Source organism: Meleagris gallopavo, chromosome 8 (assembly GCF_905368555.1).
Source record: "Meleagris gallopavo chromosome 8, MGAL_WU_HG_1.1, whole genome shotgun sequence".
Lineage (NCBI taxonomy): Eukaryota > Metazoa > Chordata > Aves > Galliformes > Phasianidae > Meleagris > Meleagris gallopavo.
Window position 1 is genome coordinate 28,832,024 of NC_139411.1, and position 72,089 is coordinate 28,904,112.

At 39.4% G+C, this 72,089-nt stretch overlaps 1 protein-coding gene across 1 annotated transcript; it reads right to left on the minus strand.

Annotated features, from left to right (window-relative positions):
* Nucleotides 1-493: 493 nt before the first annotated feature.
* On the minus strand, nucleotides 494-33,833 carry RAB11FIP2 (RAB11 family interacting protein 2). Its single transcript, XM_003208191.4, has 5 exons — nucleotides 32,736-33,833; nucleotides 22,025-22,467; nucleotides 20,872-21,334; nucleotides 8,678-8,723; nucleotides 494-5,060 (listed from the first exon to the last, which is right to left on the minus strand). Exons 1-5 carry the CDS (start codon nucleotides 33,086-33,088, stop codon nucleotides 4,833-4,835), a joined length of 1,533 nt encoding a protein of 510 aa, XP_003208239.3. The 5' UTR covers nucleotides 33,089-33,833; the 3' UTR covers nucleotides 494-4,832.
* Nucleotides 33,834-72,089: the final 38,256 nt, after the last annotated feature.

Here is a 72,089-nt window from a genome sequence, read left to right on the forward strand (position 1 = left end):
GCTGCATAGCCAGAGAGACATGGGGTAACACAGGTGATGGAGATCTGCAGAACCAAGCATGTGTAAGTACACACACATCTCCAAATTTGACTCTCATTTGCAAAAAACATCCTGTTTCATGAATCCTGAAAGGGAAGAACCCTTTCTAAGCCTCTTGTCAAGCCCATAGTAATATGACAAAGGACTCTGCCATGCTGCCGAGCAAGGAAAGGAACTGCATCCAACCAAAATTCAAGCCTCCTCAAGGGACTCACTGAATTACACCTAAAATTCTCCTCCTGAGCATCTGCTCTCCCAACAACTACTGAAGAGATTAGAGGCTTCCTTTGTTGGCTGCCCTGTATTTATCATTCAGTTAGAATCGCCCTTAAGGAAACAGCATTCTCTAAGGCTGAGACTCTCAAAAGCGTGGATCTTACAAACACAAATGGAAGTGGAACTTGGAAGTTACATTTTTTGCAAATGCAGATTAAGATCACAATTCAAACAATACTGTGGTAGTGCATTGTGGTGCTTTATTAGTGTTAGACATGCAATATTGTTTTAATGGACAGAAATTAAAATACTGAGATAACATTGTAATCAAATTAAAGAGCTGAAGTTGCAATAATGAAACAAAAATAAAGTTTCTTCATGCATCCTAGGATTTACAGTTCTCACATGTGCATACAGTTGTGATTCTGTACCATTATTAAATTGTAGACAAAGTACCATTGATTGCACAAGACAAAATTAACCCCTAAGGTAGAAGTAATGTTCAGATCTTTTACAGACTTCCTATATAACCTGGATCTTCAGCTTTTTACAGCATATCATAATACAAGACACCTGGAAGCTTCTAAGATGAATAGGAATGGTTCTATCACTTGTAACATACAGTGGCTGATGAACAAATTGTGAAAGGCAAAGTAAATGCTCTCTATGCTATAGGAGACTGTGACTTTTTCCAACAGAAACAAAGCTCAAAACCCTTCATAAACAGATTAAAGTGCTACCTATTGCATATTAAATACTTCCAGTGCCTGTATGCAGATTTAGAAGTTATAAATTCCTGAAAATAGTGTCTCAAACTGAAAGTGCTGACAGACCCTTACATCTAGCATCATGAATGCAGCAGCACTATTATCCTTCATCACGGACTTCAAAGAGAGGAAGTTAGGCAACATGCTTCACATATCACCATTTTAAAATCACAGAGCTAACAACTCTATCATATCAGCAACAGTAATGGATATATAAACAGCAAAAAAGCATACTTTACATACTTAATATAGGACAATATTTTTTCTCTAAAGCTGGAAGTGTAAATAAGCCTCCAGTGCAGCAGTAAACATATTAAGACAACAGTTGTTTTTAGATGCATCTAAGAAAGGGCATCCTCTAGAGAAAGAAATGCAGACTAGTACCTAATGAGCCTGAGTTTCATTAGGTCCCCACATCATAAAGCCTTTCTAAATGCAAGGCAACATTTTCACAGCTGGAAAGTTACAAATAGTTCTTGATACAGAGCCAACAGCAATAAATGTAGCTATGTATAATCTAGGGAGAATGCTACATTCATTAGTAGGTGGAAAACCAAGCTAAACATAAAATACAGCAGCACGAGGTAACATATATAAATATTAAACATCCTTCCAGAATGGCAGAAAGTAAATGTTACTTACAAAACTAAAATACAGCCTTGATATTTGTTCTTTGAAGTAAGGAAAGTACATTGCTATGAGCAGAGATGTTTCAAAGGAGAATTTCCAAGTACAGGGTGTGCACGGATGAACTTTCATTCTTATTTTTGACAGAAGAGACCAAAATAATGTGCCCCAAATTCTCATCCCTACCTTTCAGAGGGCAAGAAATACTAATTGTAAGTGGCAAGTTATTATAATTTTTAAATGATCTGTCAGAGAATTTACAATTTTGTCCTACTGGAGAAACAGAACTTACTTTGTTTTCAGCATATAAATCACTCTGTATGAAATGTTTTCATTTGAAAGCTGCATGCTCCATCAAATACAGGTGGGATGAAGGTGCATTTCAAAAACAGTCTCAAAAATATAGAAAAATGTTAAAATGTTCATTTTAAACAGAAAATGACAGGTGTGCAATTTTTCCAAAATTGCCCCAGAAGAGCTTGTATCTTTAGCCATAAGAACTCCATATAAAAACTCAGAGTTGAAATTCCTGTCTCTTCTGGTAACTTTACCTTTTCCTAAATTGCATTTGTCGTTCTCCTCTCTTTCTTGATACACTGTTGGAAACAAAAGGTGCATTTATTCACTCACAGATCAGATAAAGACGAGATAGCGCATTCAAAGCTTCACTAAATTTCTTCACTAATGCACAAAAATTGATCTTTTCGCTACCTTTAATCTGCTTATCATTCTCCGTATGCAAATATGTCAAATGATCTGCTTTTAGTCAATTATGCAGTTTGATATTCTACATTTACATTCTAAAAGGAGTGATTTCAGAGGTGCTAAATATAGTAGAGTTTCATTTTAATAATTATAAGTTGGCTTGTGAGTGAAAAGTCATTGGAGTGTATTTACTTGTTAAACCCCACTGGTGTGTATGGTTCAATCATTACGGATACTACACACTGTCTCACGTGTCCCAGTTAGTTTGACAATGACTGCTGAATTCGAAACAACTGCACAACTCTTCCCCATTAACAATATGAGAAAACCACTTGCCTTAGCCAAACGTTGAAAAATGTTCAAGAACTTGCATGGAAATACTGAGTATCTGAAATACATCTTGGTGTAATTAGGAAATTAAAATGAGTGCAAAACCTAACTTCCAACAGTAAATGTACCATAACTTTGTATATAACCTTTGGCACTTTGAATATATTACAGCAAATTTACAGTCATACAGACCTTAAGTGGGTCAAAAAGACATTCATGTGGTTTACAAGGTACAGAACTTGATAAATCTTTCAGTTGTCAATAGAGAAATCACTTGACGAAGTGGGCCTGTTTCTTTGTCTCAAATGACTGAGGCTTCATCCAGGCAAAATGACCTACACTGGTGGATCCCAACACAGGGCTGAGAAGCTCAAACTACAGGAATTTTAACACTAGAGGGTTGGGAGATAGCTCCTAAAAGTGGGAGAAAATAAAAAAAGAACGAGCATGAAAAGAAGGAGAAAAGAATAAAGAAAAAAAGTAAGAAAATGAAATGTGGGAATGACTGTTTTTTGTCTAACGAGTATATTCCTCTGCTGTCATATAAAACTAACATTGTCAAAAGTATTCAGACAGTAGATCCATTTCATCTCTTCCAGATAATAGTTATTTAAGAAAATCTTTGTAGCTTTAAAAACAAAAAAACAGATTTTTTGCAGCATGAAAAAAAAGGAATTTTATGCTTTTTTCTTTCTCAACGACAGCTATTACTGCTGTTGTGTAAGAAAACAGATCAGGCGCAGAAAGAAAAGAAGAGGTGAAAAAGACAGTCATTCTTTTAAAATCCAAATCTAAAATATTATCTGTACCTTTTTTTTTTTAATACTTTCTTACTGTTTCACAGCAATAGACAATCCAACTGAGGCTCTTATGAAGGAAATTAAAATCTACCTACGTTAATATTGTAAGGATTCTTCTCCTACACTATTTTCCCTTAATAAGTTCATCACCGTATTTAGCCATTTTACTGAATAACAGATATCCTTTTCATCTGTCATCTTACAATTATTAAATGATCAGGAAGACATTTACAACATTCTTTCATTTGCCTCAATGAGAACTGGCTTTCAAAGTATTTATAAAGAATACAGAGCTTTTTAAAAAAATAAAATTAAATTAAACCTGTTACCCTAGACATGTTTCAGCAACACAGCCTATTTGTAAAGGCTTATAGTTTGTTCTCGTAAGTTTAAAAAAACCTAGGAGATATATATCATGTTAAACTCAACCTTAAATTGAGTCAGTTCCATATTTTCAGAATTACCATGTCTTTTTAATTCAGTCTGTTCATTTCTCCTATATTTTTAGTGTAGCAGACCTTGGCTGAACAAAGTACTCTTACCTTATTCCAACTTTTCTCCCATCCTACTTCTGACTCTATTAACACTGTTCAAAGTACTTTAATGTATTAAAAAAGCATGCAATAACTTCATACAAAAAGATCTGCAAAATAATATCCCATGTAATGAGCTTGCCACCAAAGTTCAATCTTATACACAAAAAATCTGCATTTAAGTGTAAATTAACTCATTCCCACATGTGCTATTAGTGAAATGGCATGGTATTTTTCACATTGCCATACAAAAGCATACTGCATACAGTACAGCATTTACTCTGTAAAGATTGTGCATCACTGTTTTCCTCTGTTATGTGTAAAACAAACTGCATTCCATTGCAACAAGCCACATTTAGATTCTACACTGGCTTGAAAACAGTGGCCTTAATGGCATGCCATAGTACCAGAATTGACATATTTGCATAATATTAATTATCAGTCAAGAAAACATTCAAAAAAGCACAGGGTATCTCAGCTGATGCTGCATGGACAGTGTGGACACAGACACTGCATTCATGTGTGTTATTTACTCTACAGTAAATATGCTGCAGCTAAAGTTGTTTTCAAAAAGGAAAAAATAAACAAACTTATTCAGCTAACCCAATGAAGTACCATTTTGGCAGTACCTGCTAGTGTTTGGAGTTAAAAACAAAACATCAAATAACAACACAAAAAACTATGTCACAGTCCCATCCTTCCGATGTCTGGAATTTTTTTTAGAACAAAAAGGGAATGAAAAGAAGTCAAAACGTTGAAATGTTATTTCCTTCCACTAAAGTATTCAGCAGAAAGTACCACCAAGTGTCACCATCTTAGCTTTTGGAGAATTTGCCAGCTTTTCGAGAAGGTTCATATGGCACTCTGAGAATACTGGGTGTTTCTTCCATCACTCGTACAAGAAGATTATCAATGTAATCCTCAAGTTCACGAATATGGCTGTCCTTCTTTTTAAGCTGCTCTTTATGTTTCAGCAGCTCCTGTAAAACCTCTTCGTAGGTGAGGTTCCGGTATCCTGCAGTGGCGTCAAAAGGATTTCCATCCTACAGGTAGGTTTAAAGAAAACAAAACAAAGACCACCAGATTTAATTAAATAGTTTTCTGAACTGAACAGGTTGACAGGTTGCTTTTCATATATTTCTCATGTACACCTTTGACATAGGACATTTTTCTTATATTATATTCCTCCTCTTTTCACTCTAGAGCTTTTCCCTCCAATATCCCTCCTGGAGCAAACAGCTGGCGATACGCTGCCCAGTTTGAAACGTTTCCCACACTAACACATCAGGAAAAAAACCACACTGTTCTCAGAAAGATGTGCACACATTTTGTGAACATCTGAGCAGTAACCCCAACAAACTGTTAGTGGGTCCTTTTGGGAAACCCACTGTAAGGTAACATTAATTACAGCAGAAAAAGAGCCCTGAGAATTCTGGCCCTACCGTAACTTTCCTGAATTCTCATCTTTAGAGAATATTATAGCAAAAACATTTACTTAGCTTTAAATGACATCAGCCCTCATCTGTCTTTCATATTCTATTTTTAGTCGCCAGCAGCTTGCCAGGCCTCGGTCTCTGAAATATACATTACAACTTCCAATTTTACATTTCAGGTGAACTGGAGAAGACCAGAGTACTTAAGTCAGAAATGTGTACTGCTAGAACATCTCGCTGCGCTGCTGCCTTCAAAGCAGAAAGGGCACAGAAAGCTGCAGAGGAAACAGCAATGCTTTCGTATCGATCTCTGATGACTCTGGATGCAGTTATTACCAAAGATGGGCAAATTGGTCCCTGAAAAAAGGTCAGCATGCGAACTAAAACACTATAATGTCCTATTCTATGTCAAGAAGATACAGCTGAGATCTTCAGTAACCAGATAATGAAATATTTGGCAATTTATAATTGAGAAAAAGATTGTTTCTTCCCATACAGCTCCATACTGACATGTTGGCATGTCAAATCATTAACATTCAGGTGCCCAGAGTTTTCAGTAAAGCCTTGTAAGAAAAGATGGAGCACTGCAAACATGCTGAAGTACCACAGATCAATCAGTCACTCTCCATCAATTAGATTTCAATAGCAGCCCTTCAAATTAGGTGCTTTTAAGATTGCATTTGAGATGTTTTATAGCTCATTCATGTACGTGCATTTAGTATTTTGAACTTCTATTATCAAGTTACAGCATTTTACGTGATCAATAAGTCCCATTTTATAAAAATGCCTACCTTGATGAAATCCATAAATTGGTTACTAATTGATTTCCAACAAGTAGAGAAGAGAAAATAACTTTACTTTGTGGTCATTCTATTTTTAGCACATTTTCTTCCATAAGAAGGAAGCTAAATTTTATCTTCAAAGAATTAGGGATTTACACACTGGAAAATAAATTAAGACTTCAATGTATAAAATACAGAGTTTGCTTAATTTTCTGATTTGGCAAAGGAAGAGGAAAGAATATGCCATGATGTTTTTAATCATTATATAAAGTTTACTGGAAAATCATGTATAATACATATGCTTTAAAGATGTTTTGCCACACATATGCTCTCTACTTCTGTGTGATCTTCTGTGTGAATAACTTATCAAATTAAACACACGAGAAAATTCTACAATGCTTTTAGGATTTAGAAATAGATACTGCTAAAGGAAGGAGGATTTTAAATGTCCAGTTTGAGTAAAGGGTACTTAAGTGCCTATATGCTTACTGAAACAGATACCAAAAATGTAATATAATACATTATTCTTATGGTAAAGTGTTAAAGAACACATTGCAAATAATGAGTTTGCAAAGAAGTATTGCCTCAGCTGTAAGAATCCTAGTGGGGCACAGACTGACAACCAGAGGAGATGGAGGAAGAAGAGTCAGGCAAAGCGATGGCCTGGCAATCTCTGATCATCTCCATATTGTTCTAATGAGGAGTTCCACTCTGGGAATATAATCTAAACTCCTTTCACATCTTTTGTCCTACTTACTTCATCCTCCTTTCAGTTCTTAATTAGGCCTTAAAGAGCTCAGGCTGCCCTTTCAACTGGCTACTGCTCCTATTTAAGCAGTGCTGTCAGAGACAGGTGTTGGCACCAGTGTAGGAGACACACAAACATAATTACTCAATGCGATGTGCAAGGAGGAAATGCAATGAATTGGTGAGGCCTATTACTGCAGAACCTAATAATAAATTACTTCAAACACCTCAGAAAGCAAACTGGAATATTTAAAAAAAAAAAAAAATTCAAATGGTTTCATTCAAAACCGTGGTTGCGATATATTTTCTTCTCCTAATTTGTATTTTGTATTAAATGAGCACCACCTCATAATCCTGCAGCTGACATTTAGAATAGCTGCTATTCCAAAAGAAAAATCATCAAGGATTTCTTTTATCACCTTTAAATCCTTTAAATAAAACAATTCACATATTACTTCTTAAAAGAATTATAACGGCGCTTTTACCAGCAATAAATTACACGATTTCCAGTAGCACATTTGCAAGCACACAGAAACTGTAATTACAGTTACTTTACAGACAATAGCTGCAAAGTTAAATCAATTTTTTTGATGTTGTGTTTTGTCAGAGATTAAGTAACCGCCTGGTAGAATTCAGTTTACTATCTGATCAAAGGCAGCATTCATACACGCTGACATCTCCCACCAGTTACTTGCATTAAAAAAACTTGGGTGTTTATAATAACATCAAATATTATTAAAAGACATTTACATAAACCAGCAAAAGCAAACAGTACAAAGTCATATTTCCCTGTGAAACTTGTTTTCTATATATTGTAAAGATTGAAAACAAACCCACTTTTAAAGATTTGATCTATTCACAGAATAAATTTGAGTAAGACCACATTTTCTTCCAAACAAAGATGCTGCACAGTCCATCTGTGGAGCTTGTTTTGTCTTTTCTTCCTAGTACACACTTTTAGGTTCTGTTGCAGTAAAAGAGTATTCTGTATTTTGAATAATAACTCTTAGCATTTATTTCTATTTTAAGTGTTTTCTGCAAGGCTGCTCATTTATTATTTTTATGATGAATCCTGCCATGTATCAGCTCATTACTTCCATTTGGATTGGCCATCTAAAAACGATCCTCCAATCTCAGAGCCTGGCAGTAGAAAACACCTGTGATGATGGCTAATGGACAGCTGTGTAATGCAGGGCTCTCATCTGACTGCAATTCTCTAGAGCTATCTGCTATACCTCAGTGTTCCTTGTTGCTCTCCCTGTATAGATCTAATTTTCCCTTTCTTTTCTACATTGTAATACTAGAGGTTATCCAAATATTTTGCACGTTGAGTATGAAACTCTTCTTTATTTCCAAGTTTATTTCAGTTTTCTTATTTTCCAATTAGATTTTCTGGAAATATGAATAGAAGACAAGACAAAATCACAGAATCATAGAATGGATTGGGTTGGAAGGAACTTCCAGGATCATCACATTCCAACCACCCTGCAAAAGGCAGGGCTGCCAACCTCCATACCTAAAACTAGACCAGGCTGCCCAGGGCCCCATCCAACCTGGCCTTAAACACCTCCAGAGAAAAAACAAACAAGCAACAAGCATTTCCTTATAAGAAGTTAAAAAAGAATACTAGCTCATATTGTATTGGGCACCAGTTAGTTGGTATTTGCTGATAGCTTTCCATAACACTTCACAACTCACCGTTGTTTTCCTGAGGTCCTCAGTGCCAGAAGGATTCACGTTAAAACTGCGGAGGAAAAACAAACAAATATCAACTGTGCACACATATTTGACAAAACTTCTACTAGAAATTACTACTCAACTGAGGGTACTAGCTGCACAAGGTATTTAACATGATTTATCTTCCTGCCTTGTCAAACTTTGAATAACTAAGACAATATTTGAAATTAGTGGAAACTTTCATATACTCTCCGTCCACAATTTTTGATATCCTTCTGTCATAAAACCAGAATAAGCAGTGTAAAGATATTACAGATTGGGCTTCTCCAGCAATTTGATTATTTCTAGACGTATTTTATACTTCTAAGTATTAAAGAAATGCTTCATATGAATTATTCTGGGAATAGATTCTGGGATGAGGTAGTTAAAATAAAAACACAACAACAAAAAGGCTAACATTCATTGCCAACTTTCATGGAAGCTGCCAAAGGAAAAAGGTCCTTTGAGAAATTCCACTGAGGTCACCACGTTCAGTTAGAACTAAAAAGATATCTCGTATTAACCACATTTGCTTTATGCTTATAACTGAGTTAATAAGCTATTATTTTATAAACTCAGCAATTATCCCACATATTCAGAAAGCAAAGCTATTTCACGATTCTGTTGTGTGGAGATAATTTTCGTCCTCAACTGCAAAAATGGCAGTAGATATTGATAAAAGCAGCCATTGTCAAAGTGTCAGACCCAAGAAACAGACACGGTCCACGGAAGTTGATATAATTATTTGCAAGTCTCCTCAAAAAACATTGCTGCCATGTCTCATGTACTTGCTATAGCAAGTTTTGAGAGAAAATTAAGTCTTAAAGAAAATGTGCTCTCAGAATTTGGATATGATTCACCAATAATACTTCCTTGGTAGCACCATAGCAGGTATCATTCTTTCACATCACAAAACCTACCATTTATTCAAGTTGGATGTATTGGCTGTCAAAGATGATCTCTGTTGACAGAGCTTCAAGAAAACAGATCTCTGTGCCTGGCTGCACCAAACTGCTGACAAGCTCCTACGAATGCTATGACAGGCATTAAGAAGTTCATTTCTTTCCTATTTTTCAGGTTAGAGAATCTCATCGGCCTAAAACTAATGATTAATTCTACAGTCAACAAGCTGATACCTGAATAAAAACAAATTAGTAAAAAAACCACTGCAATCTATGCTTCAAAGAATAATCTGGAAAGCACAAATTGTACACTTTTTTTTTTTTTTTAAATTTTAAAGTTGGCTTGAAGTAAAAAGCACGTGTCTCATGTCCATCACTCTTTGATATCTGAAATTATAAGCCATACATTTCATGGCATAAAAATGGAAGACACATAACACGCAAACTGGTGTTTTATTATTATTATGTCCTTTTATTTTGTTTCAAAAATAGTCTTTTGCTTATACATAGAAGTCCAGAGAACCCTCTGCTAGACTGAGGACATTAGAGGAAGACTGGATTACATGAACGGTCACAACTAGAAATAAAAAGGCGTCTGAATACTCAAGGTCTGGCTGGCTCCCATTGTACCTGTTTGTAACAGCGATCTGAAGCACTCTGCCTGGAGTTTGCTGCAGAATAGTTTTGAATGAGGGGCTGCATTCATCGGGTATTGTCTACAAAGCAAAAGGCAGGAACCCTCCCTCACGGTCTGCATTTTAGTTTCACACTGATGTGTCAAACACATGATGAACTTGCTTCATTCATGGCTGCCTTTTGTGATGCGAGAAAAAAAAAATGAGTTAACTGAACTGGATCAAATTAGCTTGGTGAAAACCAAGAATGTCTCTATTTAACAAAGTGTGGCGTTAATTTGGGATATCTTTCTTTTGGGACTGTTTCCTCATGTTAGACAAGATATAGAATAATACGGCCTGACTGCTCAACTAAGTGAGCTTCTGAAAGGTTAAAAAAGCAAAATCTTTCACTGCACTGAATGACTTTCTGTGCAATAAGTTCTAGGACTCTCTTACACAGCAGCTGCTTAAAAGAAAAGTTCTGACTATGAAAAGTTACATTTGAAAATTAGAAATGTAAGTCACTAGCAATATGGATTAATCTTTTTTTTTTTTCATCTAAAAACTCAGCAGTCACCTCTGTAACATTGTGGACACTGTAACTGCAATTACAAAAGAGCACATCTGCGTATTTCACATGAAGCAATCTGAATATCCTTGCAAAAAAAAAAAAAAACCCAAAAAACCATTAAATGAAATATTCACCAATAAAACCCCAACCCTACGAATACTCATATTTTAGAGAGATATGAAGAAATATACTGCTTCTCAGTGAGGCAGGAAGAAACAGGTGCTGGGATTGCATACAGCATGTTGAAGTCAGCCTGTCCAACCAACCAACGTGGGAGCTCTGCGGCCCCGCCGAGCCTCGCAGGGTTTCCTGCCAGCTCCTCCAGCCCGAGGTGAACGTGAGCCGTTGCAGACTCTCCCAGCTGCACCCATAACTCACTGTCCAAGAGCCCTGTAATACCTTGAAAGAGCATACTGTAAAATTATGAATGCATGCAGTTGGGGGAGTTGCAGATACTGTGTATTGAAATAAATGAGTAGGGTTTCTTTTTTTTTTTTTTTTTTAATTCAAATTTCATCTCAACAATACATCCCTGATGGTATTGCTTGACTTGATCATTTGATTACTTACACAGATTACAGAAAACACACCTCCAGCACTACAGAACATGAATTGCACAAACGTGGTGCTCAGGGACATGGTTTAGCGGAGGGTTGTTAGAGTTAGGGTAATTTGGTTAGGCTGTGGATGGACTTGTGATGATCTTTAAGGTCTTTTCCAACCTGAGCAATTCTATGATTCTGTGATTCTTCCAGGAGCCCTTTTCTTGACTCTGTAAGAGCATTCTGAATTTATCAATCTAAGCAACTACATAAAATCATGTCATTTTTTAACTGTGTTACAATCCCAGCACATAGCCTAGTTATAGGCCTGTCTCTGTTTTTTCCCCAGGGCTTGATAAATTGGCAAGAAACTTTTGCTATGGAAGCATAAAAATATGTTCACAGCTTGAGAAAAAAAATTCTTTTTGTTTTTAGAGAGCAGTTCACTGTAAAAGTGACTGTAAAAATCTAGCATCGCGGGATTTTATAATTACTGTTTCCCAATTATGCCTGAACTAAACTCGCTCAGTGTACAATTGAAAAGATGTTTCTTTTCTAACAAACAGACATTCTGCCAACTGCCCCTGAGAACTGAAGTCCAACCGGGTTTCTCTGGCTCATGCATCCTCATTAACGCTGTGTAACTCCCAGGAGTTACATCTGACCCCAGTGCCTGCTCACTGACTCTATCAGCCAACCTACACAAACTGGCTTGTCCACTCCTCTTCCTGATCACTGAGAAGACTCTGTCTACCTTCCTACTCCCATTTCCTTAATCAGCTCAAGGAATCCAGTGACCATTAATCTGCTCTGCTAATCCAGACAGGTTGGGAAACCTTTCTCCCTCCCTACTGTTGCCCATTACCAGCCTCGTGTTCCTCTCGGTCTGCTCATGTCCCAGGTCCCACATCAGAAGGTCTGTGGATCTTCTCTTACAGCTAATAAACTTTCATTCACCCTGAGAACCTTTAAGAAATTCAGGAACTAATACAAGGAGGTAAATCACATCTGCAAGCCTGAGGTTGGAGAAACAAACTGCACTGAGATCATACGGTGGTTGACCAAGTGAGCCACTCAGCTTCTGCATACCCTCTAAGCAACCAGAGGTAAAACAGACTTACTTGGTCTAGCACAGAAATTAGTCATGCCCCCATTTCACTCATCTGGGAATCCAATTATTTTCCTTAAGAGTTCCTTCATATCAGATGTTTTCACCAAACTAAATCCTATCCATTTTTTTTTATTAGAATTGTTTCTTTACATTTTTCACTGAACAGTGAAAGCTCGTTAGAATTTCTGGGGTTTATTAGCTTGGATTTCAACTTTAGTATGTGACATGAGAATGCTTCCCTGCTACCACGTTGCTGGGGGAAGAAAAGCAATGAGAAATACATCTAGTATAAAATTATACTGGGGACAGACATACTATAACTGACTCTGTACAGCGTTTTGGATGACTGCTTCATTATTATAACAACTATATTGTTTTCTACTTTCTTGTTCTTTTCTTTAGTTAAATGCATTTCATTAGAACAACAAGAAGCTCTCACACTTCTTTCCTAACACTGACTTTATGAGGCAGTTACATTCCAAGCTGATTATCTGCAGTTTGTGTAGAAACGTCAGTGTAGTGGAAACAACCAGAAATGGTGTGCAGGGAAGCAGCTCAGGTGCCAAGGTGAAGCACTACAGCACAGAGCACTGGGCTGGTAAATCACCATCTGAGTTACCTTTTTTTAAGATTAAATGTAGCTCAAGTATCACAAGCACCAGTTTACAACTGGAGTTTGTAATTTTGTCTCCTGAAGCTGAATGGTAGTTAAAAATTCAAACATTGACTTGTGGCTGCTTAAATATTTAGCTTCTAAATGCCTAGAAATTAAAACCATGTTTTTAAAAAAATCTTTCCTATAACTGATTGAAACATTTTTAGTGCCTGAACCATTTACTCTGACAACATAATGAATGGGAGTCAGATTCCACTATGCTGTATGGAAGTCATATTTTCCTAAGGAGCAAAAGCTCTTTACTTATCTTTCATTTCTCACAGTACTTAAACGATCACTGTATTGTATGGTATTACAAATTAAAGCTAGGAAATTTACATTAACATTTAATATTCAAAATACTGAAATTTTCTTTGTTAACTTGACATATTGAGAAAATACCCAGTACTAACTTGCTCTCTAATAGAAATAATACCTGCACAGGTAATTAGCAAAGCTGTACCGTGATCATTTTCCATTCGAGTCTAAAAATTCTTTCTCTTCCTAATTCTTGGTCTTTGCACTTACATTTCTTATTATATTGCTTATGATTTTTTCTTTGGATTATCATAACACACACCAGAAACCTGAAATATTAGGATGCAGTTTAAGTTATTAGCAATCTAATAGAAAAACAAAAGAAATGAATACAATTGTATACAGATAATGAAATTCAGAAACTTAGTTTTCTGTGGAATATGATTAGCCTGCTGTGTCTGGCAATGCAGACATCACTTTATACTCTGAGAAGGAATGACTGTCATGTCTGGCAGCTGAGCAAGCATGGAGCAAGCTCATTGCCATTTATTTCCCAATCAGATTCTGGAGAACATCACTTAAGACACTTCACTACATAAATTGTCCTGCTGTCAAGATGTGTTCCAAGGCCTTCTGGAGTTTGTGTAACCCATGAGGACACAAAAAGAATATCATTTTGTGTTGCTATCACTCCATTTTCTTAATATTACTATGACGTCCTACGCCAGGAGTTAACTGCATGAAAAAACCCAAACTTTGAATGTAAGATACACTTTCACTGCAAGCCATTTGTTCCCATCTACACACATTCTTTACACACATTCCTGTTCATGAGCAGACTGCTGCTCTCTGTAGCCCTCCTGATAGCAGCAGGCTCTGTGAAGATGAGGAAGTCCCAGAAGTCCTGGACAATATGCACTTCCAGGAAACAGCCTTCTCTCCTGTGCTTCAGGTATATCTCAAATTTAGAGCAGTAAAAACACCACAGTGCAAGTATACAGAAGCACAGCACCTATCAGATATAAAACTTGAACGATTTAACAAAAATAATATTAAAAGAAAAGCCACATAAAGTTGTTAGGAAGAGTTATACTAACTTTACGATGGCTAGCAATGGTAAAGAATCTCTGACAAGACCAACATCACACACAAAGCCAGTGCTTTCCGTAACAAGAATAATTAAATCCATTAACATGCTTATCAACAATCTAGTTTTTTATATACTGGCTTTAATCTGTTCTTCATATTAAGCAGCAAGGCATTAAAAGTCAGTATTCTTCACACTCAAATGCATTATCACTCTGCCTTCTTGTGCACAAAAACAAAAGTGGACACTGAATGAGAGCTGAAGAAAGCAGAAGTGAAGCAAACCTGAAACGTTGAACATTCCTCACTGTACGCACTTAAGAAACTGTTTCTAAGACTAACAGCAACACAAGATGACAGTACTTAAACAATTCAGCCTTAGCACTTTGAAATTGCATTGTTTTGCACTTGAAATGACGTGTTTTGAAACAGCTTTTCTGTGTTTTTTTTCTGATGCACTAAATCAATTAAAGATGATACAAGAGCACAACTAACATGATGCAGTCATTCACAAATCTGTGAGGAAACTGAGGAGCAGATATAAAAAGGTATGCTGGATCCCTAGTCTGTGCATACATGTAAATAACTTCATTTAAAAAAATCATGAATTGAGACCCACAGCAGGCTGGCACCTGGTTCCAAGGTTATTGGAGACAGACCAGGGACCAGGAGGTGTGCAGGGCTGCATTTGTGAGCTCTATCAGATGGCCAGCCCTCTGCTTCCAAATATTTAAGTATCTTTAAATAATGGAACTTGTAGCTGCATGCTGCTGGACGCAGTACTCATGTGAGTTCACTCATTATGAGACATCTAGATCCAAAAGTGATCTACACAGTGTGCTCAACTGAACGTTCATGTTCAACAATGTTCATAAACAAAAACAGTTTTATACAAAAGTTAGCATTGTAAAGCATTTGAATATTTCTGCTTTTATTAGGCAGCTGTGCTATGCCTAAAAAACTGATGAATTATTTATCCCCGGGAGACTACTAACAATCCTCTACACTAAAGGCTGTGCCAGCACCTTCACAAGAAGACTCTACATACAGAGATATGTGAGCCAACCAAAAAGAACAGTGACCCCAAAGTATAACTTTGTATTGAAAATTAAGAAAATGGTTTTGAATGCTTAAAGAAATAGCACTAATTCTTCCTTCTTAAAAAGAACAACAACAAAAAAATATCGGTTTTATATTGCTTCTGGATTTATTAATAAAGAAATTGGATATAACTATTCAGTATTGTTTTTAAAGCAAATAGAACCAGCAGCACACTCCCCAATGGGACAGATGATATGCCTCAAAGCCATTCAAGAAAGATTTTACGCCTGATGTGCACCAACAGAAAATTAAAGGTTAAAAATGTTTTGTTATTCATCAAGAAGAACTTCTAAAACAGCACTCCTAAAACAGACTTAGAATATACTAAGAAGTGATTGGTGGTGAAGTCAGCAGTAAAGTAACACTAAGTACTAATATTACTAATTGTAGAAATACTGAGTATTTTTATGATCTCTCTCCAGGAATCAACTGCTCCAACCCATCCTCGTAATGTAACAAACAACATGATCATTGATTTGTAGCAGCTTTAGAAAAGACTTCTTTATTTTCTCACCACATGGAGTAGTGATCTTCCTAAATCAGATGCTAAGTCTTAGCAGCATAGACTTAGAATCTTTGCATGACTTCTCTTTGTTTTGTAGATTCCTGTTTCCTCTCACATGCCAGTATTATATTTGCTTTAATGAATTAATAAATACTAATAGTCTACAGAATAATTAATGAACTGCCATACTCTATCAAAATTTTATCTGGCAATGGCCACATATGACTAGAAACATGGGAAGTCAAATTCTAGTGGTGAAATGAAAAAAATCCTTTTATTTCAAGATAAAACAAAATTCTGAAAGGAGCATAGTTCACCTGATGTCATTTTTTGACTAAGAGAGAAATATATGCCAAAATGTCCGAACAGACTTCATTGCTCTAGCAAGGAGAGCAGTGAACTTGTTAGAGATCAACTACGTGTGAATAATTCCTAAAGGTTAACATCAGCTTTTCCTTAGGCTCCAGCTAGCCAATACTCGATGTTTATATGAGCATTATTCACATTGGCTACAGTGAATCCAGTAAGATATACTTGTTTTCCCTCCATTATTCCATCTCCCATACTTCTTAGTAAGAACATAACACATTTATTGCTTGAACTTGAGAAAAAGTGAAACAGCATTCGGTAGGCAGCACAAGCTTTATTTTACTTCCTTTATATGATGGAAGTGCTATTTTGTAAGTTATTTTTATTTAATGTGTCTCTCTCCACATGTATACATACATCAATATATATATACACACACTCATGTTCTATACATAGAAAACAAGCCATACAGACACACACACACATGCACATATACATAAGATACACATACACACACTACATATAATGTTTTGTAGAGAGCTCGCACCTATCAATCCAGATTCCCTGGAATTTGATCAGACTAGTAACAACCTGTCAGCTTTAAATATTGGACTATTTGTTTCCCTGTGTCCAGTGCCTAAGATCTTGTTAATTACCTAAACTCCCTTTCTGTAGGTCTTGTTAATTACCCGTCTCCTGTCTCAGTGGACCTTGTTAATAACTTGTCCAATCTCTCTAAAAAGGTCTTAATAACACATTAAAATTAAAGATGCTTTTCTCTTAGCACTTGTCAAGTGGTGTAAATTGAGAAATTTTCACATCAGTTTATTAGCCTACCGTAGTGTATTCTCCTAAACATAAACAATTTCTGAGAAATGATGCATAAGGTTTGGTCACTGCAAATAAAAAAATCTTTGTTTGCAAGGATTACTGTCAATTTCTGTAACTGTGTTCAATACAAAATCCACGTGGTTGCAAATTAAGCACTTGAAAGCCAAGACAACAAAACTAATTTTAGTGAATGTGTCTAAAGATAACGTTAAGCTCTGCTGAGCAGCTCCCCCAGCCTGCAGTCACTGATGTTATGAGCTGCAGCTCTGCACATAATTGTTGCTTGGTCAAGACTATCCAACCAAATCAGTTCAGGTGGACTTGAGGGAAGATCCAAGGCCCAACAAACTTGCTGAAAAGCTCCTTTACAATGTTATTCACTGTATAGAAATATCAGGATCAAGACACACATGGCCATGCAGCTAGCAACAGAAGAAACTATATATTTTTCTCCCCATCTTGAAAAGAACTGGGGTTTTCTTACTCATGCATTGAAACACGACCTCATCCTTTTACCTGTTTACAGCCATTTGACACTCTGCTTCATTCTACATTTGAGCACTGGAAGAATAATCTCCCACCAAAAAGTTGGGAGCCTTGACTCCTACCAAGTCTAATTACAGTGATTAGAGATGCTGCTGCTGCCCACCACACGTCCAATCTGTCCTTCTGCCACAGCCATTTTGCAGAAAGAAATGCATGTCTGCATCTCTGCTGTCTTAATGCTGTTCAGATTCATAACTTCTGCAGTTGACAAAAGTAGTCTTTGCCTTGATGGCAACTCTAGAACAACGGTAATACAGCAACAAAAACATTTAAACAAAAATGCACAACCACAAATTCTACTGGTAGTCTTTTGTGCATCCACTGACTCCTAACCTAAAATTCGTCACCTTGCTCTAAAGAGATTATTAGCCAGGCAAAGTCAAACGTCACATGTCCTAAAGCAGTTAACCAAACTGACATTGATAAAAATTATTTAAAAAGAGAACAAATCTATATATGATATAAGTAGCAGTAGGAGCCTCTACTGATGATGCTGACTATAAACACACCGATTAAAAAAGATGACTGCTGAAATGTTTAGTATTACAAAGACAGGTAAGGTCAGTACAGATTATACAGATTCCAGCTATGCAGGGAGGCAAGAATGCAAAGAAAGGACAAAAGGATCTGGGAGAGAAGAATCACTGAAACTAAGAACAAAAGAGAAAGAAAGGAGGTACAGAGGTGTCTCCAAACTGAGACCTCCTTCAATTTAAGGTAAACATACAGTGATGGTTCATAATGACTGGATTACACTCATGAAATTGGATAAACCCTGTGGGGTCTTGTTAACTAGGTGACAGAGGGGAAAAAAAAACCAAATAAGTCTTCCGTGGCTGACCTGAGGTGTAAATATATATTAAAAGGCTTTTAATTAATCTATTTATACATATTACTGGCCTGGACTGGTTGGTTTAGTGGTTTGTGGGTTTCGGGATGAGGAGGTGTGTTGGGAGTGTGTGAAATTTTCTTGTTTTCTTCCTCCAGTTTGTACTGCTAGCCCCAGCCTGGTCCCATGGCCTAACCACACATCTTCCTGTTCAGTTTCATCAGACAGGAATCCATGACTGTTCCATCATTCAAAGCAAGGCATAGCTACACAGGGATAACTGGGAGATGAACTACAAAGCAAACTCCTCATCCACCCCAGAACACTGATTTTGGACACACCTTTCTAAAACGTGCCGCCTGTTTTACTTGCAAGATGGTATCCATCAAAAAGCTTAACAGCATGCTGAGTAAATAAACAGCAACACAAAATCCAAATTCCCCATGTGTGCATCCTGCATGCTGAATTTGTTACTCAACCTCATTTATTTTGTGCTCACAGATTTATACAACTCTTTCCTCACAGTATTACTAATTCTAAAAATTAAAAATGGATTCTATTCAACAAATCCTCTGCAGATAAAAGGTAAACTTAAACTGTAAACTTATTAAATATGCACATTTTGAATTAGTTTCTACTTCAAAAGAAAATCATTGTTCAAGATACATATGAAAGAAAGTGAACTTTTTTTAAAAAGATGCTCATAGACCATAATAGTGGAGGGTAGAAAAGCTTATAACATAAATTATTGCATGATACATACTATTCCAGAGTAGCAACTTATAAAAATGGTCACAATGTTTTCTACTTTTGGCGTTTTTGGAAATAACAAAAACTTTTGATAAGACAAGTAGCTATGTTTACATAAAAGTCAAGAACTAGTAAAAGAGACTCACACAAAAAGAGGGAACGAAAGACCAGAACCCTTCTGAATGGGCACTGTGATGAGCTTTTTAATTACAAAACAAAGAAAAAACAAGTCCATCGTGATTATTGTTTAAGATTTATATTTATCAAGATCTGTTGCATTCAAGAACTTCAAAAGATTTCACGACTGATATCTAGCATCTGCCCGAACACATTTTTTCATTTTAAAAAATATTAAATGCTATGTAATTTTAATTGTTATTGAAATTAGTTCTGCTTAAAGGAGATTATTTAAATGAAAGTTTAACTTCTGACAAACCAAGCTACATCCTAACCTCGCTTTAATCTAGAGAAATCCTTTATTAAATAAATAATATTCTAAGACTCTGGCTGTAAATACATTATTTAAGACAGTAGAACTGGCTTGACTTGTAGGAGCCACTAAGAAGATGAGTCACTGAAGTCTGTATGAGCCTGTAGACAACTAATCTTTTCTACAGTTGGCCCATTTCAGTTTATCTAATTCACAACAATTAGTTTTGCTGAGAAAATGATTTGAATTTTAAAACAGAAGTGCATATATTCTAACTATGAATTAAAAGTTAGGATACAATAGATTGACCTACTAATTAATTTCTGATATTAATGTACAAAAAAATTTAGGAATGTAGATGAATAAAAATAATTACCTGATTAATCATGAACACTGGCTATAGAATATATAGCGTGTGCATACACATCTGTGTATGTAGTCTATCTAGTAAACAAAAGCAAAAAGTGAAGTGAAATGTTGTATATATTTATTTTTTTAATTTAAGGAAAACAAGGAAACTGTTGATAAGCAAACAAAGATTAAAATAGATTATTTAAATCAAGTTTCTTATCAACACCTATAACTCAAGTCATTTTGTTTAGCATATAAACTGCTGCCTGGTATAAGGCCTTGAATACACATGAACTCAGGAAAGCTACAGTGAGCCAAATGATTTCAGGCATGATAAAGGCCCAGGCAGATGCTCTCATTTAGAAACAGAATGGTCTCTAGTTCTTGTGGTTTAACATATAGAATCTAAACCTATTTTTTTCAAAGCATTTGCGTTCATTACTCAAGTCTTTTATTTATTCTGTTCCATCTTACCCTTACAATTAAAACTTTTCCCTTTAAAATCTTGCCTTAGACTGAGGGTAGTGCAATAGCTAGCAATAAGCAAGGTTTTCTGCATATGCAAACCCAAGAAGAGTCACATTACTAATATAAATGTAACTTCTAAATAAAATATAGAATGAAAAAGTTAAATTACATTAAAGGCTCATAAATGTTACCCAGTAATGGATTAACAATGATAAAAATAAATATGAAGCACAAATACTAAGTACCTCAACACTTCACATTTTCATTTATATAACATGTTCAAGATAGCAGATCAAAATACAGCCAAAACCTACCTTGAAGATGGCAACATGCTTGTAGGCTTGAAGTTTGTCATGAACGGATTAGTCGACTCATAATCAAAACTCTCCTGATGAGTTTCACCAAATGCACTCGGTGATTTCAAGTCAGTGGAGCTCTCTGATCCCCCATTGCTAAGTTTATCTGACCTCCTGCTATCTTTTTTGCCAGTCACTCTTTCAAAAAGACTAACTTTCTCTTTTTTCTCTTTTCTAATTTCTTTTTTGATTTCAACAGGTTTGGAAAACAGATTTATGTTTTGATCCCACGTTGCTGGGCTTTCTTCAAATGGATTCTTCTGTCTTGGCAGCGTAGCGAATTTTTGGGGTAATGAAGCACTCACGTTGGTAAATGGGTCGTTTTGTGCTTCTGGTGCAGTTTCATCAGCTGTGCTGTCCAGTTGGTTCATTTTAGAAGTATCAACACTTAATGTCCTCCTATGCGGAGATTTTAGACTCCCTGCAAACAATTTGGCATTAGTACATTATTGATGAGATACTACAGCATAGATGCACAGATAAACCATTTTACCTTCAGTATAGAAGGTTTGAAACTGAGGTTTCAGTCTGAAACACCCTTGAATAACAAATCTATTCTTAAAATATCAACAGTTCTGGCATTGTCTTCGTGGTATTGAAGTCTTTAAGGAAGAAACTACAGCATTTTTTTATTTTCTGTATGAGAACTAGATTCTATAAGGAATACAGCTGTAGCTATAAAGTGACAGTAATCTATTGTGTGATAACTTTAAGTGATGCAAAGCACTTTCACTTATTTGTATAAATGAGATTTAAAACTTTGGTGATAGTTTTTAACTTTTTTAAAAAAGACTTATTCTTCACACTGTATTACGTTGCCTAGAGTTCTCTTTTGAATGCAAGGTTTCATTACAAGATACTCTCAAAATGAGGACACGAGAAAAATTAAAAATTATAATACATTATGACCAATGTAAGTTATTCCTTACGCTCTTAAAGGCATTTATAAGTTACTTCCAACTAGTGGAAGAGAAAAAATAGGCCAGCAATAATTCATTATTTTTTGGCCTCATAATTGCTTCATGAACTAAAGAAACAGACTTTCGCATGCTCTAGAAGCAGGGAATTATAATTGTAATGGTCATGATTGAGTAGTGTGAGTTTTACTTACCTCCTTCATCAACTGAACCAAAAGATTCCAGCTGACGCTTGAAAAGATGAGAGTAGCCAACTGTGCTGGATTTTAATTTTTCTGAGGAGACGTGTGATCCTGTTAAATCTGACATCGAATGAGCTGAAGATAGCCTCTGAGGTCCCAAAAGGAAAGGCTTTTTTGGTTTTGATTTCATTTGTACTTCACCACTACATAGCTCTACGTTTGCATCAGGTATGTGAGTACTTGGAATGATTGCAGATGACGTATCTGAAAATGTCCCATCATTTTTTCGACCCTTCATTTTGTCTTTTAGTTTAGCAAAAGGGGATTTGGTTTTGTCCTTCATTGACAAATCGAACATACTTGCTGTCATGTTATTCCTCATAAACTGAATATTGACCTTTATTTCTCCTCTGTCTTTGGTTCTTTTCCCTTGTCTGGACTCTAGTTGAAACCACCTGAAATGAGAAAAGGAGCAAGTTAAGTTGTGCTCTCTGGAAGCTAGCAATTAAAATCTAGTTAGTTGATTAACATCTGGCTATATAATTAAAAATACGAAAGTCAAATTCCATACCAAAAAAATTACAATATTCCCATATTGAAAAACTTTTTGGTCCATACTTGGTTTTGAAAGAGGATACATGCAATAACTAGGAAGCAGGAAGCTCTCTGCTCTGTTCACTTCAAGAATCCATGTCAACTCAGTGGAAACTTTCTAAACTTCACTGAAGCAAATGGGATCACCTCTGATTACAAAGAAGAATTTGTACCTAATATTTATTACAGAAACAAATAAGGAAATATCCAAGACCTTGGAATGATTTACACTCCACGATCATTTTGGTTTTGCAGCTGTCACAAACACAAGTGGCAGAACAGCATCAGTGTATCCAGCACTGCCCTTCATTGCAGGTAACCGGTAGGATTAACTTCAGCAGCATCTCCACAGGCTTTGGAAACATGATCCAAACCTCCAATTGAAGAGGTCACTCGTTTCAAAAATATATGTGTTTCTTCAGTTTCAACAAAGACCTTATCATTAAGCAGACATCTGACTACTTATCCATCTTGCTCCTCTGTCTATTGGACACAGCAGTAGAATTAAGACTCAGTCCCTCCTCCACAGCCTTACCTAAGTGAATGACTGACCTTGTCCCCACTCATCATGAGTAGTTTCTTCCTATTTCAAAAGTGGCACAAGGGCACATTTCCAATTTTCCAGTTCCACAGAAGTGCTCTGAACACATCTGCTTATGTTCCCACTGCTGTTCTTTCTCTCCTTTTGGAGGACATGAGAGCTTTTCTTATACTTCTTCTCACACGTGAAGAATATTAAATGATTTATTTGGTTGGCATTATTAAGGAGAAGAAATAACACTACTTCTCAACCTTCCTGAAAAGGTTTGGGAAGGGGAAGACAAGTCATCCAAAGGACAAGTTCCTCCACCTGCCTCGAGGTGATGCTGAACTAGAAGCCCTGGAAAAATCTCTTGTAAATTTTATGAAATTATTAATTTTGAAACTATCTAACAGGCTCTAACTCATATTTCTAGCTTTCTGGTTACCTAAGTTAGATGAGTAAAAGGCTTAGCTAAATATCAAGTAGCAACACCCTCCTACTGCTTTACCACTCCTTCTGGGAACACATTGTCAGTAGAAATGCATGCATGCACGCCAACACAAGAGTACATTATCATGATGAAGTAACTTTTGAACTGGAGACTAAGAAATGAAATTGCCTATCAACACAGATGCAAAATTGATTATGCAGTTATACATACATTATTCAATACTGTCAAATACACAAAACAAGGTCAGGGAAGGAGAAAAATAGCCCTCAATTTCCTTTCAGATTTCATAAATATATTTAAAGGTGACAGAAGAAATCAAGTTTTCAGGGAGATATACTATTTTTTTGAGTTGACAAAGGTGACCTTCCAAAGAAATAATGAAAGGATAAAGAGTATTGTGACTTTGTTGCCTTGTGATATCCAAGAAGTTTTATATGCCACTCTAAAGCAGAGTAATTAAGAAATATCAGAAAGTCTCTGTCCTGACACTGACACCAGATCAAGAGATCAAGAAGTTCAAAAAGGTAGGACATCATTGAAGGAAAATTCAACTTCTAGGGAGACAGTTTTCCTTCTGTTGTGAGATAACTTCATTTATGTGTTTTACATGAAGTGCAAAAACTGAATGTTAAGTGTCTGAAGAAGATGGGATCATTTTTCATTTTACTTACTAAGATTTCACTCCTCTGTAACTGATTCCAGAAACTGCTTAAGACGTCTACAGAGTCTTTAAAGGAAACATACACAACAGAATCAAGAGCAAACCCTTTTTTACAATATCACAAAAAAAAAAAAAGAAAGAAAAGAAAAGACAACTTAGAATACTTTGTTTAAAAGAAAATATGTTCTTATATTCTCTTAAAAAAATAATAGCAATGAAATAAAAAAAACCCAAAACATAACAAGCAAGTCTTTGCTTATAACTTTCCAAAGGTCTGGTCTGTGTGAAAAGAAACAAACAAACAAAAAAACCAACACCAAAAAACAATAAGAAAGTGCTGTGCAGGATGGCATACAGAGTCTCTAAATATAAATATATATAAGGCTTATGGGTGTTTTAGAAGGCTTAACAGGCAGAGAGGACTTCATTTTTTTTACATTCAAATTTTTTATGAGCTCACTCTGCAACGTAAGGAAACGTGTTCCCTTTCCCTCCTCTCATATCTTTTAAACATTCATACTGTATCTCTGATAAGATTCATGAATTTTCATGTTTCTAGTTAGGAATTACTGAAACTTCAAACTGATGTTTGACACTGGTTAACTTGATTCAGAACTACATCAACAGCTTCTTAAGATTTTGCTTGTTGAAGAAAGCTCTTTCATTTAAAACTAAATTTAACCCAATTATTCTTATCGTGAATTAATAACTCTGTTACTATCAAAACTTCCTTGTTAATGACATATCCACACATGCTATTTTGATATTTACCAGGTCTGTAGAACTTCTGCACACAACCACTACACTGCTTTCTGTGCTTTGTACATCTACTTTCCAAGCAGACTCTAATGGACTTCACACCAAGGTAAGTTCAGCTGGGAAAACAAAGTAACTTTAATAAGACGGGGGAGACTTGTAAGGGACCAGACCCCACATGTGATGGTACCACTTTCTACACTACTTCCGATCCCAAAAGAATTTAATCACAAACTCTTTACTCTAGCAAAATTCCTCTGGACTTCAGTGGAATTTCTATTTGAAGAATGATTGCTGGGTCAGGTCTTTGTATAAAACACATATATTTAATCGTTACAGGCACATAAGGGAGGTGGGGTTTTTTTTGTTACACTGGAGAATTCATCTTGAATCACGAAGGGTCCACATGCTTCTGCTCATACAAGACAATATGAGAAGCACTCGCAATGATTTTCTTCAAATTCAGTGACAAATAATTATTACTTTTTTTTTTTTTTTTTAAACAGATGAGAACAAATGCAAGGAATGCATTTGTGTGGAGCTGCACATGAGTGAGTAACTGAGTCTGTAAATGTTTCTTATTAGAATCTGTTTCTACAACACATGGGCGTGAGCAACAAATAGAACAACAGCACTGTACATAATAGAAAAAGAATTGGAAAATGAAGTCCACTGTTTTCAGATAACATTTGGGTCCCAAAATACTAAATTCCACTATACCACTGCCAATTTAAAAAATTGTAATGTATTATAAAAGCCAATAAAAATTGCTATTTTGGTTTTGTTTACAGTACTTTTAGCCACAATAAATACTCCATTTGTCAAGCTGCCATAAGCTTATTCTATAGAAAGCCTGCACAAAGTAGGAAAATAGCCAATAACACATGAAAAAAAAAACAGGGTGGCTTTTATGAGAGCAGATGCCCTTTTATTTAATAACCAAATATTACATCCAGTCTTGCAGACAGTCTTTATTTAAACAGACCTTGTACAAAGTCTGGCAAATTTTCCTAACTTCAAAGGGAGCCCTATTGCCTTCTGAATCACATTCGTACTGCTTGCTCTCACCTTCCAGTGTTCTGTAGGACAACGTCCATACACCCTCTATTTTCTACTCTTTCCCTATGGTTTCCATTAGAACAACCACTGCTTCTTTTTCTCATATGGCTTTGAGTGTGCTAATGGGCTTTCCCTCTCTTGCACAAGTTTCTGATCACTTTTATTTTGTAAGCATAATATAAACTCACTCTGCATGCTGGCAGGACCTTCTGATTCAGTTTCCTTGCCAGTGCCAAAGAGGTGAACTAACAGAAGAATTTTCTCCCTCATTTCAAAGCTTCTCATATACATTCTTCTGCCTTCACTCTGTAAACACCTACCAAGTTGATCTAATTGCATTTTGCTGAAATTTTTAGGTTACCTTCAAAATTTCTTGCAAAATCCTGATTTTAATTCCCGAGTCACCGAATGAACTCTGCAAAAAGCCAAGCAATCAGAGCACCTACAAGGTTACTAACTTTGATATTATAGCTAAAACCAGCAGCCTGATCTGCTACGGAATTCTGCTGCACCATTACCAGGAGGTGAGCAGGTATTTACAAAATCAGCCCTAAAACAATCACCAAAGTCCCAGTGAGTGAACATGACCATCAGCTGCCATGAGAAAGAACTGCTGCTTTATGTTAGATTATGTACATTTAAGTTAGGTACGCTGAAGACACTTCACAAAATCCTACTAACACAAATGTTAGATTTATCCAGCTAATGGGTAAAAAAAACAACATTCAAAGCCAAGAATCATCTAACATACTCATTAGCAGCAAATTAATAGAAATAAAAAATTCAGAAACCTTTTTTTCCCCAATAAGTCAATTAGATATCACATCAAGAGACTGGCCAAAGGGATGGAAAAGTAGGAAAATGGCATACACAGCGCATGAGGGGAAATGAAGAAGAAAATGGATTACTTATTAAGATAAGTGATGACATTCACAAAGATGAATATTATTACTTTCTGGAAGCCAAATGAAATGAGATATACAAAATTGAGTTTAAAAATAAATATTACAGACTGACATTTAACACCACAAAACATATGGGAAGTGACACACGTAACAATGCCCTTACTAAGGGGCTCACTAACATCAGCTGGAATCAAGGTAATTATGTGGCCTTCATTTACACTACTTATTATTTTGCTTAAAAACTACACGTGAAAACTTTTATTTTAGAAAGTAACTGAAGTGATGAGAATTAAGGATAGTTATTGCAGCTTTTTGTAAGCATGTGTGTGCACAGAAAATGGAGTGCAAGCGTTTCAATCCAGATGGCACTCAGCCTCTGAGTCAGAATTATGACTTATTCACTGTATATGCTCACATTTGTTGCCGAAATGTAAATGCTGGGAATATTGCTAGATCATTTTAGAACACTTATAATCTCATAAAGCTACAACCAGGCTCTACTTTTTTGCTTTTCTCTTTAACTATCTTTCCTCTGTTCCCCACTACTAACTTTTTTTCTTTCATTTCCTGAGCGCTACCATGAAAGCAACAGAGCAAATCTGTATGGACCAGCCAGGCTGTTCATTATTTCTGTGGATTATTTCTTGTGCACTGATTTTTAAAAAGCGCTGCTCATCAGCAAGCAGTGAGCCCATCCATGACAACCTGTTTATCAGCAGCTGTTTGCTTACTCATCACTCCAGTTGCATTTGAAGCCACCCACCCTCCTGCTGCTGCGGATGCAGGCAGGGCAGAGGTGATCGAAGAGGAACCTTTCTATGTAAGAGGAGGGGCTCCCAAGAAGAAATTCACATTAATTTGGAGGAAGTCACAACATTTTCATACCTTTCAGGAAGCTCAGTATTCATAAGGAGAAGTCCTTACAATAGAGTGGTATTGATCAGTTCACTCCTTAGGTTTTTTTACTCATTTCATGAGTTGCTTGTGATTATTTTATATGACCGATGTCAGCAGAGAAACATCTTAGATAAGGCCAAGATTCCTTTACTGTATTATGCTCAAATAAACATTTTTGTCAATACTGCTGCAATCTGGAGGTGAGAAGGGGAGGCTGTTGTATTACATAAACCAGGGATAGGAGGAATTAAGTCACAAATCAAAAAAGTCTCCTCCAACAAAATTTCTGTAAGAAGTAATAACTACCACCGCCTGCCTCCCTCTGCATTCTGCATTCCTGAGCAGTGCTGCATCCTACATCAGCTGAATGAGGAATAAAATTAGCTCTCCAAGAAAGCCAGCAAAGGAATGGGCAATAAACAGGCTGGAGTTAGAGGGCAACAAGGACCAAATGAGTGCTGATGAAATAAGTAACACTGTGGTAGAAGACAGCAGAAAATACTTTTTCTATTGCTGGATACATTAGCATGCAGGAGAAAAAAAAACCTGAGCACACTCATTAAAGAAAAGCTACTGAAAAATACTGCAGTGAATTAAAACACATCAGTAAATGGCTTTTTTTGCTCTATGGTAATTCAAAAACTTGCTTGGTGTTAAGCATTGTTCAATCATCACAGTATTAAGGCAATGATGAATAACAACTGAATTGAAATAATTACAAATACATATTGTTTTACAAATATATGCTTTAAAACAACAGATTCATTTAACATCATTTAAACTTCAACTGCAAGAGCAGAAGAGGTGCACTTATTCTAGAATACTAGACAAAAAAAGATGTATTTAACAATTAAAATTAAAAAAGCCATACGATTCTCCTGCAAACAATTAAAAGATGGCAGAAATCTAAGATCAGAAACGTATCTCCAATAAAGCTGTATCTCCCACGCTTTTCAAATAGTTAAAAACAGCTCAGTAAAAACTCTCAGCATCTGGACCTAGCTTTCAACTCAGGAGAAAAGAGCAAGTTAAAGAGCCTGCCCATTTCTAACTACAAGCAGAGTTGCCAGAGATACACTTACAAAGGTACCACAGGGTGATGGCACTTTTTCCACCAAAACAAAGAAAAAATAAGCTGGCATCCTGCACATGCTTTGGCTGAGGTCTCAGGAAGAAACCTAAAGAGGGACCATCTGAGCCACATCTGCATCTAACTGTTCCAGGAGTTTTCACTTTTAATAAATTGAAAAATCACCAGTTTTAGGAAGAAAAAGGATGCATGCAGAAGTTTCATTATCGAATTATAGTAGATACATCGCTTTGTTTCATTAAACCTTGTTCCAGAGCAAGTTTCTTAGAATACGCAATGTGCAAATCTTACCATAAGGCCTCTGCCTAAAAACTTTGCTGTACGAAGTCTTTCTGTTACAGTATCACAAGTAACACAACAAAAAAATGTTACAGAAAAAGAAGGATTATTTCTCTCCAATATGTTTTTCAAGTTGCAGCTAATTCGTAAATGTATCGCTTCCAAATTATAAAATATGAAATAAAACAAAATACAAAAAGCTGGATGTCACACACCCCACACTCTTCAATTCTAGGAATTCAGAATCAGCTGGTAGCCTTCACTTCTCATACCTCCTTACAAAAAAGCTCTGGGGAATTGCTGACAGGATTCAGCATTGTGCAGAATATTAAATATCTTTTTTGCAATACCCTGGTGACTCTCAAGTCCGTCTCTTACAGCACCATATGTACAGCTGTGTTGGAAAGAGGAAGCTATTAAATATATTAAAAAGTAGAAATATTACCAATAGACACTTCATCAAATAACTGGATCTCATTCATCCCCAAACAAAGCAAGAAATGTTAAGGTTACATCAACATAAGAAAATAACTCTGGATTTAATAACACCGCAAGCCTGTTGAACATATTTGAAAGTAAAAACATTGCTTAATAAAACAGATTAGTGTTTCTGAAACAATGAGTACAGCTTTCAACCATCAGAATGCTTCAGTAATAAAGACATTGGACTCAGTCTTAAAAGGCACTGGGTATCTCAGTTCCCACAGCACAGTCACGGCTAGATGCTCTTCAGCTCCAACATATTACCTATTGTTTATTGCCAACTCAGGACCAGGGATATTTTGTATCAAAAAGGATTTAATAAAAGGGAAAAGAGAAAGAGAATTTTGTTTGGGATCACATTTGTGAATGTATTTTTGAAAGTCTGCCCTCCTGACACACACAAATACTGCACCTACCTCTCCAACTATTGCTTATGAGAAACAGCAACAACATCCACGTGCTGCACGAAGGCACTAGAAGCAGACAACCATGATAACTTTTCAAAAATATCTGAATGCTTAAGGACTGAATTATTTTTTTCCAAAATAATTTCCTTTTTTTTTTCTAGGCTTCTAAGCACATAAAGACCTTATAGGAAAAGAGGATTTTCAATGGTTCTACTCGTAAGAATTTAAACTGGCAGTATGAGAGCACGTGCTGTCCAACCTGCCAGTAACCACCCAGCCACGCTTTTACACATATATAAGACTTTTACAAGTAGGGCTGTTAGGCTCTAGAAGCCTAACACCCATCAGCCTTTAATAAGATTTCCAATCTTAAATGCTCAAGTAACTTCTGAAAATAGGTCTTAGGCTGTTTGTAAAAGTCTCCCAAGGGGCCCCAATCTCCTGCAGTATGGCTCACGGGCAGCTCGGAGAGCCCCTGCAGTTCTGTGGTAGCCTGGGGAGGCATCGCTGCACATTCATGCAGAGTGAGCTCTTCTCTCACACTTCAGAGAAAAAAAGAATAAAGAACACATATGAAACCACACTAAACAAAACTTCATATAAAAAAATGCTAACAGGCTCTGCATATTTACTTCACTGCAACAAGCGCTCTGTCTATTCTGCCAGTTCCACCTTTTTTTGCGAGGGTTTTGTAACACTCAATTTTAGTAAAATCGAAGCTAAGTGTATGGTTCCCCAAAGGAAAATATTATTCATAGTAATACATGAATAATTTACATATTTTCCTCCAGCTTATGAATGCTTATTTTCATCTAGATTGACAAAGTTTTTACTTTTAGTAGTCTTTTTACATTATTCAGTCATCTTTTTCCTGCAGAGCATTGAGGTGTTTAACCTAAAGCAGTTGTCTACTGACTTGCAAGATAATTACAACTGATGATTAAAGAGTACTTAAGATCCATGTCTAAAGAGCACTGAAACTTCTTGAACCCAAAGTAAACAGAAATTAAGAGCCTAAAGCTACAGGCATTACCACATATTGCATAAAGATAACCGTATTGCTGTTGGTTTGCCCTTAAAAAGATAAGCAATTAAAAAGTATATTACATCACACCATAAACCCACAAGAGATTCTGTAAGGATGCTTTGTTCTCTAGTATATGTTTAGTGAACATATCATTTTGCTAAAAAATTAAAGGAAAAAAAAGAAGAAAAAAGAAAAGCAATCCAAAGACAGCTTTGACCTGTCTTCAGTGCTCCTTCAACCTCAACGCCACCACACATAAGCAGAGCCAGATTCTGGGATGGCTTTCAGGCACTGATCAGCATGATCTGGCTAATACTGCTGCACCGACTGCCATCTCCAACCGTCTGCTCTGACTCTGCTGGAAGTTGACGCCTCCACAGCACAGTCAGCAAAAGACAAATGATGCCAGAGTCTTAGTCACTTTGATGCAAAGTCCAGCATCTTACCGTAAACCCACCACAGTGAACACAAGAAATACCGGACTTCAGTTTTAACAGCTAAGGTTTGGGCACAGGGTTACTTCTACTCTACAGATGATATATTAACCTCTAAAGGAGAGGAGGAAAGATACCTGGGCATTAACTCTTAACCACTGCAGAAGATCTCTGCCTACACATAGCTAGCCTAGAAGTCTCCACGCTGCTCTTGTGCTACCTCCGTGGGACACGTCTACCTACAACAAACAGTTCCAGGCATACAAACACTACTTACACCTATATAATTTATTCCCACAAACTTTGAAGGATAAATTACACTGGTACCAAATATCTTTGTGCCACCATATCCTCACCAGAGATGCTAACCATTTTTCTAGTTCAGTTGAGGAACGCTCACAAAAAAGCCCCGCAACAGTTTGACACATTTACTTTTCAACTTAATACACTGCTGTGATTCTTAAATTTTTTGTTTTCTTGCATTCTAGTGTTAGAATTTGCTGGCAAATGACAATTTTATTCGACAAATATTTCTGTATGTATTGATGGAGGCTACTAGAATAGCACTTTCTCTTCTGTCCTCTCCGCAGAGGCCTGCTATAGCAAGGATCACGGCCTAGGACTAATCAGGATCAGAAAAGCACTGCACTGCTGTGGCAAGCCTTCATAAGTTACAGTTCAGAGGCCACTAAAACATAAATAAAAAATATTTAAAGACACTTGGTTGCAGGAGTTGATGAAAAGCATTTTTAGAAAGAATGACATCAGGCTTCAAGAGAGACTGAGTCTTAGACATGGTTCAAACTGGGGCACATGTTGAATGGGGATACTGCCTTGAGCAGATGGTGAAAAAAAAAATCATTAGCAATCATCAGATTGCAATGAGTTCACGCTGTAAACAATGATCTGTCAAAGAATGTTAATGTTATTGACAGCCCTGCCCTGTGCAGGACGACCGCTGTGATTACAGAGAACTTCTCAGTCCCCAGTGACATAACTGTCCATCCCTGGGGCTCTGAACACCACAGAAGAAAGAAACGTCCCAGTTTTATTTCCAAATACTTTGATAATAAGGCTTCTATTTCTATTCTCCTCCAAAGCCCAAGTATACGAAGCAAACAAGCCACAATTAAAACAAAGAAACAACTATCACTTACTCTGTTTTCCTTCTTTGCTTATCCTCAAATACATCGTTCAGACTTATGGCCACCTGTCCCAGGAACTTGTCCAGCCCCACCAGCGACCTGTGCATGACAATCAGGTACAGGATGTACCTGTCCGGGTTCTCCTGCATCAGCAATCCGGGCAGCTCAAAGGAGGCCTCTTCCTTCCACACTGGATCCAGGCTCTTCTCAGCCACCGAGGTGGAATACTTCTCCTTGCCCAGCTGGATGATGGTGTATGCATCGTTGGTGCCGCTTTTGCCTTTGGGCTTCAGACCTTTGGCTTGAAGAACGGTGACTTGCACGTGAGTTGGGAACCACTTCTGGGCTTGCTCTGCCAGCATCATGTTGAAGCTCTCGGCAGCAGCAATAACCAAAACAAAGTCTCTTAAGTCTCCAAGTTACTGCGTAAGGGCACTTACAGCGGAGGCACCTGCCACCGACCCGGGCCGCCGCTCTCCGAGCACTTTTCTCAGGAGGCACCGACCGCCGCTCAGGTCTCCCCCCCCCGGGGCAGCCCCGCGGGTGACTCCATCGCTACAGGGCTCCCGGTTCCTCGGTGGGCACCTCCGCCCTTCCCGGCGCAGCCCCGGCTCCCCGCACGCCCCGGGACTCCCGGCCCCGCCGCCCCCAGGGCATCCCCGGGCCCGTGGCCCCTCCGCCCGGCCCGGCGCGCCGCAGCCCCCCGTCGCAGCGCGGGCCCCGCAGGCCTCCGCGGCCCCTTACGCTCCCGGTGCCTCAGGGCGGCGGGCAGCACGGGGGGGGGGGGACCGCGCTCGCCGCCGCCCCGCTCCGCGCCGTGCTGCCCTCCCGCCGCTTCAGCCTCTCGCCGCGCTCCCCCCGCGCCGCCCGGCCTGACGGGCCGGCTCCTCCGCTTCCGCCTTCCCCATGCTGCCGGCGGCGGCGGCGGTCAGAGGGCAGAGGGCAAGGTTCGCCCCCTCCCCGCGGCCGCCGGGCGGTGCTTCCCTTCCTTCCTTTCCCCTTCCCTTTCTCCCGGCGGCGGTGCCCGGCAGGGGCGGAAGGGAACGGCCGGCATGAGGCTGCGTTCCGCCGGAGCGCCGCAGCGCTCTTCGTTCAGCGCTTTGTAGAGCGGAGGGAGAGCTCTGCTCCACACCGCCCCGTCCCCGTGAGCTCCGAGGGAAGGAGCTCCGAGGGAAGGAGCCCCTCGCACGTAGGCCGTGGCCGCTCCGTGCCAGCCCAGCTCGGGCCCTTGTCCTGCCTGCGGAACTTATGAAACTTGTTTGATTTTTTACCCACCCCACCCTGAGCATTATTCTTGATTTAAGCGAGGATGTGAAAATATCTCTTGTATGTTCTGAGGGTGCGCTTCTGTGGAGTGGTGCACGCATGTATATGCACCAGTAAGCAGAGTGACAGACAAAGCATCATTTCTACTCAAAACCCAGCGTGCAGTGAGGGTTGAGGGCTCTGTATCCCATCCACAGCAAGCAGAGAACCAAGCTTCATCCTCCTCCCCTCGCATGTCCCCAGCCCTGGCCCGCGGGTTAGTGAGCAACAAACGCTTGGGAAACCTTCTCCTGCTGCTCTGAGCTACAGGAAATTAAAAAGTTAAAGTTGAAGGCCATTAGGGAGAGTAAAGTATGATGTTGCCCACACCATGTAACGCTGAGCGAGTTATTGTCCAAGGTCAGGAGAGGTTGGGGATCACTGCTCGGCACACAGTCATTAGTTTCCCTTTACAGGCTGAGTCCAAACTTATGTTATCTTTAACAATTTAAATAACTACTTGGATGACCCTTAAGTTTTGACTGAGAGCTGGATATTTGTCTGCATGCTCCGATAGTTATTAATACAGCGCTGGCATTCTTTCCTCTTCCGCACTGTATCTGCTTTTTGTTGATGTTGGAAGATTGTCCAGTTGGTAATGACAACTTCAGAACATTTATTGGGGCCATATTTAGAAAAAGTATGTAAATGATTCATCTAGGGCCGGGGTTTCTTGAGGATTAATGCTGTGATTATCTCTGTTAGTTTGTTTGGTGAGATAACCAATGGCCAAATTATGGCTGCGCATCAGCATTTTGGTGTAAATTGCCTTTGACCGTCACCTGGAAGTTGCTTGCTCTCTGCTACTGCTGCCAAAGTCCCACATCCATCGCTGGGTGTCTTTCCCAAAAGATTTGCAAGGAGTTGTTAAACAAATTCCCAGGCTGAACTGCTGTGTTTGTGCACAGCGTAGCAATGTCTCAGGAAAATGGCTGGAAGAGAAAGGAAGGATCACAATGAAAGCGTTCTGCAGGAGTCTGAGAGAAAGCCACTGGGTTCTTGTTGGGAAACAGTAAGACATATGTAAATCAGATTATTTTTCAAGTGAGTTTTACCCCATATAAATTCTGTTTTAATAGAGTATTCTTCGTTGCTTAAAGTCTAGACTGAGCATGATGCACTCGTCAAATCAAAACAAGAAATGCATTTTAGGTAGGCAGAATGTATTTATTTAATCAGGAATTTAAGTCAAACATCATGTCTTGCATGCTGTGTCTTAGAAAAAGTTTTATGAGCTCTTACAGCAGGCAGGATTTGTGTTTTTTTCTTTGACATTTATTGGTATTCTATCATTTCTTCTTATTGTATATTTCTAAATCGGGACTGGCTCGAGCACATATGCTTGCAGCTGAACAGGAGAAGGTGGAGGAACTTTTGTACCTCAGAATACAGTATACCAGTAGCATACACAGTCTGCCCTTCCTGCCTTCAAAGTCAGCGGTGGATTATTCGTCCTTGCACACAGCGTGGCATGTGAGAGGAACAGGGGGGAGCCTTTCTCCCATTCTCATTTCTCTCTCTACTCATCTGGTGGAGCCAACACTGGGGAAACATCCTCTCTTTCCTCCAACCGTGTGCTCGTAGTGAATTCTGCTCAAAGATGCACCAGATGTATTTTATTCACTCTTATACCCCTCCAGGGTCAAATTGCAATCTGGCCTTTTGATTCTGTCCTCTTTGGAATAGCAACATTGTCCTCTTCTTGAATGTAATGTGCAATATAAATAACAAAACATCTTAGTTAAATAATGATATCTCCAGCAGCACAGTGTCCCCTGGCACTATGTTAGAGCATTAATCCAGAAACGACTTGGATTCCCATTTGCTAAACCACAGCCACTATGCAGTGGCTGCACACGCTGTAGGTTTTACTTATCGCTATCCATAATTTAGTGAGTATCAAACAAGAAACATCCATTTTGTTTTCTGTGCACTGTTTTGGTGATGAGACCATATTGTTCCTTCACTTTTTCTTTTCCTCCATGTTGAGACCAAGCATCTTGAATGCAGGACAAACAGCACAGGAATATCAGTGGTCATTAATATTAAATATTTTGCCTTAGCAGTACAGCAGGAATGCTAATAACGATGACCAATCTTTGAGAAACCCTTTTTTCTGCCTGAATTTGAAGTGGGCACTAACCAGACAACAGATCACATGGGGAAGGGTGCCACAAAGCTGAGAGGTGATGGATAAATTCTCTTTTCACTGTCTCTTTGCTGATTGGAATAAGCAGACAAACAAATAAACAACAAAAAAATAGACAGAAGAAAAGTCCTGGGACTCTGAAAGAGATCATTAGAACTCAAATGACTCTTGGGCGAAGGGAGGAATTTTTCCTAGCTTATGGTTTTGGCAAGATCTATAATTCATGCTTTCACTGTGAAAAGAACTTGGCTTTTTACATATCAAGGTCATCACATTCCTTCATTGAGTTGGCTCACATCATCAAGATGCACCTTAATCATACAAGTTTTATTTTGGTTGGTTTATTTAGGAAGGAATAGGAAACAGACCGGCAATGTGAGAGAAGGTGCGTTACCTATCAGTAAAGGAGAGGAAGTATGGGAAGCTGGGAGCACCAGCACTAGAGAACAAATAGTGCAAATAAAAACCTTTCTAGACCAGCGGTTCCAGCTTTGTTGGCTTTTCTTCAGCTTCAAGGGTTCTGGCCTTTCATTTCTCTCTTCCAATCCTATGCAGGTAGAGAGAGGCCAGGAAAAGGACAACACAGAAAATGATACAGGAGCTACAAGACTTCCTCACGGAGAAATGCTTTTTATTGTGATGTGGCTCTGAAGATACACTTTGGAATGCAAGCTCCAAACGTAATATTCTGAGCTCAAAAATCTTCTGAAAGAAACAAAACCAGAATGTGGAAGAAAAACCATGATTGACTGTTCTCAGAATAAGTGGATTTGGACAGAAAACAAGATACACTGACAAGAGAAAGTTTAAAAAGTGATTGTTTAGAAAGTGATTGCTTAACACAGAACAACAGTGCATATCTATGGTGTATTTAATATGAATCCATAATCCTCATGTGTGCCATCTATCTCTATTACACATTCTTCCAAGCATTCCTGGCCCAAAGGGTCAGTATTTTATTTTTTTTCAAAAAAGGGAATTCTAAGAATTATGGTAGATTTTTGACAGTTTCAGTACTTTGAAATACCCTCTCCACTCTCATTCCTGAGCCAACAGTACATCTGATCAAACATCAGGCTTGATAGTCTGGCTGCCTTTGCAGAAGAAAATGCAAGAAAATCTTTCAGCCTGCTCTGAGGCTGTTCTATCCTCTGCTTTTCATTTCCAGTTGCATACTTGCTAAAGAGGATCAGAGCAGTTGTGCTTACAGTGGTGAACTGTAGCAGATAAATTTGTGATTTAATTTCTCCTTGACTTCTGTTTATGAAGTAGGATTCGTTCTGTTGTTTTCTGCCTTTTTTTTTTTTTTTTTTTTGAAAATGCTCTCTTTGAAATTATTTGCTGAATAATTCTTTGTTGGCAGATCATGGGTGATGCATTTGTTTTGAACATATTGCGGCTGCGAGACACAGGCTCGTTTTGTCTAGACATGTAACAAGCTTCTGCTTTCAGCCTAGCTGACTATAGCTTTCAGTAGCTGTTGCAACTGTCCAGATTACACATTTAGTGGAGAAGCAGAGCAAGTTTTGAGGCTGAACATAGTTGTCTGTTAACTTTATCTTAGCTTTTGTTACTGTTTCAATTACTGACTTCTCCAGGAATTCACCAGAATTAATTGATTGCAGAAATCAAATTGCTGGGATCAAACCCACCACTGTGAATTGGAAAGTTTTCCTCAAGCTACTGTTTCTGTCTGCTTTCTGGGTTGCAGAGGAAAAAAAAAAAAAAAACCACCGTAATTGTTAAGCTGAAAGTATTTTGATTGCAAATATTAAAAGCTAGATGAATATTCATCACGTTTCTGTCCTGAACCCAAATTTTGCATTCTCAAGTATGGAGATTCCCAGTTTTCTGAGGCTGGACGAGTCAGGCGATACCCTGCACTGCATGCTCTCTTCTGATTTTCACATTATGGCACGTATCCTCAGATACGTGATTTCATCTTCCAAATGCCTTTTGGAAGATGGCCTCAACGCTGTAGTTGAAATTCAGTGTAGATCTCAACAACTGTATGCACATTATCATGCTAGTATGAAGGTCTCAGCTACTGCCCTGTGATTGCTAGTGTGCCATTCTCCCCTCCTGCCAGGTATGAGCTTATCCTCCACTTCACTTAGGATATAGCTTCCCTGCCTTCTTCTTCACTGGTTTTATTAAGTAACTTCAGTAAACAGAACCATAGGATGAATAGCAAAGGAAAAGTGTGCATAAAGAGCAGGACAAGAAGTCAAAATAAGGCAGATGCTCATGGAATTGTTCATTGTTTTGACAGAAACCTGTCATTTTTCAACCAGAAATATGGAGTCACAGATGCATTAGGACATGTAAAATAGCAGACTTTAAATAAAAACCAGGTAAGAGTGCTGGAAGAACCATCCTTTTTGTTCATTTTTCGTTGAACTTGTTTCGCAGCCTTTCAACACTGTCATTCATTGTTAAGTTAAAAGAGGCTTAAATGCTGTAAAACAGTCATCAAATGCTGTAATTAAACTTGCCAGTCATCCAGATTTGACCCAAACTGCCTGTGCCTCAAGATGTTAGTTGGGTATCTGGGTTAGGTTTCAAGTCAGCTTTTTTTTGAAACTAAGAAGACACTTAGCTCTCATCAGCTTTTGCATAAATCGTAAGAAAAAGCAAGTCATTTTAGTTGTTGGGTTTTTTTTATCTGGGGAGTGTGGGGGTTAAAATATCCCTGTCATGCAAGCTCCCCAAGCACTTCTAACCTAAAATACACTTATGATACCTTAGGCACACTGAAAGGCCCTAGATCTGTGGCATTCAGATCATCTTCAGGAGGACACCTACAAGAGATGGCAGCAGAAACATGAAATCCCTGGGGTCTGGATCTAGGTTTACCTTTAGTTCTCTTAGAAATTAATAGAGATCTCCAAGCAGACCTTTAGAGAAGCATCCAGCCAAAAATTACAGAAGCTCAAACTGGGATTCAATCTAAAGAGTTACACCAGAGGTATTGGCTGTATGACATCTATTTTCAGACCTAAATATGCACATTCTTTAGTTTTCAGTGCATATCTAATGCTTGAAGGTTGCAAATATCTTTCATGCATTGCAATTGGACATAAATATAAGGAAAGTAAAGGATAATTTCACCACTGCTATAGAGAATAATCTTTTTCGTACTTGACAGAAACAGAGAAATGCTAGCAATAGAAACAAATGACTTGAAAATTATGGCCTTTTTTTCTGCTGTCCTAATGAACTAGGGGAAAAAAAAGAGATTTTTATCATTGTCTGAATGAGGTTTCTTTAGAGGTATTTTTCCTATACTTAAATATATCATACATTTGTTCTCTCTTTATAGGTCTCTAAGGAATTCAGAAACCATTACCTCAGATATTATCCCAAAGTTACCAACTCTCTGCAGGAAAATCTCAGCAAATACCATAAAAATGTGTCCTTACAACAACTTTTAATAACTGTAGTTCTGACCTTCTCTACTTCTTTCCCCTTGTTTATAAGACATAAGCATTCAACCTAAGTAGGCTGCCACCTGCAACCAGGTACTTATTTGCAGATACATTAAACTGTTATAGTTCCATTGTTTCCTTGCCTGCTGAGTTAGCAATTTCAGCAAGCTGGTGAAGTATCTACCCACCTTAAAGTAAAGCTGCTTGAAAAGGGTGAGACGACTTCCTTCTTGAAGTTGGATCATCTTAACTAAAACAACACACTCAAAGTCATTCCCAAGACTTTTTTCCCAGGCCCCCAAAATTTCTTCCCAGAGATTTTCTCCTATCAGAGGACTATCCCATCTCTCTTCTGTTGTTGAAGGATCTAATGAAATCCACCTGCAGCTCCAAATCAGCCGTGATTAATCTGCAGTTAACTGTGGGGTCTCAACACCTCCTTTGTGTTGGTAACAGGAGAACCCTTACTCTCTGATAATACGGGAGAAAAAATAAATAAATAAAATATTTTAGGAAAAAAAGAAAGGCTTTATTTATTTGTTAGGCTTAAGTTGAATACATGTTCTTCTCATGTCTTGGTAAATCAAGACACAGGTTGTTTAACTCTTCACCCCATGTTGCAAAACTGGTGTGGAGCTCAGAACAATATTTGCCATTTAGGGAGAAATTTTCTTCTTGCTGCGTTGATAAATAATTCAGATTTTATATCATCTTTGCCTTCTAGCAATGTAAATTTCAGTTTGGCTTCAGGCAGATCTTAATATAAATATATGATTATAGAAGGAATCTAAATTAAATTGCTGTAGTAAAGTTTTATGTGCATTAAATGTACATACTCCAAGCGCTCTTCTCCAGTGTTGCTTACGACCCTCCTTTCAATGAGGCATGGTTTATTCTTAGAAAACTCAAGCTGCTTCTAAAGTTCTGCTCCCAGTAAGAGACAAATTAGATGAAAACAACTTATTGAGATGAGCGAGCGTATACAGCTCATGCAAATAGACATGGAGTGCATCTTGACAGCTTTCTGTGCCCTTCTTATTTATTTTTTGCAATAATCATTCAAAACCTAGTCATATAACATATAAAACTTCACTTTTCCAAAATATCTGTAGTGAATGTTCCCAACACCAGAAGTTGGAAAGATTGTTAGGGCTATGGGAATACTGCAGATTTGTTTTGGCACTGCCTAGTGCTTCAAACATCCTGGAAGTCAGCACTGGATATGTTCTCATAGTCTGGATGTAAATTAGCCATATGTGCATTAGTGGCATTATTTACAGATTGAATTGTGCAACTATACTTAGGGTCTTATATAAATTATTTCTATATTGGGTCCAATTTTTGCTGTCATTTACGCTAATATAAATTATTACTGAAGTCAGAAAGGTAATTACTTTGAATTTTCTCCACTGTGACTGAGAGCAGAACTTAGCCTCTGGTTAGTATGTGTAGTTCTGAAGCCCTTTCCCCTACACTAGAAGTGCACTGGGTCTGCTCTGTCACTTTTGTTCACTATCGCTTTAGAAATAAGCTGTGCCTGAAAGCAAAGCTTTGCAATCAATTTTAGTTCTTTCTGGAATCTGAGTAAATAAAAAAAGGCACCTAATGTTATAGTCTCCTGTTGGGTATATACATTTGTCCATCGTATTTCTTTCTTTGCTTCTAATAGAGGAACTTCCATGAAAGCTTTCCACTTTAACATTGCCTGAATGGACCTCTGACCTTCTTCACTCACTTCTTTGAATGAATCTAATGAACAAGTGATGTGTTTTCCTACTTTACCTTACGCTTTTCACTTCATGGCCTTAAGCCAGTGGTACTCCCCTTTTTTGATTTATGTTTGACAGCATTGTCTATGAAAATACAGTGAATGAAAATAAAATCTCTTTTGAAACACCATCTGCTAGCAAAGTATGAGATAAAAGACGCAGTGTACCAGTCTCAGTAGAAAAATAGGAACCATGCTAACACATCAGCAACTGTTCTCTAGGAACACTCTCCCCGATGTTGGAGTAAATATGATTGTCCACATAAGAACACAGATGTCTCATCATCCAGTAACATATGATGTTAAGGCATACCAGTGTTGGATGCAACTTTCTAACTCTGGTTCAAAGCCCATGTAAGAGGAACACACTGGGATACTGGTTATATCTTTCTCAACTCTGTATTTCTAATGAGAAGAAGATGTTCAAATGCATTTTATGTAAGTCGTGATCATTTGAAAAAAATGCATTAGCAGGCACAGGTCTCATAAGTGATTTTAAATCATCTCCATATTTTGTTTTCCTTTAGCTTCTCCTTTGTTTCTTTGCTGCTGCTCAATCTCATTTTTTCTCTCCCGCACGTCACTAGGACAGCATGGTTCACCTTCGTTTTTTGTGGTAGAAAAGGCTGTATAATTAAATGCTCCGTTTTGACAACTGGATGTGTCAGTTTCATTTATCTCAAGATTGTTTGAAAAGTGTCCTGCCACTACCTGAGTCCTTCCATCCCTAGGGACAATATCAAGAGGTCACAGAAATTTGTAGATGAGGCGTTACTAACTGCACCACAGGTGGGGCTGAATGGCACGATAATGCCTAGAGATTGCTGACTCAAAGAAGAGGCACAAGCCTAATGTCACTGTGAAAATAGCCTTTACATAGCCTTTACTCAACAAAACTCAGAGGCAGTTGTAAGTGCTAATTTAAATATCATCCTAGCCAAGATACCACTTTACAGGTTCATCCCTGAAAACTGCTCAAATCACAGAAATTCAGTTCAGCATTTAAGTACCCAGTATGCGTTCCCAAAAGGACATTTTCCAGAGTTTTCTACCCAGTGGCAAGAGATTTATGAGTCTTTGAGAGAAAAAAAAAAAAAAAAAAAATGGGTTGGGAAGGTGGAAGAAGGATTAGAGCAGTTGGATTGGGCATGACACAAATGAGATTGGATATAAGAGATTACCTGGCTACATTTTAGTATTTTCTCAGAGTTGAGAAAATGGATGACGGACACAAAAATATTTAGATAACACAAGTTCATGCATTAAAGGGCTTTTACCAGGTCTATGACTATTATATAAACTTCAAAATACTTTCAAAAAGAGTCTCCCTTTGAATTTTAGAGTATGGCTTGGGTGAAGTATGAAGAGAACAGAACAGAGCAATTTCCTTATTGCAAGCTGGATGGATCTTTAAGAAAGGATCTTCACAACTTAAACATTGTGAAAACTGAAAATAAAGGGTAGGGTGATAAACTTCAAGTAAATTAGCTTCCTGTTGGACAGTCCACCAGTTCTGGGGTTGGACTCAAGAGCTAAGGATGCCTACAGGATCTTTTCCCCTTTGAGGGCAGGCACTCCTAAGTCCAGGCATAAAAGGCATCAGTGCAAGTGACAGAGCTTCTCAGATGTGCCAGACCTGAGGGACCATTTGGGATGTGGATTTTAATGCACTTCTTATAACAGCTTCAGATTTACCAGCTAATTCAACTGAAAAAGACTGGACTGCCCCATTCATGTGCTTGGTCATGGAGATCATTGTGATTAACAAACTTATTCTGGCCAGAATGTATCACCTGGAAATCCTGCAGCCACCCTGCGGTTCATGGGTTGAGCACAATGTTTCTCCTTAAAGCAAAGAGCTATCTAGTCTTGACCAAAAAGCTGCTGGGGGGAAGAATCCACAATCTTTTTGTAGAAATGTTCATCATAACTCGTTAGCTTTACTGTTAATCCTGTTTTCTTTATCCATAATCTGAATTTTGTCCATGTTCAGCTTCTAGGTCCCAATGCGCTCCTACATGCTAACTATCAGAGCCATAATAAAACTTCTCCACATGTAGGCATTAATATATTATCATCAAGTCTCCTAACCTTCCTTTTGAAAAAGTAAATTGAGTAGGCTTGCATACATCGATCCCTACAAGGCAGATACTACATATCTTGAAATCATTCTTTTCTGATCTATTTTCAATTCTCCATGCCTTCTTTGAAGTGTTAACACCAAGACTAGTCATGATATGCCAGTAGTTTTCCCACCAGCTCACACACAGCTGTGTGTCTTGTGCCAGAATCCCTGTCCCAGTAACTCTACTGCTAGCTTAAGTTTAGGAAATTCAATCTAGGGTATTAAAACACTTGCTATATATTTTCTCTTTATAATTGGAAAGCAGCAAGAGATCAAGAAAAGGATCAAATTAGGAAAAAAAGACGTTTCCAATTCTCAAGCTAATTGTCCTGAAAAGTTTGGAGAAGTTTACTAGAGAGATCCTCTCCCATAGAGCAATCAAGTGCTGAATGTAAGTCTGTTTATGCTTTGGACACATCTGTATGGCAGCAGCATAAAGACTGTGGCATGCTGTTTAATATCTGTCAGGCTTCTTTTTTAAACCACTTAATAAGCATGTATGTAAATTCTACGCAATAAAAAAGTTCTAACAACCAGAACAAGAATAACCTTTTATGTGGTGGCTCCCACCCTTAATCCCAGCTTCTACATGCCAGTTCCTCCCCCCGCTTTCACATCCTTATTTCTTGACAGGTGCCAGAAGGTTTCAGAATTTTCCTGCGACTTCACCATGGGAACTGCCATTTCACCAGGAATGAATTTGACCCGCTGAGCAATAAATTGGAGGCAAAATGCTCGTGCTCTAGGCAGACTGGGGAAATTGCTTCTCTTTCTGCTGGCACGTTCTCTTCTGGCATTTTTTTTAACCAACAAGAGCTACATGTTCACTCGACCTTCCTCCAAATTCACCTTGAGAAAGAAACAGAGCTTAGAAAGTGTCGTTTTCCCAGCAACAGTTGCTGCTTTTAGCTTCCAACAGTCTTTAAATCCATAGAAGGCTAGTTTATATGGACAGGGAAGCATTAAATGCTAGGAAATTAGGGTCTTTAGGTAACTATTCCAGATCTGCTATATCTGCAGCTACAGCAATTGGTGGTGTAGGTGGTGTTCTTTTACTGGCTTTTAATGAGACACATTTATTACTGCCTTGCGATAAACCAAAGTAAAGCCATAAAAGTGACTTTCATTGAACATTTGTTCGAGTTTTGCCTAAGTCTTATAAAGCCCCGTTTGTTCAAGACTAGCTTTTGTTTTACATGCCCTCTGCCTTTTTTGCAACAAGTGTTATCTTCTTCAATACCTACACAAAATAAGCATATCTGCCGTGATGCAACAGAAACTTGTTTCATGACTTGTATGAGACGAAGTTTGTGTCCTTGCTCATGGGGTGTCCATTGTAATCTAGTAAATCCCTTGAGTAACCCAGCTACTCCATACAACTGGGTAGAGTACAGGTTTGAAACTGCTTATATTTATTTGTTCTAATTTCATAACAGTTGAAAAATGTAACCAAGCAGGTTGATATCTACTGAAGTTTTAAGAATAGCGGTGACTAAATCCAGCAGTTTTTGTCTCAGGGAGTGACGACCTGACGACCCAGTGGCTTCAGAAATGTCTGTGATAACGCTGAACCTTCAGCCAAAGTGTTGTGGTAAAAATAAACATGCTTCTCTAGGACCTGCAGGGAATGCAAATTATAAGGGCTGCTCTGAAAGTAATGCCTCCTATATTATTATGTCAGCCTGTGATGTCGGAGATGGATGTTGGTGGTTTGGCCGTAGAGATTGGACCCTTTCACCAATATCAATATCACATTTTGTTGCTGTCTGACAGATGGCAGCAGAGGGGCAGTTTGGCAAAATGGCAGCTGACGTGGAAGTGCATATGAAGCAAAGATGTGTCATTGAATTCCTCGATGCAGAAAAAAAAATGGCACCCATTGACATTCACTGATGCTTGCTGAACATTAATAGAGACTAAGCAGTGGACGTCAGCACAGCGAAGTGCTCAATGGTGCATTTCAGCAGTGGTGACAGAGACAGTGGGTCACTTCCGCTGGTACATATTTTTACAAGCACAGCATGTAGGCTCTTGTTCATCTTTGGCAAGTCATAGCTAATAGTGGTGACAATGTTGAAAAATTGTGTTCTGTAGCTGAGAATTTACTCCATCAAATAGTGTTATTGTGCTCTTTGGATATTTTGTAGATCCTGTGGAAATAAATAGAAGGCATTACTTTTGGAGCAACCTATGTATTTAAGGTTTGTGCATTTTCTTCATGTACTGGACTACCATGTATTTCGGTAAACGTATTTCCAGTATTGCAGCTAAACTCTCTGGGAATATTCTTCAAGAAATGTTCTTAACAATTCACCTTCGTAAGTTAATACCTATTAAAACCTAAAAATGAATTAGATTTGGAATTTCCTGGATTCCTGTGTTTGTCATGCAAATTTTCAGTGCTGTTCTTTTTATGATAATATGAAATAAAGTAGTTTCTTACAGTAACATTGTAAATCATTTGCTTTCTATTACACGCAGCTGGTTTTGTTACAGTAATGATTCTGTATGGGTGCACACTGCAGTGCATATTAAAGGCAATGAGACATTCTTTTTCAGGGCTCACATGCAATTGATGTTTGTGCAAATATAACCAGATAATGACAAAACAGTAATTTATTATAATACATTTGCGAGGTTGTTTTTTTTTTTTTTTTCCTCTTCTCCCAAATGCACCTTTGGATAAGCTGCCCTCCCCCCAACAACAAATCCTTATTTCTGTTTACAGAAATGACTCCCCACCCCTGCAGATTACAGTTTTTCAGCTCACTGGAGATCCAGAATCAAAATCTAAACCAGCTGCTGTTTTGAGGCGGGTGCCTTACTTTAGCTTACTCAAAAGAACACAAGATGAACGGTAAGAATTAAATAAACCACAAATTATTTTGGGGACTGTCTGGTTTATATTAGAAATAAACTTTTCACTGCTGGCTGTTGTTTCAAAAATATTGCCTCTATTTTTGATATTCATCCTCGGGATCTAACACAAACTATGTCTTACTAGTTTAATCCATTGTTAGGCCATGTTTAAATATCTTTTATTGTAGTCATCTGCTATAAAATAGTTCTCACTGGAGTTTGCTGGCTTCGAGCCAAAGGGTAATGCAGCTTCAAGTGGCACAGCACAGTATTAAAAGAACTTTTTTCCTTTGGTGTTGGTACTTACCAATTTCACACCTTGAAAAGAGCCAAACAACATCAAAATGCGATGCATCTACTTTGAGTGCTAGAAAAAATACAGAGCAAAATGAGAGCAAAGAAAATACTTTAACTGTATCAACATGTTATTCATCTTTGTGTGCGATTAGTAAGTTTTGTAATTCCTTGCTGCAGAGCCTATCATTTATATCCAAATATCTTTTCAAGCTGTTTTCAAAAGTACTTTGCTTTTCAATTGCTGCAACTGAACCACTTACAGGACGCTGATGACCACGACTTAACTCACAGTTAGCATAAAATTAAGTCATTTTCATCCTGAAAAGCATTTAAATGAATGGTGTAATGTCCCCATTTCAGCTTCTGCCAGCAGGTTTTTTCTCATACATTGCCACAGTCACACAAACACTGCCAATTAGCAATGATGATAGTGCTTAATAATCTAGACCTTCAATTCTGAGAGCATTTCATCAGGAGCAGATTCCTTCCCTGATGCACATCTCCAGCTATGGACAAGGCTCCATTGGGATGGCCAAAGCTGCAGACAAGAAATTGCCTCCGTGATTTCATCATTGTGGTTTACACCAGCACCTCCATTCTAGGATGTTATGACATTCAGTTCCGTTGTTTTTATTATTCCTGGTGAAAACATGCCCAGAAAGGAAGGAAAGGGATTTTTAGGAGCAGTTGACCCCTGCAGCTTTCAAGGAGAGCGCTAACATTCAATATATGCCAAATGCAGACCCATTAGATTGAATAACGAGTAAGTCTATCTGAGACTTTGTACAAGACAAGATGAAAACAGATTGGATAGGCTTTTGTACCACACTTTATTACCTAGTGAAATGTAATTTGATCCATTTGCAGGAGGAAGAACCAGAGATGCTTGTTTCAGAATTCAATTGTTTCAGAAAGATGTAAGTACCCCAGTGCTGTTATTCTTACATAGAATTTTATGAAACACATGTAGTTACATTTTTACAAGGCAACAGACTCTCTTAACAAGGGCAGCAAGAGCAGCAGTGCAAATCTTAGGGGCCTGAGCACATTTGCCTGTCAAATGACAGAGGCAAGGTTATGCATTTGAACTTTGCAGAAAGAAAACCAGGGGCTGACATCAGCACAGCCAGGATGTGGCTGCTTCAGTTCCCAATGGCTCAATGGTGTCACTTCATTCTCCCAGTCCCGGGGTGTTCGATAAAGTGCATTCACAGACAAAAGCCTGAGTTACATTCACCACTCAGTATCTTTAGTGCAGGAATCTCAGCTTTAGGTTTAAACTTGACTATTGATTTCAAGGTGTTGTATTCTCTACTGCGATTTGAATGTGCATTCTAGAGATTTTTACATAATTGTTTTATTTTGAGAGTGAGAATAATTTCAAATTTTGATCCTGCATGCTTGAATTTGGAGTAGGCATGTTAGCAAAAGATTATGCTTGTATCTTTAAAAGGGAAGCAGAGAATTCATTAGCATAACTTCCACTGTTTTGTTTTTTTTTTTTTCCACTGAATCTCTCTTGAGTTGAAATAAACAAGAAAAAAAAAAAGAAAAAGAAGACAAGGAGATACGGCCAGAGGAAAAAAAAAAAAAAAAAAAAGATAAATGGCCCTGAACTTAGCTTTGCTATTATATAAATCCCAGCAAAAAAATGCTGTTGAGTCACTACTGTATTTTCTTAAGTACCTATTACATGAGCTGTATAGGATGGACACAAAAATCAGTTTGCTGCATATATCATCAATAAGAAAAAAAAAAAAAAAAAATCACTCCGGTATCAACAAATTAGAAATATTTAAAATGAAAAAAAAAAAAAAAAACAAACCAAAACCACCAACCCTTACTATAAATAACCTGGGCTGTAAACCAGTCTTGCTCTATTAGGAAGCTGCATGGGAAAGCATGCAGCCTCTAATTTTATGGAGATCCATCCCATCATAGTTTCTTGTGCTTCTCTAAACTGGAAAATACCACCAACATCACAGAGATTGAGGCTGATGCACTTGGTTGTGCATTCCATTTTCTTCCTCTTTCTGTTTTTCAGCATGAGTATCCATTGCTTTTTTTTTTTTTTTTTTTCCTCCCTTCCTTTTCCTCCTGTGAACTCCTGGGACATCTAACATCACATCATATGAACTGACACACACCTTTTTTCTCCCCATCCCTGGAGGCATTCAAGGCCAGGCTGGATGGGCTCTGGGCTGCGTGGTCTGATGGCTGGGGACCCTGCGCGTACCGGGGGGTTGAAACTAGATGATCACTGTGGTCCTTTTCCATCCAGGCCATTCTATGATTCTCTTATTTCTTATTCATCATTATGGTACACATACCATCTTTTAGGAATGACTCTTTCCAATACTTATCTCAGTTCTTTTCCTGCTGGTGAAAAATGTTTGAAAATCCCAAATGCAAAGCAATTGTAGTTCATTACACTTCATCACTTATATGTTTTCATATATTTCAGTTTGCTTTTAAGCATGGAAGCATCTGAAATCCATAAATTTTATTTCTTCATCCTCATTTAAACACTACTGTAGATGCCATTAAAATATCCATACATCAGAAATCTCAAGAAATAGAGCTACGTAATATGCATGTTTAAAGATTTATTGTGGTGGAATAACAGATAACGACAGAATAACCTGAAAGCCATATCACAGAAGCTTACATTTATAATGAAGTACAGTTCTATTCCAGTTTTAGTCTGCCTTGTATACTTATGCTAGCTAAATGTGTAAATTAACAAATACTGGGTTGAACTAGCAAATCTGTCTTAAATTTTGTAACTTTTTTTTTTTAGAAGAAAGATGAGGAAAAGAATTGTGTTTTTTTTTCAGGAGAGTTGTTTTGCAGATAAATAATTGTTGGATTTCTACTTAACGGTCTGGTGTTGATAACAGCACAACTTGTTGTGCAAGTGATGAATAATATAAAGGCACAAGGAAACATAACAAGCATTGGGAGAATCCATAATATTTGAATCTGAAAAATCAGATTTGTATCAAGAGCGTTCATGTGCATACAAAAGGTAGGGATCTCAGGGGCCCAACCAACAGCTGATAGACATAAGGACTGAAGGGTCTTCTGGAAGTTAGCTATACACAGGTTGAGGATAAAAGCAGCTTCCAGATGAAATCACAGGCGTTCCATCAAATTCTTTTGGGAAACACCCTGAAATCTGCTAAACAAACAGATCTTCAAACCTATCAAAACAAGGAGGAACATCTAGAGGAGTCATGACAGTAAAGCAAAGAAGTAAGACTAATGAGTGAGTTAACAATTATCTGGAGTGAAAAGTATCTCTCTTTAGTGAAGTCACACTGAAGAGAAATGAAATGACAACAAAGATTAATTGACATTTTCTGAGGTTGTGCTAGAGGCTGGCTAAAAAAAGTGCCCTCTAGAAACTTCCCTAGAAAGCTGCTATATCACAGCAGCTCTGACTGCGGATAGACCTGAGCAAGAGCTGTGCCTGGCAGCGCTGGTTGCAACCCCTCTGCATGTTGTGTTTTACCAGCAGAACAGAGCAGGGCACCCTAGGCCAGAAGAATTCCACAGAAGGACAGATGAGACAGGTCTGCAACACAGTTAGCATGGTAGAGCTTCAAATTTAGACAACCTATCAGCTGCTAGCTTGCATTTGCATGCAGAAATGCAAATCTAACAGTTTCCAACTCAGTAGTAGACAGGCTCTTCTGAGCTACCTCTGACAGAAGGAAAACAAACAGATCTTGGCCATAACCATTCCTTTCCTGATTCCCATTCCATCCAACAACTCTGCCTCACCTATACTGTATTCTGGGGAAGTGCTAGCAGTTTTAGAGGGGATTCAAGAGCAGCGGGATCAGTTGTATGACTCCCTTCTCGACTACTGTCAGTGGTTAACACTGGTCCTGCTGAGGACTGCATCATCCCATCGCAGTGCATGGCCCTGCACCACCAGCAAAACCCCACTTGCTGACCCTGGGTCAAATTTTCACCATATCTCAATAAGATTAATAGCTCGAGTTGTTAGTTTCAAGACCCGGCTCTGCAAATAAAAGATATTTTTTAATTACTGTCCAACCCTATTAGGCACAGGGCTGGATAACATGTGTTTCCTCTTAGAGATGAGCTGCCCCAGCAGCAGTCCCAAAGCACTTTGGAATAACTCTTTCATCCTCCCCTTTTCTTCCCTGGGCCCTACCTTTGTGCTGATGTGTTGATGTGCAGACACTGTGCTAATAGCTTGAATACGTGTTACTTTAGACAGCAATTTTGACCTTTTTTTTTTTTGCTGGATCTGCGATATATCCTTGGCGGTTGCTACAAGCACGCCAGCAAGTGCCAAACGGTTTTGGAGATTCCCCTCATTACTTGGCCTGACTTCTCCTCAAAGATAGATCTCTCTCCCTTACTTCACCAAATACCATTCCTGCATTGACCCAAGGGTTTGATTTCCTCTTCAGTTGGATCCTTCCCAGTTTTATCCATGTTTTTGCCTTTTGACTGGGTTTAACCACCTAGGAGACCTTAATGGAGGGGGTTCATGGGTTCTGCCATAGGTGCAAGTTTTAGCATTTGTCCAAACACATTCTAGGAGAATTTCCTTTCCCGCAGCACGTTATTCCTTTAATTCAAACAACCATTTTCATATGGTTGGAAGTATTTGAAAAGGTCTCACCCAAGGAGAGGCACGGTGCTTTGCTCACCAGCTTCTGTCCATCCACTAATCCAGGGTGAATCCTATAGCCATTACCTATATGAGTAGTTCACAGCCCTGTGAAGAGACTTAGGAAGATTATATGTGTAATTAGAGGTTATTCAAATACAAGACGATTGCAGGATCAGGCCCATCATTTTCAGTACAACTGCTGGAGCAGATGGGACACGATGCAGTAGGGTTGCAGGATAAAAACCTCCATTTACACTTCTGAGATGATCCTGCTTTCTCTTTCTTTCCAATCTGCCCCTGCTGCTGATCAAACCAAATGTTCCACTGTTCAAATACCTAGCAACAACTATTTAATTTGACAATTTGTAGATGGTATTCCTGTATTACCCTTTAGGACCTTAATAATAGGTTTTTCTTTAGTGAAGCATTAAAACATTAAAGGCCATAAATTCCACAGTCACCTGTATCCATTTATTGCTAATTTATTATGGAACATATCATAAAACTTCGCTTGACATACAGGCCTCTTCATAACTATAAATCTTTTTTCAACTGTTTAGATAACTTATGCTTAAGTTCAAGGAAAGACCTCTATGAACAAATACCTAAAACTTCTATTTATTATGCAATAGTAATACATGTGAGCTACATGGGAAATCCTGAAGAAAAAATGCTCTATATTCAGATCACTTCACTCTTTTGTAAGGATACAAGTAAGACAAACACAAAACGAAAACTCCACGTCAAGTACCTGCTTTATTCAAAGCTTTAAGAGGTCTAACCGGATAATGCTGTTACTGCAGTTAACATCAAACACAGAAATGCTTCGCATCAGATTAAATTTGTCCCTTGTAGCCTGGATCCACTGGAAGGATTGAAAGTGCGCTTCATACAAGAGAGCTCGGAGGGCAAACAAAAGTTTTCAGACCTTATAACTCCAGATCAAAACGCAGCCTGTAATGCCATGCAGCAGAGCCCAATCTCACTCTCACAAAGCGACTTTTAAAATCTCAGTAACGCTGGATCCAACTCACAAACAGAAATCATATGGGCATTTCATTTATTTTATCTCAAAAGAATAGTTTGGGTTTTGATAATGTTTATCTTTGTTGCTTTTATATTATATGCTGTTGTTTCATATGAGAGCACTCTTTCTCTCAGTGTAAGAATTCAAAAGTTTCTTGTATATATCAAAGCAGCCTTACACAAAACACTGCTTTTCTTTTTTCCTTTTTATTTAATATTTTTACCCTGGCTGAAACTTAGGAAGTGTTGGCATATATAATAAACCATTTGCTTTTAGCAGCAATGCATGTGCTTATACCCAGCTTCATTTGAATGTTTCATTAAAAAACTCTTGTTTTGGATGACATGTTATACATGGATTTCCCCACCCCCCCCCCACTCCCCACTAGAAATCAGCTCACACACTGAAGGTCATTTTTATTCTCAAAACAAATTTACATCTTAGTACCGTCTTTATCACTCCAGTTTGGAAAGGGGTTTGTGTATGCTCTGTGGCCTCAGGATTTCCTTGTAAATTGTTTGGCTTATAGCTGCAGCCAGCTGCAAGGCCAGAACAGTGCAGGAAGCACAGGACTTGGGTGTGATGCACAGAGGTGCCCCACGTTTTGAGGGGTTCAGGTACCACAAAAACATCCATGATTTGGGCCTCCCTGAGAGGGATTATAAACTGATACACACCTGATCAAGAAATAATGCTGGCACTGTGTAAGCCTAAGCAAACAAGTCATGTTTTGGTTATATTATCTAAGAGCAGGCATTGTTTCAATATTACTTGCAGACTCTGCAACAGGCTCCCATCACATCTCTAAATTCTGCAGCACCACAATAAATAATTTTTTATATTGCTTCCTAAAAGCTGACCCTGATGGATTCTTTAATTATCTATATTGCTGATATCTGTCAGAATAAGCAATTTTCCAAGTTATTTATAGTCTTACATTTCACCAAACTATGTAACACAATGTCTCTTTAAATGCTGTCAGGTGCTGTAAAAATTATCAGCCTCCAGCAGCGATGCCTGGAACAGGGCGAGGGTTAAAGCTGTACCGTGAGTCACTGATAGCATCTTACCAAAATAAGAGATTTATCTTTAATAAATATATTCCAGGACACTCTGCGATGGGACTCAACAAGCCAATTAACCACTATATTCAAATGCCTTTTTTTTTTTTTTTTTTTTGTCTCTGCAGAGCAGCTCCTGGGCCAGGCTCCCTTCTGGCACGAGTCTGCTTAAGTCAACAAATGGAGTTACACCCGAGATGAATTTGCCATGCTATGTTTTTCTAAATAGATTAGGGGTCATTTGAAAAGCTGTAAATAAACCTTTCAAATTCTTTAAGGCAAAAAGAAACAAATCTCTGAGAGGAAGAGGAAAAAAAAAAAAAGAAAGAAAAAGAAAAAAAGATTTATTCTGCTTTCCCAGAACTGCAAGTTTCCAGGTGTTCACCTTTTGATCTGGCTACAGGCAATGATTTTCTGAAGTGGTTTCTGATGGTGCCTGACATCATTTATGGCACTCTTGAACAATCTTGTAATGTGCTAAACTACACAAAATTAAGTGAGTTAGTGGCTAGCTAAGAGCAGAAAAAGAGCTGTGAGTATCACAAGTGCTTTGCTACTTGCACCAGCATCTGTTAGTTGCTTCAAAGCAGCATTATTTCTTTGATTTGGTAACAGGAATAAGATAATGACTGCTCCAAATTACTGAAAGGACAGTAGTGTGAGAGACCCTTGGATTCTCGCTGTACTTGGTGCTGTAGAAACACAGAACAAAAAAACCCAGCTTTTCCTAATAACAGCCCAACTGCAGGCAGAGTGCAGCAATGGAGGCAGCAGTCCATGGAGAGGACAAGCGAAAATCAAGGCAAACCCTCATTAAGTTAACACAGCTGTGTGCGTGGTTGGACAGCCCACGTCACTCATGGTTGGTTGTTTTTTGGATAACTTTTTCAAGCTTGACATTTAAAGACAGGATGAGCTTTCCCGTATGCTGAAGGCATGGCAGAACTGTGCTGAGCCAGTGGGAACACCACTATTTGTTTGCGTGGGTAACAGTCCAGGCCCTTGGAAGGCAAGTGATGTTGTTTCAGGCCATGAGAGCTGAAGTTCCCTCTGCAGTACTGATGTAGGGTCACCACAGCTTTGCGACATCGCCACCATGCCCACCAAACCACATCCTTGTGTGTTTCTACCTTTCACCCAAACACAGGGACCCCACCTGGGCAGTCTGTTCCAGTGCATTACCACTCCTTCTGAGAAGAAATTTTTCCTAAAATCCAACCTGAAAAGTCATAGTTCTGTTATTTACAAAACACCTAATCAATAAATAATTCAGAGCCCTGCAGAATTTGTCATCACAAACACACTGATTCTAGAGGTTGAATTTGTTACTGGCATTTTGTTCTCTCCTTTTTCTCTCCATAAAGACTGAATGCTTAGCCAAATTAATAGAATTTTCATTATCTGGAATCATTTCTCCCCCAGAAGAAAGTCTAAGAAGAGGAGGATATCTCTGAGATTCTAAAGTGATTTGGGGAAGTCTTTTCCAAGTGCTTATTCTGCAAATCACTAGATTAATACCACTTAGAAAGATCAGGCAAATGAAGATGCAATTAAAAGAATTAGTTAAATCCATTATAGACTGCTGGTCTTACTCCCCAACTCAGGAGTGATTAAGCACCACACCCAGAGTCTGGTTGATCCTATCTTGGGGGCATTATTTATTAATTGAACTTAATTATTCATGGCAAACCCCAAATTGAAGCAGTTGAACATTAATCCAGCTGTTACCTTTCCCTCAATTCCAGGGCTACTTTGGCATGCTTTTCTCATCTTTTTGTCTCTTCTGTCCTTAGTTTTGTAGAAAATTTGCCCAGAAGCCCCATGCAGCAGAAGCAGCCTCATTTTCTGCAGTGTATTGGATCACTCTTTGTCACTCACCAGTGCTAAATCCTCAGAAAGTACTTTACAACTAGCACCAAGTGTTATAGAAACCAAATATTGATGTTGATTAACAGGCACTGTGACCTGTGTTGTTTCAGTGGATGGTTAGAATCCTAAAGAGAGGATTCTAAGTGGCCGAGCTACTTAACATAGCCATTATGAAATAAAGCTGACAAGAAAGTTCATTCTGTAGGTTTTATTTCTAACATTAGTTTTATTTCGAAGAGCAAGCCTTCCCCTCTCTCCACCATGGAGCAGCATATTTAACTGGAACATGGGGAGATTGTGACTGAAATTCTCTGACTTGAAGCAGGGTATGAAAACAGACATCTCCAAGATTTAGATCTGAGGTGCTGTAGCTGAACTCTGTAAGTAGAGTTATATCACAGAGTATATATTGAATTTACATTGAGTTAGGGCTCAAATGCTATTCACTGCTTTAAGGCTGAGAGTTAGTTTCATATCTCTAACCACTGAGGGTTTGAGAGTTGTCAGGAGTGGTTTTGTGGTTGCTTTCTTCAACAAGAATCCTTCTGTACAAAGAATAGAAATGATCAAAATGCAATACGAGTTCGACCAAAAAAATCATCAAAAAAATGACTTAAAATTGCAATGGTCTTTGATAACAAAACAGTAATGGGAAACACTACGCACTAAATTACCCCCTATGCCCATCAGAGGTTTTAACTTGAGTTTGATTCTTGTTGCTTTTGTAGTGTGGAATGCCAACAAAGAAGTGGTAGAAAGCACCCAAAATGCAGGTCCTAACCCTCATGTACAACACCAAGTCTCCCTTTTGAAACTGAGCTCTTCTGCACTGATTTAGAGCCGATTAAAAAAAAAAAAAAAGAATTTCCCTCCACCTAATAATAACCAACCATAATAATGTCTATTCCTGCCTCTGGATTTGCTGATGCATGAAAGCTTTTAAATATTTATCTTCTAGATATGAAGCTTCTTAGAACAGCGTAATGCCTTATTACTATTAGCATTACAACATGCATCACCACTGTCATAAGTGCAGTTTCCCATTGGTTTTGCTACAGTCCATTTCGCTGCTTCTTGAGCTGCACCCTGCTAGGGACTGAGTCTTCCTTCGCACACATTTTCTTAATGATATTACAGATTTACTCAAGAATAAGGCTTTTGGCCAATTTATTCTTGTTTCTAGAATTGCAGTTCTAGCATAAATGCAAAAAAGATTCCATTCGCCCTGCAAGTAAAACACTGATTTTTCTCTTGAAAATAAGAAATGGGAAGATTGCCCACTTGCCAATATAACTCTTAATGGAGTATAAATCCCCCCCCAACAGGATCTGAATTAAATGGCAATCTTGTATGTTAAATTCCACGGACTACTGGGTGAAATGCAATGAATTTAAATCCTCATTCCTGTTCTCTTCTCTTGCTCATGTCCACAAAGCCAAAACACCAGCTGATGGCTGTGCATGCCAAAGCCTGGGACATCTGATTTTCTATTCTCACTTGTCTAGCTGGAAGACCTCCATTCTACTAGCACTAAATGCACTCAGTACATCCATTCCCAATTGTGCTGAAACATTCAGAGCAGGGAGTAGAGCACAGGCAACAGCATGCTTCATAGAAATCAGTACTCTGGCCCCAGCACTGAAGAGGAAAGCACTGAAGGGTGATGGGGCGAGGATGCTCCAGCTCAACATCTGCACAGAAGTCGCACAGCAGTACTGCTCCATGTGCAAGCAGCTTGTGGGTGTGTGCGTAATAGCATTCTGTTGTTGGATCTGCACTACACACCTACACCAAAGGCCATGCAATGGAACAGATTATGCGGGGGTGGATTAGAATATCGAGAGTATGGAGAATGCACAGCCAGGATTTTAGGTTTGCTTGATGTTACAGCTCATCCTTGTCCAAAAAACCATTTAATGGAAGCTCAAAGGGACTCCACCCAAAAATCACTTCATCTAGGCTCTATGGATTTTAAATGTTGAAAGCCAGGCTCTGGGATGTAATCTTGTAGTATTACACGACACATCAGGTGTCCTAAATCCTCCTGAATTACAGACACATAATTCAGGATGTGCCCCAGGTGCCCTGGGAAACAAAGACACATACATCTGGAGAGCCATTTGGGTCTCAGTGATGATGCTGTGGGAAAGCTGCCTGCAAACAGGAGAAAACTAGGTCTGAAGTGCTCCAAGGCTAAAGGAGCTATACAAACCCTAACATTTATCTGCACAAGATGCAAACACCTTTGGTTGAGCTCACACATAGAACTTGTTTCCGTGAAAGTTTGTCAATCTTTTTCTAGTAAAATTATTTTCTGTGATACAAGGCACTACCTCTCCATACAAAGCCTGTCCACTGCACTCTTCAGAGCTCAAATAGGCGAGCAGTCCTACAGATCTCCAAGCCGTTGTAACACGACAGAAAGCACAGCAACGACAGTAGAGTAGCACAATCTGAGGCTGCAGCAAATGAGAATATGCTCAAATGCAACAGCTATAGACACAAAAATAAAGAAAAGAAGCAACTTACTTTCAGAAGAACTCTGGTATGCAGGGATCTCCAGCAAGACCCTCTTGCCTCCCCTACCAACCCTTAAATGAGGTCTGGGAAGGGGTGGATCCTGGCTCCAGCCCTTCCAGTCACTCAGCTGCATTGCGTGCACCTGAGCTCCCCTGGGTTGGCTCTGCCTTCCACCAGGTGCTCAATCACTGGTTCAGGCTATGAACAAGCTATTTCTGCTACACCTATGATTTGGAAATACTCATGAGCTTTGGCTGGTCTGAGTCTGAATGCCCTTCTAACCTGCATACAATTATGGAAAAAAAGTGCTGGGTGAATGGGAAGAAATATGGTTATAAAATGTATTTAAAACCTCTCCTCTCCAAACCTCAGCTTGCAAACTGAAAGGTGCTCCATCCTGAAGCACACCTGCTTAGTCTCTTTGATTTATAGCTCCCATCATATCTAAATTCAGTAGAAGGCAAGAGGATGCTTTGCCATAAAGTAAAGCCATGCTGCAGAGGTGGCAATGCTCTAAGAGTCAGGCACCTCTGCTGAACAAAATATTCATTTCTCTGTGCAGCTGTGGTACAGTTGGGTTACAGCAGGTCACACAAGTTGTATCTGTCCAATATTGTAATAAGCCCAATCTGTCTGCAAAGTTATGGATTCTGCAACCTTTATTCAGGTTGTTATTTTTTAATGCTAGTTCTCAAGGATTTGTCTCTGGACTCTGTGGGCAGATGCAAAGCTTGGCCCCCTGGTTCCTTGTGTCGTGTCCCAGCCAGGTGCATTCATGGCCACTAATTTTCCCTCTGGCATTCTCTCGTGGCAGTCTTCATTTTCCTGTGGCAGCTCAAGTCCCTTTAGATGATTCTCAATAGACAATTATGCACAATATCTGTTTCATAGAGAGCAATGCACTTCCACTGCGAGGGACAGCCTTTGGGAATCCAGAGACCTCAACCCACTGTAGTACCAGCTCATTTCTTTTTTCTTTCCTTCTTTTGTTGTTTTCTATTCTAGACCTTTCTGAACTGAGCTTCCCTGCCTAAAGGATGCTCTTCATGAAAATGGGAAAGATACTGCTTTATTTTTCAGTTTCAGCACTTTCCACCTCTAGGAGAAGAAAAGTTTGTGTTTTCACGTAGTCCCTTAGAGTTACCACTTACTGTTATTATGGCCTTTGTTCAGGGTAACACCAGTTTGACAGCTTCCAGTTTATTAATGTTGTTAAATATGTTAATAAGTATGCCATTTATTATTAACATAGCATTCTTCAGTTACGTTGGTATGGTCTTATCCAGCAAAAGCAAACCTATGCCAAATGCACCTTTAAAATGTCTGCACACCTGCCAATGCCAATCAAGGGTGTGATGTTTTTGGGTTCTTACTTTTACAGTTTTTAGAAACACTTCAGACTGGCAAAAGCTTTCAGGGAAACACAGCTTATACTGGCATCAAGTGCTTTTTGCTCATACAGCTCGCCTTGTTTGCAGAACTGTTTCAGGCAATAGCAGAAAGGCACGCTCTGGCCAGCACAAGCAGAGCCTGTGCCAGGGCACACACAGCCCAGCCTGGCCAGGCAGCTGCAGCTGTGTCCTGCCATCAAAACAAGGACTTCATGGGCAGTGCTAATGGGGAGCCTCCAGCTGACCCTTATTTACCCCCTAGTAAACACCTTCTTGCTTCTTGTTAGGAAAGTTCACTTTTGTAGTTAGGTGTTGATACGCATTGCATGCCTTCAGGTTTTTAACATTTTCATAAAGCTCAGCTTCATAATGCTTAGCTCCCCAAAATATGGGACCAGCAGATGTTTTTCCCAGCAGAGGAAATACACAAAACCCAAAAAAGTTGCTTATGTACCTGCTCGGCTTGCATGATCCCATCCTAATTTGACCAGTAGAGACATTCCTTGCTTTTCTTGGTTTCCCTTGATGCCAACTAGCCAACAGAGTAGATGGGAACCCTTTAGAATCAGATGTGTCCTTGGGCTGAGAGAACATGAACACATAGAGAAGGATTTACTGCATACGCCCCTTCTTGTGGAGCTATGGGAGACTTTGTGTGAAAATTCTACTGGTAGAGATGGAGGACTACTGTGTTCTCAGCCTTGAAAATGTTCCATTTTTTCTTGTATTCTAACTATTCTAACTGCAACATAATCTAGCGCTGAAGTATACACCTGAAACAACTTTTTAATCTTAGGATGTTGTTGTAGGTTGTTGGGCAAGGAAGCTGAGGTGTCTTGCCAACAGTAAGAGCTGCATCTTTCTAAAAGCACATAAATCTGTGCCTCCCATCCTAGCAGAACCTGCTGCAATGCAGCCCATGCTTTCCCATGGGAAGATACCAACCCAACGAAATAGACTTGCTTTTTGGTATTTTACATATGCACTGCAGGATACTGAATCATGACATCCAAGGGTTAATGTGGATGAAAACAATTGCTCTTGTTCTACTTGAACTGATTACATTTTGAATTTTGATACTGCGAAGCTGCAGATTTATCTTGAGGTAAGCCAGCAGAAAGGCACCATTTTCCTGTAAGCATCAGCCAATCTGTGCCTTAAAAGAAATTTGGGACAGATGTGTGTGTCTTTTTATTACAATGAATGCAGGGAGAAAATGTATTTTATTTCTTATTTAATAAATTTGCCCGTTCATCTCAGTATGTGGGACTGTCAAAGTTTATAAATTTGGCAGTATTTTAACATGATCATTCTGTTTTTCCTTAAACCAAAGTTATTAAATTGATATATTTTTATAAAAAGCAGAGCCTGATGGAAACTTATTTTTTCATCTTTTGACATTTAGATGACTGTTAGGGGGTTTTAAGTAACTCCGTATCTTAAATCAGAGCGGCGGAAAGATAAAAGTGCTCCCAAAGGCTGCTGGAAGCCTGGCAGCCAACAGGGATGCACGGGGTCCTTTGCTGAAGCACCGGTAAGCAGTGCTTGTTTGCTATTCTGTTGTTTTTTGTGTGCTAACAGAGCTCCATGCCTCCCTTGGATAAGCAGGAACAGCAATTTTGCTTTGATTTTTACCAGCCTCACTCCCATTCCTGCTAAGGCTCTAAGCTTACAATCGCCCTAAAGACCCTTTACCTTGTTTCAGTAGCAGTAATCTGCTGTCAGCGCGACTCAGGTGAAGGCCAGGCCCTGCAGTCCTGCCTCAGGAAAGCTCCCAACTCTTTCTTGAAGAAACTTGTCGTCAAGTTGTATCATGAAAAGCTGTTGTGACTGCACAGTAGGTATTAAACCAAACCCTCAGTATTTTTGGTTTTTGTTTTTGTTTTTTTTTTCCAGTCTTTTAAATTACGAGGAGAACCGTTTAACTTTCTAATAAACAAAATTAGGCATTTTTATGTGGAATGAGGGGGAAAAAAAAGTAAGAGAAAAGGATTTGTTTAATTTACAGAAAGATGCAGACACAGGAATAGTGGAATCAATCCAGAGTGAGGAACTCATCAATCAGGCTGGAGGGGCCCTGGGCAGCTTGGTCTAGTACTAGATATGGAGGCTGGTGGCCCTGCATGTGGCAGGGGAGTTGGAGCTTGATGATCCTTGAGATCCCTTCCAACCCAAGCCATTCTATGATTCTATGATGATTCTGTGATTGTGCAAGGCAGTGATTGCTGCTTACTTCTTTGTGTAGTGTGGGGCACACTTCCTGAAGGGGAAGAAGAGAGGGCATAGCATTCAGAAGCTGAAGTAGTACAAAAATGTGTCAAGATGTGCATTTGTTCCGTTCCCGGCTGACAAAGCTATTTAGTTATGACCTCAACTATGTTGAGTTCTTTGCTCTCCTCTAGGCTATTATGGTCCCACACGTAGGAAAGACAACTTATGTCAGGGAATTAATGTCTTTTTTTGCGTGACTGGACGCACTCAGAGCCACAGTTTGAGTATTTTAAAGTCACATGTTAGTAAGAATTTGCCAAAAAGAAGTTTCTCTTCCCATTTCTTAAGGCTGAACAAGCTGGAGCTCGGATAAAAATTTGAAAGGAACTTCAATCTGATGGGCAAGTTCAGCGTTCCAGCATTCGTTGCAATCCCCAAACATGACATTGTTTGCAAACATGGAAACTTTCCATGGAACAAAACTTTTTCAGGATTGTTGATCCAGGGCCCTGGACGTGTTTCTTTGGACATTTCTAATCCAAGAAGGGTATTTCATACAGAGGAGAAAGAAAGTTCTCCTTGTGTGAGATGCTGTCTGAGCTCTGAGCAGGTCCCTCACTTCCAGCTGGGCAGAAAAGGGAAATGCAGTTCTGCTCCTAGCGAAGTAACTCAGGAAAATAAACATAAATTAATGTTAAGTTGGTTCAAAACAAAGCTTCACAGACAGATTCCAGTAGTTACCATGAGGCTGAACACACTGCTTCCCACTCAAACTGCACCGCTGGTTGGCAGTGTCCTCACCACTAAGAGAAGAGGGGCACTTGGATGGACGCATCTCCGGTGGGGTGGGATGTGTCCCTTCCCGTGCCCATGGAGCACGGGCTGGTGGTCACGGTGGGAGGAGCTGCAGCAAGGCAGGGATGCCTTGCCTGCGTTCACTTCATGTCACATGTACCTACATGCCTTTGTTCAGCCAGCAGAAGCAGACAGCAATTCTGCGAAGAACAGACCCAACCACTCCAGATGCACTTCACTTCTAAGTGGCTGCCCATGCCACGCTGGCAAATTAAATGGAAAACGTTTATTTCACCTTTTATCTGCAGATAATGGTGGAATGTTGCAGGGTTTTTTTAGCCTCTTTCCAGCACCTGTGCTTATTTGTCGAACATTTTATAGCTCCATCGGAAGCATTATCCTGCTGACGGTAGGAGGTATTTGCAGTGCAGCACAACATAATCCTCCCCTTGGAGATTAAGACTATTACCTCATTGATGCTCCCGCTCTCTGCCAGCCTTGGCATACCAGAGTGCAGCATGAATGCAGGTCTGCGGCATAATAGCTCACTATGCTACCAGCTAAGCCACTGAATGCTTCTACAGTCATGCCTTTTATTGCCAGAGTGACATGACAGTAATAATGGATAATGAATTCTGTTAATGAGATGACTTATTTCAAAAGTAAATAAAGCTCAGGTGTCACATGGATGAAAAATCTGAAATACCTGCAAATGTGATTTAGACAAATGTTCCAAGAAGTAAGAAAGAAATAATAAAAACAAAGACCAACCTTGTCCTGAGGCAGCCTGAGTAAGACCCCAGGGATAAAAAGTGTGGTGGGGCAGGTGGTCCAGCCATATCCTGCTGCTGCTGTCACTGTGCTGGTCTCGAGGGCAGCCTGGCATCAGCTGGTGACAGTGCTCACTGCGTTGGTGACAAGAAGCTCTCAGCCTGCCTGAACCAACAGCAAGGCGAACACAACTACACACCAGCGCCTCCACTAAATGATATTTATTCTTTAGCCATACTGCAGTGGTTTTCCCCTAGTCGCTTCCTGTGAATAAACAACTTCTTTCTGCTATGGAGAAATGTTGGTGGCTTTTTCCTCTCCTCGCGCTCTCAGATGATGAATTGTGTTTTGCCTGATTTTTGCCAACCGGCTCACTGACATGCACAGACCGAGCTTACAGCAGCTTGGTTCATCAGATGTAAGAATGTTATCAGCAGCATCAGCACCACGCAGAGATGCAAACGGGCATCGCCTTCGAGAAGCTGCTCCGGTGTGGATGCTAATATTAGAGCTGCCAGACAGCCTTTGCACAACTCAACATTCCTTTATTGGCCACAAAAGTGTTAAAGCATCAAAGAAAGAGACTACTTGGTGTCTATAGACATATATATCTTCCCTGAGACTTCTTGCCCCGATGGACCATGACTACTGCACATCTTTAATATATTTATCCTCACAGTATGCCTGTGAAACGAAGAAGAGCTACAATTTGCATTTTGCAAACAGCAAACTGAGACACGAGGGAGGAAACAGGCAAGCCTACATCCTGCAGACTTCTCAGCCGAAGCCCTGCTCCTTCTTCGCCTTCCTCCTGGCACATGGTCCAGCATCAGAGCCATGGCATCCTCAAGGAGACTGGCCATGAAACTGGACTTGTTGAAGTAGAGAATATTACCTCAAAATAACCACAAAATCCATCCTTCAACTCCCAGCACCGCTCCTTTGTAAACCAGGGGGAGAAGGGTCCCAAGGGGATAGCAAACGGGGATGAGGGACCCCAAAAAGGCTGAGCCATGCCACAGCCACGTGCAATTCTTTCCAGAGCACTCAGTTTGAGTTTGGGCTGCTGTGAAGCTGCCCCGCTGTTTGATTGTTTAAGCTGTGGCTGCAGAAGAAAAGAACAGCAAAACCATAACCATGGCTTGATTTATATTTGGTGGTTACTGTAAGTCGTTCCCAAAAGAAACAAACAAACAACCCCAACCATTTTTAAGCTTAACCATTTAAAAAGTGGCAAAGTGCTTCTATCATTTTCAGTAATTGAAGTGTGAGTAAAATTTAAAAACTCAGCTGGCTCTTTTCATTTGATGACTCTGAGCCTATTTTTTCCCCTCGCATACTCCTTGCACATTTCATTCCTCACAATCCTGTCCCCATTAGTGGTGATGACAAAGCTCCCATCGCTCCCCATGTGTGGGAGAATCACACAGTAAGTATGGATTTAATCATCAACCTTCAAAGTGACTAAGAAGGCAGATAGATGGGATTCCTGGGGAGACTTTCAAATGTGAAGTTTGACATCCTGGCTCTTCTGAAAACGTTGCCGTTCTTTCCTAACCATCGTGGAGAGTCTGCCCTGCTGGGGCTCACTGCAGGTGTGGGCATGGAGCTGGTCCCCATGTCCAGGCAGCACGGATGGGGTGGGCAGTGCTGCTAGCACTTCTGCTTCTCTTATTAATTGGAAAGGAAAGCTGTGAGCAACATCCACACATAAGAACAGAAAACAGCTCTCTTGCACTCATCAAAATCTGATTTTTATGTTACTTTGCATATTTAGGAAGGTTATCTCTGAATACCAAATGAACCCACCTACTTTAGTGTGCTCATTAACTATGATTTTATATGCATGAAATGGTATTATTGGGGTAATATTAATATAAGCAGTTTGGTTCCGGATCCATATCTATTCCTATTGAAGTCCATGGGAAAATGCTCATTTATTTCAGTGAAAGCAAGGTTGGAGCTCAGTGAATAGTTATCTGTCGGTGCATGGAAAAGAGCGGTGCATCCAAAAAGATGTACAGATAGCAAGCTGCTTACAAGTCTAGGCAACCTGAAGAAGCACAGTACATTTCCAAGCTCTGGGCCCGAAAGACCAAGTTAGGTTAGCTGCTCTTCATACCTCTTGTCCTCTAGATACCGAGGGGTCACTGCTCATCCCTGAAGCAAGCTGGTAATGTTGCACTGCAAATCCGAGCAATCAAGGACATTTCCGAGGCAATTCAGGAAGGGCAGGAGTGGATGTGGAAGACAAGAGCCAAGAGCTCCCACCACGGGGCTGTCCTCCTTCAGACACCAGGCATTGAGGCAGCTATGGATGTGGACCTTCTTGTTGCACCTTTGCAGGAATATAGGAACACCTTTCACTGTATCAAATATCTTTCCAGAACAAGTACGATAAAAATATTAAGGTGTGAATGTATCTCCTTATTAAGCAAAATAGCATTGCGTGAAAACAATCATTGCATGTTGAGAAACGTTATCATGCAGATCATAGAATTATTGAATCATTAAAGTTGAAAAACCACAACCCTCAATGCCACATCTCCACAGCTCTTGAACACCCCCAGGGACAGTGACCCCACCACCTCGCTGGGCAGCCTGTGCCACTGCATTGCCACTCTTCCTGAGAAAAAGAAAATTCTCACATCCAGCCTGAAACACAGCAAGTGAAATAGCTAAGGGGTTGTGTGGCTTCTGTGCTGTCAGGGCTGGGAAAAGCAGAGCTCACTGCTGTGGAGCTGTGCTGGCAGAAGTCCTGGCCGCTGATGTGAGAGCAGTGGTCAGGCTGTACCTTTATCAGCACACCTTTTATTCCACTTGGTGGTAGTTTTACTCTGCTGGTCAAAGTAAACCATGGCTAATTACCAGGCCTAGATGGAAGGAAGTGTCAGAAAGTTAATGCACGAATACAGAAGTGATTATGTGTTTCTTGTCCAGGTTCCAGTGCCCCGGTCCAGCCTGCACCAGTGGGCGCTGCCCACAGGCTGCAGCCTTCCTAGCACAGCTCCAGCCAGCATCATCTGCAGCATCCACACTCCTTGAATTAGAGACAGCTGCACATTCCTCAGTTATTATGAATTATCTTTGTTTGTTAGCTGCTTCCATGTGCCACAGTAGTGCCTGTAGATGAGAATGAACCGAGCGTGCAGTTGTGAAGAACTGCATACAAACTATTTAAAAGTCTGTCCCTGCTCATTTATAGTGTATTTCATAAACAGTTTGGAAGTTGCTTCATACGTGGTTGTTGTTTTTTTTTTAATAATGGCTCAACGCTGATTGTATCAGCAAAGTTATTACGCTGAGTCCCTGCAGTAATTTGTCAAATAATCATCTCCTGGCACATATTTTTTCTACAAAGGCGCTAATGACTACAAGCATGATTAATAACTGAACTAAGCTGTTATTGCTAGGAAGTTCTCCGTCAATTCAAGGAATCGTGACCTGTATAAAGAACAATGTAAGAACAACAGAGGATGATCGTGCCTTGCAGAAGGAATGCACGACCCGCAGTCCTGTTTCCTTTTCCCTGGCCATGCTTTTTTATTAGATCCCTGGATAGAAACCTTGCGTGGGTCATTCTGCGGTCAGTGCTCATCTCCTTGTTGTTCTGAGGAAGGACAGGAGGATTTCTTTAAGGAACGGCACTATTTATAAAATAAATATAAAACCAGGCCTCCATTTTGCACGAGTGACAAGTCATGAGAACTCCAGCGGCTGTATATTTGTTGAACACCCGCCTCCTGTGAGTATAAATTGCACCTTACCGAGGAGAAATAAAATATGGTCCACCAGAGACTTTGCTGCAAGGTGTAGCTGCCTGTCTGTGGGCAAGTAATGACTTGCGTTTTCAGCTGCTCCTTAGTAAGAGCCTTAGTAATTGGAATCAGTTATTCAAAACATCTCTAAATGTGATTTAAATGGCAAGGATTTAATAACATAGAAAGAAGTCATTACAGAGGTTCAAGCAGGGGAGAAGGGAATTCCGTTTTTCAGAGCAGAGGGAGAAAAATAAAGCAATTACTTGATGTAAAGGCCAGAAACAGGACTCCTGCTGTCACAGAGAAATCAAATCTGTCAGCAATTAGTGGGATCTTAGGAGGCAAAGAACCCTTCAGTGTTGAACAGTGAATAAGGGGTTAGCAATTATATGAACTGATAAAAGTGTTCTGGTTTTCAAACAGCAGGTTAACAAGGCTTACTTTTCTCATAACTTCATGCAGATGTGATGAGTCACACTTTGTGACATTTTTCAGGCGGGCTGCATGCAAAGGTAAGAGAATAATAAAGTGCATCGCGTTGCCGTTGTGTCTGAGTTGTTGCTGACTTGGTTACCCCACGGTGACACACAGCCTAATGATCAGAGCAGCTCTGATGGCTGTCACTTCTCCCCCAGCCCAGGCAATAGCTTCCTTGGCTCCATACAGGCTCTGCCTTTAGAAGCACTGTTTGTCCACCTTATGTGGACACTTGTGTGGCCAAAGTAAGTTATAACGGGGTCTCATCCTGTTTGATGCCAATGACTTCCATGTAGCATATCCCAAAATCTTAGTAGAAGGTATTTATAGCCTACAAGACTGATTCTGGAATAGAAGAATTCAAGCAGGGATCTGCTGTGATTGTGTCTTTCTAGTCTTGATTCTTGCTAATGCTGTACACACTGCATAGATGTTACATGATACGTTTACACAATAAAGAGGATATTTGCAGGAAACTGGAATGAAGGCACTCTGTCAGTGTGTCAGAGGCTGAGGCAGAACTAGAACTCGGGACCACATCTCATTATTCACTTTCATAGGGAACTTTGTAAGCAACAAGAAGCAGAACCAGTCTAGGAACTCAAGCCCTCCAGCTGTCCTGCAGCAGACTTGCAGGGTAATGGTGGGCTTTGAAGCCTTCACCTCCTTCCAAGCCTCTCCCAGCTTGTTCATAGGCACCAAAGCCCTTCATAGCAGGAAAACAAAGAAGCTCTAGTGGTTTCAAATGGCTTTTTCTCTCGAAACAGAGGGATGAAGTTGTCTAGACAGAGATGCAAAATCCTCCTGGAATGTCTAAAGAAATTAGGGTTATTGAGAGTAGCAGAGAAGGCCTTTCAGTAACATCAACCACAAAGAAGACTACCTTACAATAACTTTTCAGTTAGTGATAACTACATCCACTGAAGCAAAAACCCATTGACTTTATGTTGGCTGCTTGGTGTATCCACCCACTCCAGGCAAGGACTTGGGGTGCTGAGTTCCTGCAGCCTGGGCAGCCATGCTGAGCATCACCCCACTTAGTACCCTTGGGTGTAAGACATCAGCCCATTCTTTCATTATTTTATTTATTTATTTTTTTTAAATATCCTAACATAGAGCAGTATGTGTTAACAAAACACTGGGTCTTGTTGTGAAGGTAAATAAGATGCTAAGGAAAACCAACACAACCAGAACCGCAATCCAGATTAAGATTTCTCTTCCCTAAAAATCTTACAAGACATCCTGGGCAGAGCAGGGAGTGGGAGATAATAGAAAATACAAAATTTCTTTTGAAAAACTGCTATTAACTTCCAAACGCCATGCAAATCATGGTGTGAGCAGTATTTGAGGGAAGCATCAGATCACCCCTGTCACCTACGTATCTTAGAAAGCCACGTAAAGCAAATTCAAAAATATACATTGAGAATGACTAAAAATCCTTTCAACTTCATTCATTTCCTAAATGATTTTTATTTTATTTTTTTTTAATATGTATTCTAATTCCCAGGCAGGCTTAGCAACCACCTAATTTTTAAAAAATAATTCAGATTATTCAGATAAAGAGAAGAGTAGTTTTACAAGATCTTAATCTGAAAATGACTGTTTTTGGAACTGTACTATGTGAGCACGTTTGTTTATGTATAGGAACTTAGTAGGCGTACATGGGATAGAATATTATTTCCTAACCTTTATCCTATCACCTTCTTTTCCTGTCCTATGTACTATAAAGACTGTGTGAGCTGAATATCACACTGCCTGTGGGAATGGCATTGCTTTCCCCATGATGAAGGAAAGCTTCCAAGTGGGTTCACTTTCAAGTGAATCCCTCAGGTTGCTCTGACCTGAGTAAATCCTTTGGATATCATATCAAAATGCCTGAGATAACTTCCTATTTTAGCACTCTTTGAACCCAGCCCTGAGTTTTTGATCCAGTTTTTGGCTCACGATGGCGTGAACCCGCAATTACTGCTGAGCTCAGTAGCAGTTCAGGTGTTCATTATCCTTCCAGATCAGTCCTTGTTTCAGGTATTTCACAATCTCACATTAAGGAAATGCCAGATGGTGAGTGCCTATTGAAAAATAAGTGCAATTCCTATGTATGTGGTTTTTACAGCAGCCTTTTTACTGGGAAAACAACTGGGTGTGAGGAAAGATGAAGGCCTCCCACCTTATTTTGGGAAAGTTGTATCCACCCTTATAAAAATAAGATGCAAACTCCACTCTCAAGTTTGAAGTTCCTTGCTTCTGTCACAGCAGCGACCTGTAGGATTTATTCAAGGAGTTACTGGGAGATGGCAGCCTTGCTGGCAATCCAACTCTCTCTGCCTTCCTATCTGGGGAAAATTAGTAGGTTTCAGGAAATCCTTGGTGGGAGAGAGCATCAATTCACATTTATTTGAACTTCAGTTTGACTTCAGGAATAAGTGGCACAAAGACCACACTGGTACCATTGCTTCCTGATACCTCCTTGGTGATGGACAGTTTCCAGGTTACAATGGCAGACTTTTCAGCTACAACAGAAGCTGCTATGTAAGAGGAGTTGACTCCTCAGCAGGGATCCTGTAGTCCCCTCCACAGACCGTGGGTTGTTTGTGGATGTCTCTCGGGTCACCCTTCAAGTGCAGCTCACCCAAACACCCTTCCCAAAGGAGCTCACTGCAACCCAGCTCATGGATACAAAGGATCTTCCCAGCACAGTGCCCCAGGACCTGTAAGCATGGAGATCTTCAGGAGCTGTCACCCACGAGTGGCTGTGCTGAGATGGGCCATCCCAGTGATGAACAGCTTCCTGGAGGGGGTGGTGGTGCTGCATGTTCACGGGGCTGCCCCACTCCCTCTCCTGAAGCTGCCCTGACATCCTCCATTCAGCCATTTCCTCAAACACTCTCAACATTCCACTGATTAAGACCTTATCTTCAACACCTTCCCTCCAAATTACCCACAAACACTTTGCAAAACTGCACGAGAGACACGCAGCTATTTACCACTTTCTGAACTGATTGCATCAGGACGGACAATGAAATTTATTTCCTCAAGAAGCACAATCTTGTGAAATCCCTCAGACAGCCCAGTCCATCGTGAACCTTACATTGCACTGCAGCCTACCACCTCTGCTCTAAAGGCAAACAGAAGCCTTTCCAGAATTACTGTTTCAGCACTAATTGTACAGCGTGCTTTGTTGCAAACACTGTCTGGAGTTTGCAGATTTGAAAGATATATTTTTTAATAATATCTCCATTTCCTCCATCCCTAAAAAAAAAAAAAAAAAAAAGTGAATTGCTCAAATTTACTGTATATAATGAATCTCTTCCCAACTCACAAACAGCAAACCAAAGGAAATGCTCTGCAAGCCATGGGGTTGCAAGGGAGCCCAGGCAGGGCAGTGAAACTGAGGGGGGAAAAGCAAAGCAGCAATGGGATGGAGCTGCACCCTACAGAGCAGGGGCAGAAAGGCCCTAAATAAGCAACCTTTATAACAAATACACTTCTTTAATGAGTGGATTATTCTAAATGAATACTCTGCCAGCTCATTTGTTTTTGTGCAGGAAGAAAATTCAGGGCTGTGTTTGTATAAATCACTTTTTTGATGGGCTCCTGATGCTACAGGGCCTGTGGGGGTGGGGAAGGATCCCTCTCGGCTTAGGTCTCAGGTTTTTTAGGTGCTCCAAAATTAAAAATCAGAACCTATCCATCATAACAAGACTTTGTTCTGAGGCTGAGGGTACCTACTGCAAACACATCAGGCACAGCAGTCGAGGTAATAGCTGAGCAGGTGGTAATTATCATGATTAACTTCTGTTACCTACCTCCACAATCCAGGCAATTGCTCTGCTTTAGCACCCCCCTTTGTTGGGGTGTCTGCCCTGGGCTTTCAGTGTGAACCTGTCTGCTTTGTGGGTTTTTACACAGTGTGAGCTCTTTCTGGGCACTGGACACAAAGACTTGCATATAGACACTAAATAAAACTAGCAGCAGCACTTAAAGAAATCTGGTACTTTCTAAGCCAAACTTGCAGTTACATTTTTCAGCAGTTCAGTCACTTATTGCACAGGCAGAGAGAAAACAAACAACAAGCACTGATCTTTCTCTCTCTTAACCTCAGGGCTTCCAGCTTTGCTCCTCCCTGCTCCTAAATCACGGCTTACTGCTATTTTTACAACAGAAGATTAATGGATGTGAACGAGCACAGGTAATTCTGCATTGTTCAAAATCTCTCCAAACAGCACCTGCTGTAAATTCTTCAGTGCTCATTATCTCAACAACACATCTCAGACTCTAAACGGTTTATTGGGTGGAGGACGGGTGTGAAGGGTCATGATGCCCTACCAGCACTGCAGCACTGTGCAGCCATCCTGGAGGTTTGGGGGGCTGTTGATAGGGCTGGTTTGGTGGGGTCCCAGCAGGATCAGACCCTGAGCATCTCCAGGCCTCTCAGAGGGATGAACGTGGCTGCAACAGGGCTTGCTGGTGCTGTGGGAGAAGTGCCCACACCAATGTCCTCGGAGGTGAACTTTTGTTTTGTAATTTCCTCTTGTTTGGTGCATTGAGCGCTCAGCTGAGCCTTGTTCCAATAGCTGGGGGGGATGTGACTTCACCAAGATATAAAACACGCACACAAAAAGAAAATGCTTGAAAAATCGCAATGACATGGTTCTGTTGGTAGCTTGTGATTTTCTGAAATGAAATATGCCTAGACAATGAAAATTGAGCCAAGGTACCATATTTTGCAAGCAACCTCTCTAGCCTTCAAAGAGGCTCCTTGGCAGAGCTGCACACCAGCAAGCTACCTACTCAATGCAGTCATTTTTGTTCAGTCCTAGAAGCAGAAATCCACAGCACAGTGGCCGATACATTAGGTAGACTGGCTCACATCACAAAAGCACATGGAAATGGGTGGA

Coding starts and splice junctions, on each gene's coding strand:
- RAB11FIP2 (XM_003208191.4), bottom strand. CDS start 33,088: ATGATGCTGGCAGAGCAAGCCCAGAAGTGGTTCCCAACTCACGTGCAA. Junction 22,468..32,735: donor AAGCAAAGAAGGAAAACAGA/GTAAGTGATAGT, acceptor TTCTCATTTCAG/GTGGTTTCAACTAGAGTCCA. Junction 5,061..8,677: donor AGGACCTCAGGAAAACAACG/GTGAGTTGTGAA, acceptor ACCTACCTGTAG/GATGGAAATCCTTTTGACGC.